Consider the following 59,423-nt stretch of genomic DNA (forward strand, 5'->3'; position numbering starts at 1 on the left):
CCTTTTTTACAAATCAATCGACTATTGGATGGAACAATAAGCCGTCAAAGAGAACATGAGTCAAGTAAGGATCATGTCCTTCTTAAAATAGAAAGGTAACTTGATATCCAAACATCATGGATATTAAACCCATTAGGCCCTACACACTAACTCAATACACTTACCTATTGGGTTTGACCTAATAAACATATAAACACATGGTGATTCCTAAATCCCAAATTGGATCACTTAATAATTGGGTTCACAGGAACAAATATATTAGGTTATACATTCAAAGCCATATTTTTATCAAACAAAATACATCAATCAACAGAAGACCAAACAAAGAAAATTATAACAAAACTGGCATTGAAACTAATCCAATTTGATGCATGGTCACAACAATAGTCCAAAACCCCAAATCAGCATGGGGAAAGTGCAATTGTGCAAATCAATTAATCATGAAATTCAATAATTTTCAATTTTACACATAAAAAATATTTACTCTGCTACGTGTTTAGTCACATCTCAAAATTGTGGCATTAATCATTTTCCTTAGCAATTTTATGACAAAAAGAAATGAAGTGTAGATAATAGGTAAGGAACGAAAGCTTGAGCAGACATCTTAGGAAGGGTCATTAGACTAACATAATTGGCAACAGGAGGGTACATTCTAATGAGATATGAAAATACATGATATCTATTTTTGAATTTGCATCTCCTACCTTTGAAATGTATACAAAAGCAGTATAGTTTTTAGGGTTGGGTCTAGCAGAAGATTAACATAATTTAAGTATTACACAAATGTTCTAGGTGCTCCAAAAAATGTAATGCATGTTCTTTATGTTAAGAACTAAGAAGGATGGGTATGCAGGAGAGAAATACTCTGTTCATTGCTGAAAAAATTTTGAGGGTCAAACTTTGTCTTAATTTGTGTCAATCTTCTAAAGTTTCCCTTAAAGTACTTCTTGCCCCAAACACTAGCTTTTGAGTAGCTTGTGTTGTGATACTTGTTTTTGCCTAAATCAAGATCCTTATAGTTGAAATAGGCAGCTCTTGGAGACTTTGAGACATAAGGAGTCATGTATCTATAAACCCTTTTAGCCCAGTGCAGGTGCGTCTTGGATGCTTCCTTGCTATTCACTTCCCACTTGACCAAGTATTGTATGTTGTACAAGTTTCCCTTTCTGTGGGGAAAAGGGATTTCAGATTCTGAAATTTCATTCATTCTACCACCATATGGTTCCATTAACAGCAAGGCTAACGTTTCTTCTTCTAGAAGCATTTTCCAAATTCCTTCTAAGCCAGTTTTTGGTATTGGCTCCTTTACAAAGTCAGACTTGGCCTTGAAAGAGCTTTTATACGTGGTAGTTCTGTTAAGCAAGAGTTCTGGAGGGTCCTCTTTGTTGTATCCAGCAAAGAATAAAACTGATTGAATCCAGCTCATTTCAGTGCAGTCTTTGGCCTGCAATCCCAATTCTGGGAAACTCTCATTCATCAGTTGGATTAACTTGTCGTGTCTTCCAAGGAAGAGAAATTCGAAGGTTGCTTGGAATGTTTTTGATTTGTCACCACTATTTTGAGCAACTATTCTAATGAAAAGATCCTCATGCAATTCATGTGCTATGTGTTGCCACCTGTGAATGAGCTTGGTGGCTCCTTCTTCTAGTGTTTTGTGAATGTTGAACCCTGTAACAATAGGTGGAACTCTAACCAACTTGATCTTCCATGCATGAATGACTCCAAAACTAGTAGCACTACCTCCTCTTATGGCCCAGAAAACATCTTCCCCCATTGATTTTCGATCATGAATCTTTCCATTCACAGGTTCCTGCCGCAAATCCGTGCACTTTACTTGCTTTTGAAATTTTGTAGTAAAGTTCACCTATTGATGCCCCAGCCTGAACCCATGTTGTTTCATAATCAAGGTTAATTTCGATGGAACGGATGTTGATGAGGTCAACCATCACAAAAGGGGCCTTACAAAGATATGATAGCCCTTCATAATCATGGCCGCCACTTCTGACTCTGATCTGCAGCCCAAGTTCTTTGCTGCATTGAATAGCTGCTTGAATTTCTGATTCATGGAAAGGTGTTAGAATGAGGAGAGGCTTCCTTGAAGAATTCAACCATCTAGGATTTTGCTCCAATGATTCCAATGTTGGTTAATTTGAAAAATCGAGATGATACTGGATAAATCTGAAGTCGTGTATAACACTTTCAGATTGAATCAAATTTCGGGGTTCAACCAAAATTGTTCAATCGGATAAAATCAGAAGATTATAATTCAAGAGTTTTGTTTTTGGTCTTGTATGTTTTGTCACCCGTTATACTTTCTGAACCAGAATGATTATTTATGATCAAAGAACAGGTGGTTTTTGGCGGTTAATGGAAGTTATTTCTTTTTTAAAAACTGTCATTGATGAAAGTTTTAGTAACTTCCATGTAACTTCCAACCGTTGATGGAAGTTTTAGTAACTTCCATGTAACTTCCAAAATTTGCCTAAACCGAACATCTCGTTATTACATTAAAACAAGTGTGCACTCTTATTTTAACATAATAAAGAGATCAATTACACTAAAATGTCCAACAAACATCCCCCATTTTAGTGTAATTACCGATCAAATCACCAAAGTCATAACATACAACAAACTACTGCATAGATGAAATATCGTGACAATTGAATTTCATCTTAGCAAATTACACGTTTCAAATATTCGAATATCAGGGTGTCACTAAGGATTGAACTCTTTCTATTCATAATGAATACATGAAGATAATCTGCACAATAGTTTATAACATTACTCTTACTTGACACTAGTTTACTAGCCTGTGTCCCTATCCTTCATAAGCATATCAAAGCCAAGTCCCAGCTTCTTGAAGTGACTAAACTTCATGCTTATATAGGTAGTTCTTTTCTTTCTTGCACCTGCAAATGCAATTTTTCAAAAGAACCATTGAGAAGTTATACTTCAACCTCCTTAACTTACAGAACCGAACACATACCTTTTGGGATACTTTCGATGATGTGTTCCAATCTCTACATGTTAAGCTTTCCACATTGAATTCAGCACCTAATGTCATATTAGATGGGAATTGGGTATCTTAACATAAGAGATTTCAGATGGCCTTTAATCCTAATCCCACAGCCGACCTTTTCACGAGATCTCTACTTAACCCTTTGGTTAAATGATCGGCCAAATTATGCTGAGTTCTCACAAACTCCACTGATATCACACCATGCATGATTAACTCCCGAACCATGTTGTGTCTAACACCCAAGTGTCTAGACTTCCCATTATACACTTGACTATGTGCCTTAGCCAAAGTTCATATGGGGTAACCTTATTCCTTTTGTTAGGAATTCAATTCAACAAGTAACAGGCTGTCAACATAGTCTCACCCCAAAATCCTTCACTTAAACCCGAATAGGATAACATGGAATTCACCATTTCTTTCAAGGTTCTATTCTTCCTTTCGGCTACACCATTCTGTTGTGGTGTATAGGGAGCTGTAGTTTGATGTATTATTCCAGTAGATTGAAAATAAATCGGATCATAATACTCACCTCCCCTATCCGTACGAAAAGTTTTGTTTAGCCCATTTTGATGAAGTTCTACCTCTTTCTAATAAATTTTAAATTTATCAAGAGCTTCATCTTTTGTATTTAATAAATATACATAACAATACCTTGATGCATCATCAATAAAAGTAACAAGATAATTTTTATGACCTAATGATGGAGTAGCATGCAAATCACACAGATCACTATGAATAAGGTCTAAGACTTTAGTCTCACTTTTAACATCCTTAAAAGGTTTCCTAGTGATCTTGGTCAACATGCAAGTTTTGCATTTTTCAATGTTCATATCAAAAGGAGGAATCATACTTGTTTTTGACATATCTTTTAATCTTTTGTAATGAACATGTCCTAATCTAGCATGCCAAATTTCTGATTTTGTCATATTAGGTATAGAACTACACGAGGCCATACAAACAGATTCATGAACAAAAGGAACATCAATGTTTAATTTAAACATTCCATTACAACGATAAACAAATCCAACAAACGAACCATGTCTTGACAAGATGTACTTCTCACTTTCAAGTACTTGCTTGAAACCACAATTATTTAAAACCATACCAGACAATAAGTTCTTACGAATACCAGGTACAAATAAGACATTATCCAAATACAAACTTTTTCCAGGAGTAAAAACTAAATTCACACAACCTAATCCTAGGATTGGTTCAGTTGCAACATTGCCCATCTTCACAATAGAGCCATCATCGATTGGTCTAAATTCCTTGAACCAACGACAATCTTTGCACACATGGCTTGTTGCTCCCGAATCAAACCACCAAGCAACGTCATCATCCTTGTTGCTTTTCAGGATCATTAGACCCACTTGGACCAGCCTTGTTCTTTCCTTTGAACACCCGGCAATCCCTCTTTAAATGACCAGGTTTCCCACACTTCCAACATGAAAATTTTGTCTGTTTGTTTGGACCTTTGTTCTTATTTCCTTGAAATTTTCGTTTGTTACCTTTAGCATTGTAATTTTGCTTAACTGTTCCACTTTCCTCTACCATATTAACGGAAGAGGAACCTGCTAAGTTTTTATCATTGACTTTGTCAATTTCCTGAGCCCTCAGCGACTCCTCAATCATGAAATGACTACCGAGTTGAACCAGAGTCAACTCTTCCTTCTTATGTTTCAAGGTATGCTTGAAGTCTTTCCAAGAAGAAGGCAGTTTATCAATTATAGATGAAACTGCAATGGATTCATCCATTTTCAAATCATGTTGAGTAAACTGACTCAAAATCCGCAGCAGTTCATTATATTGTTCCATAATAGGCCTCGAATCAATCATTTTGTAATTAAAGAAATTACTAACGAAGAATTTGTTACTTGAAGCATCTTCTGCCATATACATGGATTCAAGAGAGTCCCATAATTCCTTAGCAGACTCAACATTTTGATAAATATCAAAGAGAGAGTTAGACATACCGTTCAGAATGTGTCCACGACAAATGTAATCGTCGTTCTCCCATTTCGAACGCTTCCTTGCTTGATCCAGAGTTTCGTCTTCCATATACACCGGCATCGATGTACTCAGCACATACACCACATTCAATGTTGTCAAGAGAAAGTGCATCTTCTTCTGCCATCTTCTGAAATCCTGCCCTTCAAACTTGTCCAACTTCGCAAACTTGCTTGTCATCTTCGAACTATCGTTCGACATCTCGAAAAGTTTTGATTCAATCTTTTGTTGGTTAATTTGAAAAATCGAGATGATACTGGATAAATCTGAAGTCGTGTATAACACTTTCAGATTGAATCAATTTTCGGGGTTCAACCAAAATTGTTCAATCGGATAAAATCAGAAGATTATAATTCAAGAGTTTTGTTTTGGTCTTATATGTTTTGTCACCCGTTATGCTTTCTAAACCAGAATGATTATTTATGATCAAAGAACAGGTGGTTTTTGGCGGTTAATGGAAGTTATTTCTTTTTTAAAGACTGCCGTTGATGGAAGTTTTAGTAACTTCCATGTAACTTCCAACCGTTGATGGAAGTTTTAGTAACTTCCATGTAACTTCCAAAATTTGCCTAAACCGAACATCTCGTTATTACATTAAAATAAGCGTGCACTCTTATTTTAACATAATAAAGAGATCAATTACACTAAAATGTCCAACATCCAAGACTTGTGGATATAGTGAGGATGATGAGTTGAAGAGCATTTTTTCAATGGCTTCAAAATTGCCATGAACTCTGGTTATTAACATGCACTGTCTGAATTTCTTCTCAACCAAGGTAGAATCAGTACATGAGATTGAAAGAACCAGTGTCAGAAACACTGCAAGATAACCCATCTCCGTGTTTTCTTCTCTACCCTTTAGTTGATTGAGTTTTGTTTCTATGTATATAGAACACTTGACTTGTCCACATAAAAAGAGAAAATATTGTAGTAGAGAACATGCTGAAGCTATTTTTTCCTTGAGTCCAAAACATTCCAAAATATAATAAACAAGGGGTTGTGATATTTCCAAAGCAGAGATTGAAACGGTAATATTTGATTTGTATTTGTACTTGGCAAGTTAGCATACCCAACATCGGCAGCCACATATAAAGTTAAAGTACAGTCCTTGTTGAGCGACAGAATCCATATATGTTCCGCAATTATAATCTCCCTCACGTGTCATGTCAATTTTGCTAATATCTTGTATGGTGAAGCTTAATTTTCGAAAATAATTACTTAATATTTTAGGCTGAAAGAAATAATTGTGTATGGAACGTTGATGCACTATATAATTGTCTTTCACCCCCACATTTCTCATGTGTGATTTTTGCAATGCTAGTTCCTTCTCAATGGCAACATTATTGTTTAATCCCTTGCTATTAGAAACTTATAACATGCAGTTGCATGCCTAGCATCAAACTCAATCAACCCTGAATTTAGTGCATGCTTACATTTATGAAAACAATTTTAAATATTAATTTAGTTTTAGGTAAATTTTCATATATTTAATCACGTTAAAAAAAATTCTAAACCTAAAATTATTTTTTGGTGAAAGTTATTAAATAACTTTTGCTTTAAATTAAATAGGCTTAATTATGTTTTTAATTCTTCAAAAGAAGTTTCAAATTTGAAAGACTAAAAAATATAAATTTTCATTTGAAAGATTAAAAAATATATTTCCTAATTTCAAGGAACTAAAACATAATTAACTCCATATTTTATACTAGATTTTATTCTTAACTTCCTTTTAAATTAAAAAACATTCAAATGCAAATAACTTCGTATTAAAATCAACTTTAACTAAAATCAATTTCATTTAAAACTCTTTTAAAAAAAAATCATTTAAAACTATTTTTGCAGACTTCCACCCCTACCCTTGTATAGATTTTCATTGAGAAAGTCCCAAACCATGATTTGAATAAGCTTGTTTCTTATAAAACAGGCAGGTAATACAAAATACTTCAGTTATATCTAGAGTACAAGCATTTTAAATCAGGGTAGCTATAACAGCAACAACAAAAAAAAATTAACGAAAAAAATGCATTATAGTGAGAGAAAAAAAATACTATCATCCAACATGACATGGATTACTGCATATGATAAGATTGGTTTTTATAATAATTAGGTTAAATTAATTTTATTCCTCTAATTTACCTTTTAGATTCAATTTAGTTCTTTAGTCTTTTTTTTAATTTGATTCTTTAATTTTAAAAATTGATTTAATTTAGTCTTTAAGTCTAAATGATAAGAAACCATATTTTATGTTAGTTTAAAACCATCACTAAATAATTTTAAATCATCATAAAATATATATTTTTCAAAAAAAAAAATAATCCATTTTAAAAATTAAATGACTAAATTAAACAAAAAAAAAACTAGAAGACCAAATTGTATCAGTTTTAAAGATCAAATTCAACAAAAAAAAAAATTAAAGGACTATATTGAACCTAATTAGAGGACAAAAAGACTAATTTAACCTAATAATTATTTTAAAAATTAAAAATTAAATTGGTTTTCTAATTTTTAAAATCAATTCAATTTGATCCTAAGTCTAAATGGTAAGAAAATCACACTTTGTGACGATTCAAAACCATCACTAAATAATTTTAAATTGCCACAAAATATACATTTTTCAAAAAAAAAAATGAATCCATTTTAAAAATTAAAAGACCAAATTAAACTAAAAAAAACTAGACCAAATTGAATCAGTTCTAAAAATTAAAAATTAGAAAAAATCAAATTGAACCAAAAAAAATTAAAAGACTAAATTGAACCTAAATAATAAATTAAAAGACAAAAAAACTAATTTAACCTAATAATTATTTTTAAAATTCTATCTAAGATGATTTCTAATTTGTTCACAATATACAAATCTATGTTATTAAAATTAAACTCAAGAAGAACAAAAAAAGTAACAATAACAATTGTTTTGCCAAGCCCAAATTACAAGGGGCTGTGCACAAAATGATATTAAAACAACGAGAGCAAATACACGCTCTCCCCCTACCCAGAGAAAGAAGGGTCAGTTTTCTATAACAACGAAATTTTACATTCAAAGATCAGGAAAAGAAAAGAGAAAAAAAGAAAAGGAAAAAACTATTAAGATTGCACAAAATGAACCTAATTTTGCAGGCCTAAGTGGGCACAACCATCCCAGAATTGTGCGATAACTGTGACATGTAAAGCCAAAAGATCAAAACTAAAAACATAAACTGTATGAAAAGATAAAATGACATCTTACATACCCTTCTCTGCAGCACAAAAGACTCCTCAACTACTACACTATCACCACAATATTTTTCCAACTCTTCTGTTTTGTTCTTCAGCACTGAAGCCTTACTCTCTGCATCTACAACTTTGTCGAGAATCTGCGCTTGATTTTCAGACAGTTTCTCTTGTTCTTCCAATAATGTCTGTTGGATACCTGCCCCACCCTTCATGTTCTGCATTACCTTTGAGATGGCTAGGTATTCAACCTCAGCTTCAATCCTTAGCTTGAAAAGGCCCTCGAGCTCCGACTCAACCCCTTCACATTTTTTCTCGGACAAATCTATGGTGCTTGCAGATTCTTCCCTAGAAATCTTAACACTACTCAAGGATGCTTCGAGTTCAGCAATCCTAGAGTCCTTCAGAGCAAGCACACCCTGTAAATCCTCCAACTTGCTTTCCAAAATATTTATATTTTGTGTCAGGCTCAATACCTGAGGATCTGAGGAACTTGAAGCAGTTTGTCTAATTTCTTCTGCACCAGACTGACCAGATTGGCTTGATTTATTAAGTCCAAGATCAATAGTAGTACCAGCAGATACACTGCTACACTTAGCTGAGTCATCATCTGGTGAAATAGCTTCAATCCCAATCTCCCTGAATTTCTGGAGTTCTGCAAGAGTACATGTAGATTGATCATTAGCAATGGCACATGCCATATTTCTTTCTTCCGTTAAAGACCACTTTACACAAAAAAGGAACTTCAGCATACCAATAAAAAATAAACAGAAAAAAGTTGTTTCTCAGTAGTATGCAAATAAACTACTTCAGCATCAACAAACAAACTCTAAATAGATTAAAGAAAAGCTTACAATATAGACTGTCATTAATCATTTCTGTAAACCGTAAATTTAAAATATTAATAAGTAGAAAATAGCATAAGCTGTTCCAGTAAATAATAAACAAGATAGGGTAGGGAAGTAGAATTGTAGAAAGTAGCTTAAAAAGTCAACAACCTATCTCCCATCATTGTTTCCAGTTGCTGGCTCAGGTCATATATTAGCCAACTAATAGGAGCAACAAAAATTAGTGGGTCTAGGATTTATATGATCTCTTAATAAATGGGTTTTACTTCTCTAAAGTGAGTAAGGGTAAAGGTACAATAAGTAATTTCTGTCATTAATGAAAAAATAACTGTTGATATTCCAACATGTTAATGATTTGTAATACATGCACATGTAATATTGATGGTTGATTTTTTCATCAATGACTGAGATTTACTTACTTTACCCTCTAAAGTGGGTTTGACACTTTAAAGGAGGCAGATCCTGAATAGATAACCAACAACAATATCACAGTAACGAGACAAATAGGTTACTTTTTAAATGAAAACAGAGAATAAGTTATGAATGGTGGTCCTACTAAACAAAGAACAAAGTTTTAATAGAAAATACCAGTAAGCAGTGAACCGCAAGAGTTAAACAGTGAAGCAGAAGTAAAGTTTGGGCCCATATGGAAGAAAATATTACAACAATAACATTAAAATATGCAGGTAAGCTTGCACAATCAAATTAATACAAAATATGAAAAATTGTCAACCGACAAGTTCCTATTATATTTCAAATTTCAGGTTCCATTCATTTAGCTATCTATAAGTTCTTGCATTTCTCAATATAGATGAAATCTAACAGACAAACCATTCAATAATCTTCACAGAGAGAGAATGAGAGATTCAGAATTCCATTAAGGAAACACACCAAATACATTAACTATGATAGCCTCAAAATGAAGACAATTAACCATAGACAGTCCACCCATCGGGGGAAAAGGTCAATGCACATAAGGACATTTAGTCAAGGCAATCCATGATATTAGCAATAAATAAATTTAGCCTGCTGAACCACTTGATTTAAATACAAGTATACAACCTATCCTCTACAAGACAACTTACAAGCAAAATCCAATATGCAACAATTACATTTATGATAGTATATCTTAAAAATTTATAACATTTAACATACCTTCTCCAACAAGCTCATTTTATATTTTCCATCTATTCATCAACCAGCAAAGTGCTGCATATGCAATGCAAGAGGAGGACAACAGTTTTTAAATTTAATATTATAGGATTATCTGATTTATCAAAAAGGCTTAGAAAGGAGACTAGACTAGACCTGTAGACCATCAGAGTTTTAAGGTTATATAATAAAACAATCAAGAATTTTAAAGGGGGTTCAAAAGAATAAGAAATATAAGGAAACAGAATATTGATCATTCAATGATTTAGTTCACAACCTATTCAGACCCATTGGCTAAGCATCAATTAGGTAACACGTTTAAAGCATCGGTGAAATATTTATCAGAATGTCCAACATTATGCCAAAAACTTGCAATTGCTACTCAAATTAGAAAGACAATTTCGTTTTCCATCAATAAACATACTCCTTAATTCAATAAGACCCTCCAATATTCTAGAATCAGGGGTGCTCAAGGAACCAAACAAGCTGATTAAACATAACCAAATTAATGGTTTCCTTTGGTTGAGTTTAGAAAAACAAAAAATCATAAGGTTTAAACAGTTATGGGGTTCCAATCAGACCAAAATAATATTAGGTCAGTTCATGCATTGATATCTAACATGTTGGCAGCTTTATTGGCAGTTGAATTGAATCACACAACAGAATCCAAAGGTCAAGAAACTGCTAATTAGGTAATATATTAACATACATTCTCCCAAGGATTATAAAACCAAGAAACATAACAATATCAACTGCAAACAAGGTGCACAGACAAAGATACACAGAAGAATCAAACTTTCTAGAAAAATAGAAAGGACAAACCTTCTTGAAGGGCCTCCTGGACAGCCTGAAGGCAACTAACCGATTCAATTATAGGATCTTCAACGGCTGAAGATTGGTTGTTCACACTTTTTTCTTCTGTAACATCCCAAGACAAATTTGTACCCAAATTCTCTTGTAAAAGATATTCATCCTCAACAACATTTTCGTTACCATAACCAGCCTCAACACCCTCAGTGAAATGTTCATTAGTGTGTGCTTCACCACTATTAACTCCATCGTAAACATTTGGCCTACTAGTATGCTTTCCATTACTAGTAACCGAAAAAACACCTTGCTTAAAGTTGGAGCTTCTTGAATCAGATTCCAAACTAGAAAAAGAATTTTCCTTCTCAATTTTCACTCTTCCACCTCCTCCTGGTTTCTTACTGCCTTCAGTTCGTCCCTTTCCCGGTTGAACTCGTTGAGCCGAGTTAGCTAAATGCTTTGAATTCACATTCTTACTACGGCTTTTCTCTTGCCTCAACTTGGGCTCACTAGCCGCTGTAGAAGACTTGCTACTCTGATCCTCGCTATTCTCAGAATCAGTCCCAACAACAAAACCAGATCCAAGTGCATATCTAGAATCCGAACTTGAACCATGGATCACATTGCCATCAGAGAACACTACATTCCCAAACATGTTTGAAGATCCTTCATTCTTCTCCTTAACATCGCGCAGAAAAGGCTGGCTTTCACTCAAATTGGCATTGCCAGACAAGCCCCTCTTCAAGACTTTACCCGAATCAACACTCGAATTTGGATCCTTAACAACATTCCTCCGAATTCTCTTCCATTTCTTCAACCCAAACCCCTTTGTTGGTGTCCCTTTGGAATTCACACCTTCCGCACTACCCACTTCAACTTCGCCAACCGTTCCCTTTTGATCCGAACCGTTGACATCCGAATTTCCCTCCAAACCCAACCCAATCTTCTCGTCATCATAAGAACCACCGTTTCCATTCCCATCATGATTCACTTCGTTCTCTTCCACGGATTCGCTTCCCAAATCCATGATCAATTTCAACCCTTTTCGCTAAATCTGGACAGAGAGATCAAAACCCACTTACAATTAATTGCGGTTGAAGTAACAAATCAAATGAGAATTCACGAACTTCAAAACAAAGACTCCAAAAAAATTAAATAAAAAACGGTTACTTTTGGGACAGAAACGAATGAATAAATAAGCAATAAAAAAATTGAATGAGAGAGAGAAAGAGAAAGAAGAGAGGATCTATGATTTTGAGTGATTACCTTCATAAACGAATCCCTTGGATTGGACATGGAAACCCTAAAGATTGGGATTTTGATGGGATTTGCAGTTTTATAGTCGGAGAAGGGATCAACCGAAGGAGATGGTAATAACGTTTAAGTATTTATTTATACATACAAATCATTACATTCATTTATTTATTATTTTCGTCCCCTGTAATCGATATATCCTTTATCGTTTATTAATATTTCAATATTATTAATTAATTAAAATAAGTATAATAAATAATAAAATATTAATAAATTATACCAGTTAAAACATGTTAGTTTATTTTTAAAATTCATTTTGAAAATATAAACCAGCACTGCCAGTGTAAAATTTTATATTATCAATAAAATAAACATAATAGTTATGATTTTTAAGACAATCATTATTAAAGTCCATAAAATTAAAATACATATTAATTTATGTTTGAATTACAGTGAGAAAACAGTTTATACTGTTTCTACTTTCTAATATATTGATTAAATTTCGGATCAATATAATAAACAGAAGTGAATTTAGCGAGAAAAAAAAAAGTTAACTTTTTAGACAACAAATTATGCCTTAACTTTTTTGAACATGCTGTAAAAAAACAGAAAAAAAAAACATGCTGTCAAAAATTTTCTTTTGAACAATATAGTAATTTTAATATCTAATCATATATTGAATAAAATCATCTTTATAAAGGATATACGTAAACAATAAAAAAAATGCTTAGTAATATTTTTTAATTAATTGGTTAATAATAGTAGTTGATTTGATGAAAAGTTGAAACAGCGACAGTGGGTAACGTGGGCCACATGGAGATGTCGCATCATATCATGGGAGCCGTGTACCTGGATCACAAGTTCGTGAGTGGTACATAATTTTAAAAAATAAATGTACTGAAAAATAATAAATATTGAGTTTAATTAATATGCACTTTTAATGTAATTTTTTTTTTACTCTCTTCAAAAGAAAATTTAAATTTTTTGAACAGTAAAAATACACTATCAAATCTTTCAGAAATAAATTTTAATATGTTATAAAAATAAACTAATTTATTATATGATAATTTATGATTAAATAATAGTACATAAAATATATATTAAATTAATAGTTCAATTATAATTTAAGAGTATACAAAAATATGTTTTTAATAGTTCAAAATATTTTTTTATCCTTTTTCAAATTAGAGACATTTAAATTGAATGAGTGTTCACTATTGATTGTGTGTATTAACTTCACAAGTAGATCTAATGACAAAATATAAAATTATGAATTATATGATTTTGGGAGATGAGTTATATGAAAGGGGTGTTGATGGAGTTTTATTGTAATGTTTGGGAGAATAAGAAACTTATATAGCTTTGGCAGAAACACATGAAGCAGTATTGCCCATCAAAATTATTTTGAATTCAATTTGATTACAAAAATAATGTGAAATTCATGTGCAAGATTATTTGAATATAATGTATGATGAATTAAATTTATTAGATGAAGAAAGTTTTATTTCCTTAGAAAAGATTATTCTTCAAAAAGAAAAAATTGTTAAGCATAATAAAAAGGTTAAGAGAAAATTCTTTCAAGTTGGAGATCTACTTTAGAAAGTAATATTACCCATGGATAAAAAAATTTAAGGTTTATGATAAAGGGTCACCAAATTGGGATGAACCTTATGTTGTTGAAAGAGTTTTTTCAGTAAACACATATGCAATTCGCAAAGTAAATAATGACAATTATATTGGTTCCATAAACAAAAAGTATCTAAAGAATTATAAGCCAATAATAATTGAAGTAAAAATTCTTGTAACTTAGAAATTAAAGTGCAAATGTTCAAGAAGGAAATTACATGAACGAAGTTGTCCCAAAATAAAATAATAAACAAATCATTTCAAGATTCTACAACTGATGAAGAATTTGTAGATTTAATGTAATAATTCCTCTTCATTTCATTGAAGGTTTTGATCCACGTGGATAATGTGTTCATAAATTCATTCGCTTCATGAGAGAACCCTTCAATTCTTGCACAATTTCTTAGGCAGAAGAATAAAGAAAAACTTTATTCTTTTTATTGGTCTCTCTGGTTGCTTGAAGCTCAGAAAGCTTTTCACGAACAGTTTGAAGTTCATCCTGGATTGGTCTAATAAGCTTTGCCAAGAGTTCTTCTTGTTTGACCAAATCTTGTTCAAATTTTTCAGTTTTTTTATTGGTCCTTGTATCAACATAATACTTTCTTTGGCTTTCTGAAATCCTTCTTGAGCTTGAATGAGTTTAGTTCGATCATGCTTTGTCGAAGATTCAATTTCAGCAATGTCAACAGCATGTTGGTAACAAGTTGGTGGGCCTCAAAAGCATTGTTGAAGACATTGAGGATTGACTCCATTTCCTCATGAAGCTCATCAACTACGAGATCATCAAATTTAAAAACCTCATTGATTGCTTGCTAAAGTTGCCCTTTGTAGTTTGGATTCGAAAGAGTATCTTCAAGGTTCTAATCTAAAGTAAGTTTTTGGAAACAGGCCACAACCTCATCGAAATGGGTAAAATGCCTGTTGAGACTCGATTGAGAAGCTTTTGAAGGCATTGAATTTGAAGACAAAACATCTATGAAGGCGAAAGGGTCTGCATCCATTGGATCCGCATCTACTTGAGAAGCTTCAATATTAACACTTGGTGGTATTGTGGATTGTTGTAAAGCCATAGAAGTAGTAAGTAACAATCCTAATTATTGAACTTATTGGTTTGATGTTGTTGGCTTTTCAGTGCCTAACGAAAAATAAAGAAATGTTAGATAAAATGGTAAATCTATTTTAAGAAATTATCAAGAAAAATGGAAAATACTCCATACCTTTTTCAGGTACAAGCTCATAAGACTTAGTTGTTCCGACAGGAGGAACAAGAACAATCATTGTGAGTGCATTTGTATTCAAAGGTTCTTCTTCTCTAGGTTGAACAACTTCATCTTCTACATGTGTTTCTTTTTCGATGATGGGGCTAGAAGAATTGTTCATGTTAGAATCGATATCCATGACATTTTCTTTAATAATTGGTTTTTGTTGAGACAATTATTTTGATGGAGATGATTCACTATGGCTTTGAGCATCATTTTTCTATTTTTCCTCATTCTTCTCTGCTGCCTTCCTCACCTCTAATGGCGAAACATGCATTTTAGAGTCTAAAACTAATGAGTTAAAAATGTTAGGATTAGTTAATCATTTAAAGAATCAGACTATCAAAGAATGGTGAAGTTACTTACCATTTGATTCTTTATTAATGCTCTTGGCATTAGAACTAACAGCAGGAGTGTCATGAGTTCCTTCATCCTATCAAAAAAATAAAGTTAAACTTGAAATCAAAATTGTTTTTAGATAAAGACTTGTAAATTTTCTATAGGAATTACCTTGCCATCTTTTGGGTTCGAATGAACCTGAGAGGAAGAAAGGTCTACTACATTCACATCCTGCGAGTAAGATAGCCAAGATGTATCTCTCAATATGCCATTTGAAAGGTGTGTCTCAATCACTTTTCTAGACTCAGAAAAGGTGGAATAATTTTTTCCTAAATTTTCCTAAAAAGTAGTATGTTTAATTTTCAAAAGAATAAAAGATGAATTTTATAATATTTTGAAATTTCTATAAGGTATAATTTAAGTAAATAAACAAAGCAAAATTTGAAAAGAAAAATACATTTTTCTTTGACTTCACTAAAGGAATGTTTGCATGAAGAATTCATTGGCATATCTTCATCAAAAACACCTACTTCTTTCAAAATCTTTCTCTTTTGGGTTGAGGATCAAAGGGTTAACATACATAGAATGAGTACCAAAGAGAATGAGATAAAAAAAATCAATATAATTCTTGTTGAAAAACTTACCTTCACATGATCTTTGGTTTTTGGGGGTTTTGGAGGAAGTTTGATCTTACCATCACTCTTATCAGTAGTGTTTTTCTTATAACCCTATAAAAAATGTGCATCAATTAGTAAAGAAATTCATTAAGGATGATAAATGGGGAGAATAAGATTTCAAAGTACCTTACTTTCAGTACTAAACGAGGTTGCTTTCCTCTTTTGAGAAGTCTCTTTGGAAGTACCTATCTCATCATCTTCCTAATTCTCTGCTTCTCCTTGATAGGGAATCTTAATGGGTATCACTAAAAATAAGGGGATCACATTCAAAATTTGAAGTTAGGATTAAAGAGAAATAAACATTCAATAAAAGAAATTTACCATCCGGTGCTATCATTTCACAATCCACCCATTCCTCAAGAATGACTATTTTAGGGTATTTTTGATAGTCACCAAGATAAATTTTGGAAAAAGTAGCTCTATTAGCAAGGGGCATTTTCAAGTCTCTATATAGCGAAAAAATGAGTAATTCTCAAACCAAGGAAGGATTTCAAAGATCTTTACTTAAGCCAAAACAAGCTTTTGGAAAAAGAGGAAGATTTTGTGGACAAAATCTAGTAAATTATTATGTGGTTAGTGTTTATTACTCTACAATTTGATCTATTTTTTTCTCTAAGTGCAAAAACAACTTCTCGAAAGGTAGCTATAGGGTGAGTTGGATGATAACATATATGATAAAAAAATTTGAAATTTTTAATTTCATGAGCGAGCTCGTATTTACCTTTGCTCCTTTTGCTAGTATCCTACACAGAACCATGAGACTTGATTAATTTCTATGCGCAATAAAGAATATAAATGAGACTTTGAGAATAATAAGAGTATATTTGGTTTGCATTTTTATTTTCTGCTTTTATTTCCTGTTTTTATTTTATGAAAATTGTTTTTATTTTCAAAAGATTAGAATTCTGAAAACATGTTTGATTTGATTTCTTGTTTTCTACTTTCAAGAAATAAACACACTGAAAATGCATTTTCAAAAGAAAATGTATTTTTAGATTTGCTTAAAATTGTATTCCTTGTCACCGCGTTTTCATTTTATCCAAAATGAGATTCCTGGTTTCAATTGAAAATGAGATTTTATTATTTCCAGTTTTTGGTTCATTTGGAAAAATATTTTTACTGAAAATGAAAATAGAAACCCAACCAAATACATTTCCATCACCATTTTTTATTTTTAGTGAAAATGAAAACAAAAAACAACCAAACCAAACACTCCCTAATCTTTCCACCATAAATGAAAATCTATTTTGCTTAAAAAACAACTCTCGAAATAAGATGGTTGAAATTGCAGCTTCACTTTAGGGGTTCCCTTTTCAATGACTTTAGGGATTAGACTCTTGTCCCCTTGAATCGGATATGGATGTGTCTTTTTTAGATATATGGGTACTAGCGTTAGTTGGCAAAGCCCAAATGTCTTGAAAAGATTTGAGGTTGTTAAGGATAAAATCGAATATCTTTAGAAGTAATTTCAGCATAAATAATGTCCCAAGTGAAGAAAGCACTCCAAATCTTGACTAAATCTGATTGTTGGCCAAGGGTCTCACAAGGAAATCTTTGTTTTAACTAGGATTGCCTAGTTAGCTTGGAATTTAGAAAAGGAGCCAAATTGAGATCGAAATGATTGAAATTGAGAAAAGCTTTGATGTACTTCCTATAACATTCATAAGTGCAGAATTCCTTACTGTGGGTAAGGTAAGTCAGTTGAGTTTCCTCTATCTTGTGTTCGATACCAGTCAAGATGTCTCTTTCAAGAGTAATGTGATTAGCCAAAATAGCATTCAACCAAAGTTAGACTATCCATAAGGGGCCAATTATGTGTTTCATCTTCCCTAGAACATCCATGATTTCAACAGCTTCGTCTATTACTTTAAAAACAGAAGCTAAGAGAAATTTGCTAAGACAAATATCTTTGCCAAAATGGAAAGCTTGAGCTAAGTTATAGCAATAAAATTTGAAGAGAGTGGGTGCAAAGCAAATGCGAGGAAACTCAATACATCAGAAAAGTAGTGTGTTTTTCGTCAGACACTTCTTCAGTATCCTTGGCATTCTTTTCGATAAAGCCTCCATAAGACTTAGCGCTAAAGTCAATTTTCACTTCACTTCTTTCGGTTTGATCCTCAAATAAACCTAGAGCATAAGTCTTTCTTAGAGGTTTTAGTAATAGTAGTCATATCCATTAATGTTGGCGAGATTAGACCACAGGGGAGTTCAAGAGCATGCAAACTCTGATTCCAGAATAGAAAATAAGCCATAAGCATGGGCATATCCAAATTAACAACATCGTATTTGCTTAATTGAATTAAGTTATATATGCCTATGTTCTTCCAATGTTGTGCTTTCTTTGTTTCTAAAGGCTTCAACCAACTAAAGTATGTCTTCCTATCTTTAGGGGGAAAAGCTTTGAATATACAACTTTTTTCTTTCAAAAAATCACTCATGATGGTATCTTTATGATTTATAGGGAGTTCTCCATCATGTGTTGGGAACCAACTTTTAATGGACTCTAAATCCACCTGTGGATGATAAGGACCTACAAAACAAATGTTTTTGTTAATAGAAGCTGGAATTAGTAGCTGTGTTTCCCATACCTTTCTGCATTCCTCTTCATGATCAGGAATAAGTATTAATTCAAATCCCCCTTCTCTTTGGGTCATTACAGTAGATGTTGAGAGTGGCGCACTTCTCTCCATGTTAGTAGAGGTTTCTTGTTGCCCCATGGGAGGATTTGGTTGCTGAGAAGAAGATGCCATGGATGATGAAGAAGATGAACAATAAGAGCAAGGATTAGGGATTGTAAAGAAAGAAAAGAAGAAGAACGGGAGAACGGAAACAATTAATATTTATAAGCCATTAAAGATAATTTCAAAATGCATTTAAATATAAACTAATGATGAAAGAAGATGTGATGTGATTAGTGGAGATAGGCAATTATAAGCTTATAGGTATAATCATTTGGCCTCGATTAGCATAAAAATATTGCACAGTTGAACGTGTTCTCCAAGCTTTAATGGGTATAAATGTTGCAATATAGGAAGTTACAACAATACTGTCAAAGAAATTCGATGTGAAAATATTATGTTCTCAATAATAAATACTCAAACAAACTATTTTAAGGGGCATTTGTTACCTATGAGAAACTTTCTAAGTGTGAGAGCTTAGATGCATTTTGATATATACCATTTTAATAATGTAGCAAGGTTAAGATTGGATTAAAATATTTAGTGAGTCCAAAATGTGAAAATGGATATAAAAATAATAAATTTCAATGAGTTGAAATTTTGATAAAATGCATTAAACACATGGAAGCAAAAAACTCTCATAATGAAGTTTATATCGAATTTGAAATAGTAGATGTGACGGTTGATGAAAAGGATTATGTGAAGACATTAGATGCCACTAGATCTAAGTAATTAAGAACTTGTACACATGTCGAAAATCTATAATTCAATCGTTAGTAGTAAAAGTCTATAAATAAAGACCTTTTTCGTTGGATTAAATCACTGTTACTCAAATCCTAAAACACTAATCACTCCGTACTCAAAAATGACTCTCGATTTGAAGGTCACATTGTATTTATTTATATTCAATCTATAAAAAATGAACTCTACTTTTATCTAATCTCCTTTCCATATTATTATCAAATTCATTGTTGACATTGTCATATATCATACTCTTAGAATTGTTATCAAAATCATTATTAGAATTAATATAAAAAATATTATTATCGAAAACGTGTTTATTGAAATTGTTATATTATGTGAATTGTTGGAGAAATTGTTTATATAGAACCTTTTAAAATGGATATCACTATTGAAATTATCATCACTATTTTTTATTAATTCATAGGCAATTCTCTTAAATTCATAGGGTAATTTTCTAGAGTTGAGTTCTCGAAAGGTTGAACCTTTTTGTTAAAATTATTTTTTAATTAACTTCATGATTGAGCGGTTGACTAAAAACTTAGTAGAAATCTCCATATTGTATGATGAGAAAGGTTAACCTCTTGACTGAGAACTGCACACCACCAATAAAATTATCCTATATGATATATTAACTTATTAGTATTTATTCAAATTCATATTTTTTAAAAGAATATTTAATAGATCACAAAAGTAGAAGTACCATGCAGTGATATTTAGTGGTTCAACCACCACTTATTGGAGGTATTATGGCCAACTCATCAGTGTCCTTATATCATGCAATTAAAACAGAAATCTATGTCTCAATGTTACATCCTATCATAACATTGTGTCCTAACGTCCTCTAGTACGAGGTTCTTTAAAGTCATCCACCTAGTCATCTGTTCCCACAAACACAAGGTTTGAGATCATTACAAAATCCAAACATAAACAACACATACAGAGTGAGTTATCACATTTCTAAATAAAATACAAATAAACAAAGGCATAAGCAAAATACATTATAAAAATATTTATAACATAGCTCAACTTAATACAATCCAAATCACTTCACCACTTTATCATTTAAAATTCATTTTTTAATCACCAATCACATTACACATGAATTGCACACTCGAGTCTGGACGTAACAATGCTCACCAATTTCATAATAAACAATTTACAGGTGTTATGCAACAATTATACTAAGACTCTAGCCTATATGCAATGTGATACCATCTCAATGAAAAACTACACTAAGGTGCTTAGGAGTACATAACAAGACATCCCATACAATGGGTATGTCAGGTCACTTTCACTAAGTAAAAGCATAAGGTGATCAGTCAGGGTTACTCTGTTTTGCGAGAATCCTCCAACCATATGGGATCAACATAGGCTTAAAGGAGCACTCAAACCGAGTGTCTTTACCCCCAAGGCCTAGACTCCGAAGAATCCGTTAGGGTCTCACCTTTCTGATTCAGGTCTAACCCTTAAAACAACTTTTGCACACAGACATGACTCATGAATTATACAATACTCACGACTTCACACTTGTTTTCAAACACGTTTAACAAATTGCATTACAATTTAACACTTTAGGTTCCTAACTTGAAACCCTACACATTCCTTTTAACACTTCGTGCATAAACACTTTTCTCAAGGTAAACACTAGTCGATTTATTGTATAATTCACAACTCACAATACAAGTATTGTCACATCAAATATTAACCACACACTTATGCACAACCATATCCCATATCCACAAGTTAACGTCTCACAATTCACCACATATTCAATTTATCACTTAAACACAATTTCATGATCCCAATATAACAATTATCCCACTAATATAGTAAATCTTGTCCAAAATACAAAAAAGAATCATACAAAATGTTTCTCACAACATGGGGATTAAAATCCTTCAAACAATTTCACATAATCATATCAGACTCAAAATCATAGGTCAAAAATACGAAAACACCAAAAACACTCAATTTATCAATCAATTCGCATTAGGGCGTCAATTGATTCGTTAAATACAACAATCTCGTAATTATAATTATAAAGGAAGAATTACAATACAATAAACATCTCTAAACAAACTCTAATTTGACTCTCTAAGGATTCCTACACACGTTCCTTCTAATCCTAATTGCGATAAACTCATCCCTTACCTCTAAACGGGCTCAAGTGTGTAATCCGACAGTGATAGCGGCGCCTCTAGTGGTTTCCTAAGATTTCTCAAGTTTTTCCTCTAGTTGCTCTGCTTGGGTTTCCTAGCATTAGAAAGAAGGAGAATGAATTGGAGTCTCCATTTTACTTTCTCCGTGCGAGGGATATTTCTCTCACCATATACATTATTTTACAAATTCCAACGGTAGAGATGTGCGGAAATAAGTTTCTAACCTAGTGTTCAAATTTGACAACGATCCAACGGTTAATGAGTTCGGGATCATAGTTTTACTGGGATAAATTTGGGTATATACAGGAAAAAGTGCGAGGGATATTTCTCTTACTACAAACATTATTTTGCAAATCCTAATCATGGAGATGGGCGAAAATGAGTTCCAAACTTGATGTTCAAATTTCATGACGATCCAAGGGTGAACGAGTTCGAGATCATAGTTTTACTGGGATAAGTTTGAGTGTATGCAGAAAAAAGAGAGGGTTTTGGGAGAGGAGTAAAGGAAAACGAATTTGAGATGAAGAAAAAACGTAGAAAAATATTGTAAATATAAAAAAAATAACCTAATATGTCTCGATGTACTCCCAACCTATTATTTACTCTATTTTTTATTTTATTATTTTATAAAAAGGAATTCTATTTTACTCTTCATCAAATGAATAAATAAAATATTTTTCTATTTTCTAAGAACATATATTTATTTTATTTACCTTAAAATCATTATTTTAATTAATAAAAATATTTCTTCTTATTTATTTAATTATAAAAATCTCATTATTTTCCTAAAAATTTATTTATTTTTAAATAATTTTTTTCATTTATTTTACAAAAAATGAGATATTACACCTTAGCCTGAGGTAAGATTCTTTTCTCAAAAAAAAAATAATAAAGAACTTGATTCCTTTCTTATTTGACACATGACCTTCTGAGATTATTGCTCTTCTTAACTCCAACTCTATTGACTAAGAATGTAAAGAGGCAATTGATGGACTAATGAAGTGCAATGAGTTCAATCTAGAGGCTAATGATGGAATGATGGTAACTAGCGAAGCTGCATAGTGAAAGTTTCTGGTAGGGGTGTTTGCGGTGAGATTTGGTTTGATTTTTAGTTAAAAAATCATTCAAACCAAACATAAAAATTATGTAGTTCGGTTTGGTTCACTTTGAATGTAATATTTAATCTCATTTTCTACTTAACACATCATTATTACTTATTTTACTACATAAAAATTATGTAATATTTAATCTCATTACAACTTATTTTACTACATAAAAATTATCTAATATTTAATCTAATTACTACATGAATATTATGTAGTTCGGTTTGGTTCGGTTCGATTTGGATTGGTTTCTACTTAACCCATCATTACTACTTATTTTACTAGTTAGGAGTAGGACCATAGAATGACAAATTTACTGTAGGGGGTTAGTTTTAAAAACTATTTACCAATGGGGGTCTGTTTTCAAACTTTTAACTGAGGGGGTCTGTTCCTGCATACGTTGGTGCCGCCACTGAAGATGGCGAGATGCATGATCCGCCAATATAGTTGGCGAGAAGCGCTGAACGTATTTCCTTTTTTTTTACATTATTATTATTGTTATTTTAGTGTATGGATGGTACGGAATAAATATTTTTTTATATAACTAAATATAAAAAATAAAATCAACATTGTGTATGAAATAAATGAACTGAAATAAAAACATTTATCTTATATATTTTCATGATTTTCGATAAACATTAATTATTACTGTTTTTATAAAATTAATTTATATTAATATCATATTAAAAAAAATATCATTTGAAATGTTCCGCAATTCTTAATGGCGAGACAGGTTTTATAAAATTACTTGTTATTTAAACTTGTTATTAGCTATTTAAACTTGTTATTCAAGGTTTAAATATAATGTAACCAATAGCTCAATTGCGCAGGGATATGTTTCTGATACTTTATGTTTATGGGTTTGTGATACCCCTGTACTCATTTTAATACATGTTTTTGCTGATTTTAAAAAAAAACATCAAAAGAAAAATAAATAAAGTGTGCCATTAACTCCCGCACACATGTAAGACTCAAATATATAGAAGTAAATCATGTTCAACTACATATTTCAAAATAGCATATGATAAAAACAACATAAAATCCTAAACCTCGATGTCATATCCTATCATAGCATAGTGTGTTATTGTCCTCTAGCATAAGGTTCTCCATAGTTATCCACCTAACCATCTACTCCCATGAACATAAGGTTCGAGATCATCACAGAATTCAACCACAAACAACACACAAAGAGTGAGTTATCATATTCCTAAATAGATAGAGATAAACGAAAGTGCATATATATATATATAACAAGCTCAACTTAGCACAATTTGAATCATTTTACCACTCATTGCATAACATCACTTGTCCCAAGGATTTAATCACATGTCACACCTTCACATTAGTCACTTGTTCAAAACAACACATTTCAAGTATAACACTCACACTTACACAATTCATTACCCATCATCACGTAACAAGTCATAATGATCATTACACAGGCATTATGCAATATGCAATGTGGTACCATGTCAGTGAAAAACCTCGACGTACACCTAGGAGTACATGACAAAACAAACTATACATTGGTAAGTCAGGTCACTTTCACTAAGTAAAATCATAGGGAGTCCAATCAGAGTCATGCTATTTTGTGAGAATGATCTAACCATATGGAATCAGCACAAGCTTAAAGGAGCACTCAAATGAGGTGTATTTACCCCGAAGGATTAGACTCCGAAGAGTCCGTCAGGGCTTTCCCTACTGATTCAGGTCCAACCCAGAAAACATTTTAACATGTAGACTTTATCTATGAACTATACAAAACACATGACTCCTCAATTGCTCTCAAAATAATTTTAACTCGTCGGGTTCCCATAGTGGATCCCATCACAATACCTGTCGTACATTAACTTGTCACTCTTAAAGGGTCTTACAGTCGTGTGATTGTATGACTCATAGCTCACAACTCAATGGACACAACATCTCAATACACGTGCGATCTCACAATTTAACACATACTCAACTTGTCACTTACACACAGTTCATCACACTTTCATAATCCTAAGACATCACGTTATCACGCCTCATGCATCATATACATATCACACAATAACAATATTAATATGTTATATGCATATGACTAATCATCTCATTAAATCAGGCATTTAAAATCATATATGTGCCACTAGGGTTTGAACTATGCAATACACACAACTACTCAATTTTTTTCAAAATCATTTTAACTCGTCACACCTCAAAGTGATTCAACTCGTCAGGTTCCCACAGTAGATCCCATCATAATACTCATCATGCATTAACTTGTCACCCTTAAATGGTCTTACAGTTGTGTGATTGTACATTTCATAGCTCACAAGTCAATGCATACAAAATCTTAATACACATGTATCTTACAATTTAACACATACTCAATTTATCACATATGCTTAATCTCAATCACAATGTTATAATCCCAACGCAAAATGTTATCGCTCCTCGTGAATCATATAAACATCACATAGTATTAATATTTACATGACACAAAACATGTATATATTAAATTGAACTATATTATTTTCAATTAAAAAGAGTTAATAAATAATTAAAATAAAAATGCATTGAAAGTATTTGTCGTTGAATCTTAATATATTAATTTCCTTCAATTTAATTTTATTATTTGAACTATTAATTCCTAATTTATTTTAACAATTCATATACATATATATGTATATGTGTGTGTGTGTGTGTGTGTGTGTGTGTGTGTGTGTGTGTGTGTGTGTGTGTGTGTGTGTGTGTGTGTGTGTGTGTGTGTGTGTGAGAATAAAACCCCTCAAACAATTTCACATAATCATATCAAAATCAAAGGAATAAAAGACATGAAAACACCAAGATCATTCAATTTTATCAACCAATTTGCATCAAGGCATCAATTGGATCGTCAAACATAACAATCTCGTGATTATAATCGTAAAGGCAGAATTACAATATAGTAAACATCTCAAAATAAACCCCAATTTGATCCTTTAAGGATCCCTACACATGTTCATTTTAACACTAATTACAATAAACTCATCCCTTACCTCTAAGAGGGCTCGTGTGTAATCCGATAGCAATAGTGGTGTCTTTAGAGGTTTCCTAAGATTCCTCAAGTTTTTCCTCTGGTTGCTCTGTTAGGGTTTCTAAGCGTTAGCGAGAAGGAGAGGGGATGGAAGCCTCAGTTTCACTGTCTCCGTGCAAGGACAGTTCTCTCTCTATGGACACTATTTGGCAAATCCCAAAGGTGGGAATATTAAAGAATGAGTTTTGAAGGTGGCGTCCAAATTTCAAAGCGATCCAACGGTTAACAAGTCCAAAATCATAGTTTTACTGGGACGGCTTTGAGCGTATGAAGGAAAAAGATAGGGTTTTGGGAGAGGAAGAACGGAAAATGAATTTGGGAGAAAGAAAGAGTGTAGAGACATATCATAAATGTAAAAACTGACATAATATGTCTCTATTTATAACTAGGATACATTGAGCCTATTATTTACTTTATTTTTCTTTATTTTATTATTTTATAAAAAGAAACTCTATTTTACTCTTTCATTAAATAAATAACCATTTAAAACATCACTTTATTTTCTAAAATATCATTTTACTCTATTTATTTTCTAATACTATGAAATCCTTATTTTAATTAACAAAAAATCTTTTCTCTCATTTCTTTAATTTCTAAAAACTCTATTAATTTTTAAATAAAACACTTTTTATTTATTTTACGAAAAATAGGGTGTTACAAAATACACACAAACTGTTATACTTGTTCGCTCAACTTGAGTTACATTTAATCCCTTCAACATGAAAGAGATCCACTAACCAATTCTAGCTATAAAAAATTATTCTCTAAGCCTTTTTAGGTGTTACAATTGCAATCTTATACCCAAAGATTACAATACCCAAGTATTCTTTGTCTTTAAGCATCTTCAAGATTTTACATACAAATAGGTTTGAGATACAAATAGACAAACTTAAAATGTAAGAATATGAAAGTTTAAGTAAGAATAAAAAATAACATCACAAAGAAGAGAATGTGAACTTTAGGTTCATGTAAGAGTAGTGCCCAAATATTTTGAGAAAGTTCAAGTTGAGTTCAACATTCTAAAGTCAAGTGATTCTTCAAGCTTCGAGTTTTCCTTTTATATCTTCACAATATGTGCGTTGAAGGAGAGAAAGCTTCATTCTTTATACTCTCATTCTATGAAGCATTTGAAGGAGAAAGAGTTGTTTCAGGTTTCTCTTTATATGTGTCTTGATCAAAATGAGGAGAGAGAAACTATAAAGACTTGTACCAAAAAGGCACTTTCTTTTCTAACATGCAAACTTGTTCATATGGTCATTCCTTCTTTTGTTTTCTCTTTCTATAATTTTCCTTGATAAATGGTCAAATGACTTATTTGGTCTCTTATCTTATTTTCTTTCGTTCATTTTGGTCCTTTATCTTTTAGCAAGTTCATATTAGTCCTTTATCTTTTTAAATTGGTTCAAATTGATCCTTTCATCCATTGAAATTTGATGTCGTTAATAATTTAAAAATATTAGTAACTAAAAACCACCATAAAATGTGTTTTTCAGTTCTTCCCTTCTCCTTCCTCTTATTCTCTCCCATAAATCGAGAAACTCAAATTCCACCCCTAATTTCTTTTCCTAAATTTCTTTCCCCTAAACGCATAATTTATTTTAATAATAAAGTAGTTCGCTCACCTGCCCAATTTTCATGTTGGGAAATTTGGCTCTGAAGTTCTTGGAGACCTTATTCTCAAGTAGTGTGTCGTCGCAACCCAAATTTCGGAGAGAGCTCATATCACACTTCTTCACAAGCTCCGACTTTGCCAGTGCCACCACAAGTGGTGGCGACACTAGTAAGTGATTTTATACCTCTCTACAACCTTGAGCATCCCTTCAAAGTTGAACATCTGCATGAAGATGAGTGTCTCCTTGACGGCAATGGCCCTAACCAGCATGCATAACCTAAACACGTGGAACAACAATAGTGTAAAGAGTGACATCGGGTGCGGGTCATGATCCACCACATTTCTGAGGTGATAGAACCCTCCAATCAACGCGATGAAGTTGTGGTGCGTGAGGAACACACCTTTCACATGCCTGGTGTTGCCTGGGGACAAGAGAATTGCCATCGAGTCGTACTGACTAGCTTCTTTGACTCGCCACCCAAGCAACACTTGATGAGTTGACAATGGCAGCGACGTCGAGGTGAGGCGGTTGGAGAGAATGCAAAGGGCGTCATGGAATTCAGGTGAGTTAGGGTTTAGGGGAAAGAAATTTGGGGGTAGAATTTGAGTTTGTGGGGGAGAAGAAGAGGAAGGAGAAGGGAAAAATTGGAAAACACATTTTGTGGCAGTTTTTAACCGCTAATATTTTTAAATTGTTAATGACGTCAAATTTCAATGGATGGAAGGACCAATTTGAATCAATTTACAAAGATAAAGGACTAATATGAACTTTCTAAAAGATAAAGGATCAAAATGAATAAAAAATATAAGATAAGGGACCAAATAAGTCATTTGACCTTGATAAATTGATTTACTTTTGCCCATGGTTGTGCTTATATAGACAAAGGTCATGTTAAGTAAAACAATATGAGATAAGTTAGCTGAATGCTTATAAGTTTTATGCTAATAGATGGAAAGCTAGAAGTTTATAAACTAACTTATTTAATTAAAAGTGTTTGAAAAAAATGAAGTGATAAGCTAACTCACAAATGTCAAGTAACATAAAGGACATATACCATATGTGATGTCTTTTCTCTAAGTCGGTCTCATTACTCTTATCTAATAGCCCTCCTTCACCAATAAATCATGCTATGATTTCTAATATTGGAATTTATTTCTAATAACCTATCATCTTAAAAAGTATGACAATATTTTTTAAAAATTTGTATTATAAAGAATGGCAAAGATTATGTAATTTAACTCATAGTGTTTAAAATCAAAATTTCAATAAAATAATATTAATTTAAATAAAAAAATTTCCTTTTTAAAAAATAGAATTAAATTAAATAAACTTATATTGTTAAAAATAAATTTTTTAATATTTATATAATACCATTTAAAAATAAAAAAAATTTAACAAGTTGAATTTTGTGTAAGTGTAAGATTGTTAAAATAGGTAAAAAGGATTTTAAATTGAATAAAAGGTAAAAATAAATTAGTGAAGTTAAAATTGAGAAAAAGAAAAAGAAAACTAGTAGCTTATAAATTAACATATTTTGATATGTTACTTCAAGTAACTTATCAAAATAAGCTCTAAACTAGTAAAATAAATTTATGTATTAAAAGTATGAAATAGAAACCAATAAGTCATTGGTCTATGTGGTTTTGGGTTTTGTCTCCTTAAATAAGATTTCGGATTTAAGCCCTCTGGATGAAAAAACGTGGTTGAGATAAGAGATTCCTTTAAAGGTAGTCAGTTAAGTTTCTCGACAAAAAATAGTCATAAGTAAAAACTTGTAAATACTCTGCATCACATCGAATCAATTTAAAAAATTAAAAGACCAAATTAAAAAAAAAGTTAAAAAACTAAAAATTAATTTAACCTAAAATATACCTTTCCACTTGAATGTATTATTCATGCTTAACAATATAGTTATGTGTGTGTGTGTGCGCGCGTGTGCGTGTGTGTTACTAGTAAAAGAATGACGGGTTCCTCCACCAAGTGTCACCATTTTCAGTTTTTTTCAAATATGGAAATGTCACGATTTCCTTCCTCTGCTTCTTCATTCCAGCATTGGCCTCTACTTTTCAAATTTCAAATTTGAATGGGTACGGTTTCCCTAGAAACAAAGCAGAGCCTCCATGTGGCCTCACCTGTTCCGCTTAATTACTTTTTGAATTTAAAAATTTTCATCTTTTTGTTCTTCTCCTCTTTTTCCTCTTCTCTTTTCTTTCATCAAATTCTCCATCAACAAACCCTTCGAACCTGGCACACTAATCCCAACTCCTGAATCAGCTCCGACTGGCTCACCTGCTTCTTCTCGCTCCATCACCGACAACAATGACAACTCCATTTTTTTCTCCTTCCCTTTCTTCATCTTCTCTTTGTTCTCATCTCTCTCCTCTCTTATGTTTTAAGTTGTTGTATGTTAAAATCAATGTTTATTGATTTTTGGTTACGAGTCATGTTCTGTTTTTGGGTTTAATTTGTTTCAATAGACTTTTGTAAATAACAAAAATATCTTTTGATTTTCTTACTAATCATTTGTCTTCATCTTATAACAGTGGACGCTTCAAGCACGAGGTGCCACAAGTTACATATCTGGTATAGGAAAGGACAATTTTGGAGAGGAGATGAAGAAAAAATGTACATGTGATGATGTAAAGGTAAGTTTAATCTTGTGATTTGTTTCCTCCTTTCCTTGTGATAAGCTACTCTGTGCCTGACCTATGAATACCTCCTTTCTTTGTGATCAGCTACTCTTGTGTTGTTTGTGTGGTTAGTGGTGAAAGGTCAGATGATCAAACTTTCCTTGATGGTTTTATTCTACTTATTATATAACTCAATAATAATGATATTTTATGCTGTTTTTTAATAGTATACTTCTTCAGCTTTACAAAATACTTGATTGCAAGGCAATTAGGAGGAATTGGGTGGCTTAATAAAAGGTCTATTGTTTTATTCATAAAAGGTTATCAGTTGGGTGGCTTGGAGTTTCTTCAGACCCAAGCATTGTTATTTAGTTGGTTGTTTTGAACTGAGTTTAGTCTAAGCAAAGCTGCAGAAAAAATTTCACTTTATAAATAAAAAGGACAGAGCATGAGAAAAAAATATTTACTATAACTGATTTTCCTTTAAAAAATGGCTTTTAAATTTCACTCTCACTTCACGTCTCCATCGTTTCTTTGTATTTTTCCTTTTCATAAAAAAAAAGAAAGAAAGAAAAAGAAAAAGAAAAGTTTGTTATGACTATAACAAATTAATTGTATTACAGTGGTAGTGTTTTGTAGTAACTCTTGGTTGAATGAAAATCACCATACATGTGATGGCTATTCCTTGTCAGATGTTATTGTTAACATTGTTCCATATATGTTTTCTAGGTTTTCAATTAATATTCTGTTATTTTTTTTTCTATTAATTTTTTTATGTGTTATGGCTTGTGTCCCGGTTTGGCATAAGTTATATGAAAACTTTGGAATAATAATTTATGTGCTTGGTTTTCCATTGCCCTTGATATATGACTAGGTCTTTTTCTATTGATTTCATTATAATATTTGTGTCTTGGACTTGCCATGAGTTTCAATGTTTTAATTTTAACTATTTTTTTTCTTCTGGATTTCATTATAATATTTGTGTTTCAGTGTTGAAGCTTCCTATGTTGGCTTGGTATCCCTGCAAGTTTTGTTGTAGCAGATTCCAAGGTGAAGGTGTCACTTTAAAGTTTCCTTCATGTTTGAACATGCTACTATCCATTTGGGAGCAACTTACATTCAATTTTTCATTTAAGGAATCAAATATTTTTCTACCAGCAGCAAGAAGTCGTGGGTAAGTGTCTATTATCGTCCATCTTTTTTTATGATTAAAAATCTGCAAGTATTGAATGATACAAAAAAAGGTAAAAAAAAATATTGATAATAATCTATAGTGCAAATCAATCTTTGGCTTTTTTATGGGTAACATAAGAAAGGAGAAGTTTTTAAATTTATTATAACATGTGCTACTTTACAACCTGCCTATCTAGTATTAATGCATGATTTTGAAAGGAAAAATCAAAAGGAAGAGAGATCAGAGAGTTAATTCAAAACATTAAAACTTATGAAGATGATAATTTTAAAATGTTAATATCTTATTTCATTCACCTTCTATTACTTAGCCTTATGTGCATATCCTTGCAACAATCTACTTCTACTATCTACTACTTATATCATATTTTAAAAATCTTCTGTTATACATTATCATTTGCCTCTCAAACACCTCATCTTACTTCCATTTTTTTGTGGGTAATTAATATATCATACTTAAAAATCTTTTGTTTCAAATCTTATTAAGCAAACAATGACACTGCTTGCTGACACATAGCAATTATTCTTGTGGTGGCAGTTTATACTAATATATGGAAAAAGAAATTGCTCCTACAAAGTGAGAGAGTGTATGGAAAAAGAAATTTTTCCTATAATGACCGAGGCATGTTTCTCTTCTCTTTCTTGCTTATTGTCATATAAAAAAAATAGAAATAGGAAAATACTAAGAAGATTTTAAAACATGTCCTATATCTTTCGTTCTAAACATACTTTTGGAAGAGGTGCAACAATTATCTTAATATTTGCTTAGTTTAGTACTGCTCTTTAATAAAACTTTAAGTTTTTTTTCTTGATAATATGTATTATAAAGCTTTGCATTGGATCAACATAGATTACTCTGGTAAAACTTCAATTTAGATTGGAAAATAACATAGAAACACTTTAAAAATGCATCTAAGATTCATTCTCCGGGTGTACAGAGGTTGTCACTTGTGTTGGTTGAAGAAGCTCACTTCACTTGGTAAGGTTATTTGTATATATCTTCTCATGTTTTGTGCACAACCTTCTTTTTTAGTTTCTGTCTTTTTTCACAATATCCTTTTTTAAAGAAGAGCAACGACCAAGTGCTTGCTATCAACGAAGTTCAATCTCCTTTTTTTTTAAGTATATTTCCTGTTAGTGAATTTACATTTTGTAATAAGCTTGTGGTTATGTGTTCATCACTGCAAGGTTTCCGCATTTGGGTTTCTCTCCGATTGAAAAAAATGGGTCACTTTACACTAAATTTGTTTGCTTTCACTTCTCACCAATCTGATGCATTATTGGATTATTTTTGCTATTTCAAGTTTGCTTCTCCTAATGTGTATGAGTGGTTTCGGAATTCATTGTAAAGGAATGTGTAATGGGTCTTTATGAAGAAAATCTTTTCTTTTTTTTGGGTAATAAGTCATAGATGCTTTTTGTTGGTTAATTTGAAAATCGAGATAATCCTGGATAAATCTGAAGTCGTGTATAAACACTTTCAGATTGAATCAAATTTCGGGGTTCAACCAAAATTGTTCAATCGGATAAAATCAGAAGATTATAATTCAAGAGTTTTGTTTTGGTCTTGTATGTTTTTCACACGTTATGCTTTCTGAACCAGGATGATTATTTATAATCAAAGAACAGGTGGTTTTTGGCGGTTGATGGAAGTTATTTATTTTTAAAAATTGCCGTTAATGGAAGTTTTAGTAACTTCCATGTAACTTCCAACCGTTGATGGAAGTTTTAGTAACTTCCATGTAACTTCCAACCTTTGCCTAAACCGAACATCTCGTTATTACATTAAAACAAGCGTGCACTCTTATTTTAACATAATAAAGAGATCAATTACACTAAAATGTCCAACAAACCTCCCCCATTTTAGTGTAATTACCGATCAAATCACCAAAGTCATAACATACCACAAACTACTGCATAGATGAAATATCGTGACGATTGAATTTCATCTTAGCAAATTACACGTTTCAAATATTCGAATATCAGGGTGTCACTAAGGATTGAACCCTTTCTATTCATAATGAATACATGAAGATAATCTGCACAATAGTTTATAACATTACTCTTGCTCGACACTAGTTTTACTAGCCTGTGTCCCTATCCTTCATAAGCATATCAAAGCCAAGTCCCAGCTTCTTGAAGCGGCTAAACTTCATGCTTATATAGGTAGTCCTTTTCTTTCTTGCACCTGCAAATGCAATTTTTCAAAAGGACCATTGAGAAGTTATACTTCAACCTCCTTAACTTACAGAACCGAACACATTCCTTTTGGGATACTTTCGATGATGTGTTCCAATCTCTACATGTTAAGCTTTCCACATTGAATTCAGCACCTAATGTCATATTAGATGGGAATTGGATATCTTAACATAAGAGATTTCAGATGGACTTTAATCCTAATCCCACAGCCGACCTTTTCACGAGATCTCTACTTAACCCTTTGGTTAAATGATCGGCCAAATTATGTTGAGTTCTCACAAACTCCACTGATATCACAACATGCATGATTAACTCCCGAACCATGTTGTGTCTAACACCCAAGTGTCTAGACTTCCCATTATACACTTGACTATATGCCTTAGCCAAAGTTGCCTGACTATCACACCTGATAGACATGGGAGGTATAGGTTTGGGCCACAATGGAATCTCATAGATCAGATTTCTTAGTCACTCAGCTTCTTTACCAGCTGCTGCTAAAGCTACAAATTCAGATTCCATTGTTGAATTTGTAATGCAGGTCTGTTTCTTGGATGCCCAAGAGATAGCACCTTCTCCAAGGAGGAATACCCAACCACTTGTTGATGAATAATCCTCCATATTGATTATCCAACTTGCATCAGAGTAACCTTCAATAACCGAAGGAAATCCAGTATATGTCAAACCATAGTCAATGGTTCCCTTTAAGTACTTGAATACTCTATTCATAGCTTGCCAATGATGAGAACTAGGATTACTTGTAAACCTACTGAGTTTAGCAACAACATAAGCTATATCAGGCCTAGTACTAATCATTGCATACATGAGTAATCCTATCGCCCTTGAGTATTCAAGTTGAGACACTGCTACACCTTTATTAGGTAATAGCTTCAGGTTAGGATCAATGGGAGTACTTACCGGAGAACAATCTTTAAAATTAAATTTCTCCAATATCTTCTCAATATAATGTGATTGAGAGATGGAAATGCCATTGTTTTCACGTTTGATCTTTATTCCTAAGATCACATCCGCCTCCCCCATATCTTTCATATCAAACTCAGAAGACAAAAATGCCTTAGTTTCATCAACTTGATCTTGGTCGGTACCAAAGATCAACATGTCGTCTACATACAGAAAAATGATAACTCCTTTGCCATGAGTATCAAACTTGTTGTATAGACATTTATCTGCTTGGTTTATAACAAAACCACTAGACAACACAACCTCATCAAATTTTTGATGCCATTGCTTAGGCGCTTGTTTCAAGCCATAAAGAGATTTCATCAGTTTACACACCTTATTTTCATTTCCTGGCATAACAAACCCTTCAGGTTGTTTCATGTATATCTCTTCATCCAATTCACCATTTAAGAATGCAGTTTTCACATCCATTTGGTGAATCATCAGATTGTGGATAGCAGCAAGTGCTAACAACAGTCTAATAGTGGATATCCTAGCAACAGGAGCATATGTATCAAAAAATCAATACTCTCCTTTTGCCTAAAGCCTTGGATAACCAATCTGTCTTTGTACTTGTCAACAGTACCATCCACTTTCATCTTTCTCCTAAAGATCATCTTACATCCTAATGGCTTACATCCAGGAGGTAAGTCAACCAATTTCCATGTATTATTTTGCATGATGGAATCCATCTCACTTTGGATTGCTTCTTTCCAAAATACAGCATCCCTTGAAGCCATTGCTTCACTAAAAGTCTTTGGGTCTTCCTGAACATTAAGGCAATATTGATATTGAAATTGAATATCATTCCTTGACCCTTCAACCAAATAGAGTTGAAAGTCATCACCAAATGACTTAGCCTTTCTTACTCTCGTACTCTTTCTAGTTTCAGTACTAGTTGAAGGTATATCCTCAATATTAACTGAGACTTTCGACATGGAATTCATGTCCTTTGGCCTAGGTATAGATGTAAACCTTTGTTCATCAAAGATAGCATCTCGTGACTCTATAACCGAGTTCACAGCAACAGAATCATTAGATTCTAGCACATAGAATCTATATGCTTTAGAATGTTCAACATATCCAATAAATATGCAATCTATACCTCTTTCACCTATGGTTTTCCTTTTAGGTTCTGTAAACCTGACTACAGCCCTACATCCCCAAATTTTGAGATAACTCAAATTTGGTGTCTTTTTGTGCCAAAGTTCATATGGGGTAACCTTATTCCTTTTGTTAGGAATTCGGTTCAACAAGTAACATGCTGTCAACATAGCCTCACCCCAAAATCCTTCACTTAAACCCGAATAGGATAACATGGAATTCACCATTTCTTTCAAGGTTCTATTCTTCCTTTCGGCTACACCATTTTGTTGTGGTGTATAGGGAGCTATAGTTTGATGTATTATTCCAGTAGATTGAAAATAAACCGGATCATAATACTCACCTCCCCTATCCGTACGAAGAGTTTTGATTAGCCCATTTTGATGAAGTTCTACCTCTTTCTTATAAATTTTAAATTTATCAAGAGCTTCATCTTTTGTATTTAATAAATATACATAACAATACCTTGATGCATCATCAATAAAAGTAACAAGATATTTTTTATGACCTAACGATGGAGTAGCATGCAAATCACACAAATCACTATGAATAAGATCTAAGACTTTAGTCTCACTTTTAACATCCTTAAAAGGTTTCCTAGTGATCTTGGTCAACATGCAAATTTTGCATTTTTCAATGTTCATATCAAAAGGAGGAATCATACTTGTTTTTGACATATCTTTTAATCTTTTGTAATGGACATGTCCTAATCTAGCATGCCAAATTTTTGATTTTGTCATATTAGTTATAGAACTACACGAGGCCATACAAACAGATTCATGAACAAAAGGAACATCAATGTTTAATTTAAACATTCCATTACAACGATAACCAAATCCAACAAACGAACCATGTCTTGACAAGATGTACTTGTCACTTTCAAGTACTTGCTTGAAACCACAATTATTTAAAATCATACCAGACAATAAGTTCTTACGAATACCAGGTACAAATAAGACATTATCCAAATACAAACTTTTTTCCGGAAGTAAAAACTAAATTCACACAACCTAATCCTAGGATTGGTTCAGTTGCAACATTGCCCATCTTCACAATAGAGCCATCATCGATTGGTCTAAATTCCTTGAACCAACGACGATCTTTGCACACATGGCTTGTTGCTCCCGAATCAAACCACCAAGCAACGTCATCATCCTGCACATAGAATGCATCAGATATTAGTGATACATAATTTGAATTCGTATTCGAATTAAAATTATTCACTACAATCTGACCTTGTTGCTTTTCAGGATCATTAGACCCACTTGGACCAGCCTTGTTCTTTCCTTTGAACACCCGGCAATCCCTCTTTAAATGACCAGGTTTCCCACACTTCCAACATGACAATTTTGTCTGTTTGTTTGGACCTTTGTTCTTATTTCCTTGAAATTTTCGTTTGTTACCTTTAGCATTGTAATTTTGCTTAACTGTTCCACTTTCCTCTACCATATTAACGGAAGAGGAACCTGCTACGGTTTTATCATTGACTTTGTCAATTTCCTGAGCCCTTAGCGACTCCTCAATCATGAAATGACTACCGAGTTGAACCAGAGTCAACTCTTCCTTCTTATGTTTCAAGGTATGCTTGAAGTCTTTCCAAGAAGAAGGCAGTTTATCAATTATAGATGAAACTGCAATGGATTCATCCATTTTCAAATCATGTTGAGTAAACTGACCCAAAATCCGCAGCAGTTCATTATATTGCTCCATAACAGGCCTCGAATCAATCATTTTGTAATTAAAGAAATTACTAACTAAGAATTTGTTACTTGAGGCATCTTCTGCCATATACTTGGATTCAAGAGAGTCCCATAATTCCTTAGCAGACTCAACATTTTGATAAATATCAAAGAGAGAGTCAGACATACCGTTCAGAATGTGTCCACGACAAATGTAATCGTCGTTCTCCCATTTCGAACGCTTCCTTGTTTGATCCAGAGTTTCGCCTTCCATATACACCGGCATCGGTGTACTCAGCACATACACCACATTCAATGTTGTCAAGAGAAAGTGCATCTTCTTCTGTCATCTTCTGAAATCCTGCCCTTCAAACTTGTCCAACTTCGCAAACTTGCTTGTCATCTTCGAACTATCGTTCGTCATCTCGAAAGATTTGATTCAATCTTTTGTTGGTTAATTTGAAAATCGAGATAATCCTGGATAAATCTGAAGTCGTGTATAAACACTTTCAGATTGAATCAAATTTCGGGGTTCAACCAAAATTGTTCAATCGGATAAAATCAGAAGATTATAATTCAAGAGTTTTGTTTTGGTCTTGTATGTTTTTCACACGTTATGCTTTCTGAACCAGGATGATTATTTATAATCAAAGAACAGGTGGTTTTTGGCGGTTGATGGAAGTTATTTATTTTTAAAAATTGCCGTTAATGGAAGTTTTAGTAACTTCCATGTAACTTCCAACCGTTGATGGAAGTTTTAGTAACTTCCATGTAACTTCCAACCTTTGCCTAAACCGAACATCTCGTTATTACATTAAAACAAGCGTGCACTCTTATTTTAACATAATAAAGAGATCAATTACACTAAAATGTCCAACACTTTTCAAGCTTATGCTTATTACAGTCTTATTGACTTTAACACAGGGAAGTCTTCCTTTCCTGTTGGTAAGTTCCAACAACATACGTGTTCCTTCCATATTGCAATTTTTATGACTTCCCTATCATTACATAAATATTGATCACGTTTGATTTATTTGCTGTCTTATTTTCCCTTTCCATTTATTTGCACATCGCAATAGAAATATTTTATCAAAGACACAATGTTTCTTGTTTACGTCTTCCTCACTTGGTCTAGGGAATTTTTTTGTTAAGGTCTTTGAATTGTTAGGTTTTTTTATTTCTTCTATCCTATGCAATCCTCTCATTTTTGTCTATTCAAATTTAATGTGTACCTTTATAAAGTAAGCTGCAACAAGAAAATCGGAAGCAAAATATTCTAAAGTATCAAATGATGATATAACAATAGCTTCTTCTAATTAATTTGATGGAATGTCTATCCCGCATATTAACGCTTTTCTTAATATGATAACTGAAGAACATTACTCTCGAGAATTGGGAATTTGGAAAATAAGTTGGTTGGGTAAAGTAGATAGCTTATGGCTTAGTATCCATTGATGATATCAGCTGTTATTCTCTAGAAGCCTTGGCTCATAGAATAACGGTTGTAGGAACTGATTCTCATCCATTCCTACATTTTGAAGCAGGAAATGCACACATGGAAGTAAATGATTTCTCTTCCATGACAAGAGTTTTTTTACTTTTTTTTTTTGCAAAATGTAAGTAATTATTAAAAATCTTAGAAAGTTGGAGGAACCATCCTAGATAGGGAATTAGCATCAAAATTATTTTTTCCACAAAATAATTTTACACTTTGGAACACCTACAGGCAGTCAAGCATTTGTCTATCATTCATAAAGAAAGAAGTGAAGCATATGCAAATGCCAATGCCAGAGTCTCCTTGAAAAGTATGTATACAAATATTATTTTTTTTAAAAAAGAAAGAAAAAAGAATTGTGGTTCTATCCAGAATCCTTGGAAACACAACAGGAAAGGAAATTGCTATTCATAAACTCTTATAACTTCTGCAGCTTAAAGATTGTCCCATGTTAAAGCATGAAAATTTAGGTTGCTTTAATTTAGATTTTTGTGAAGCTTTAAAGGCTATTATTCTTTCATCATCCCCCATTCTATATAGCATCCATCTATTATTGTGCTATGTTTTTTTGTACAAATATGGCAGCAAAGCTAGGCCAAAGAGATGTGTCAGATTTTTTAACAACTGCTATTGCTATGGAGGTGTGTCACTTCGTGCTTCATCCCCTTCTGAACTTCATTTTAGCTTTCTCTTGACCTACCTAACTTTCCCTAGAGCAAAAATCGTATCTACATTTTGCATCACTAATACTTATTTGTGCCAATGTATTTCTCAGGCAATGGAACAGATCAAATGCTTTCTTATAAGCGAAGATGGCTTTTAAGCGTGTGCTAGCACAATCTTGAGACACAAGCATGCTTTTAATTGTGTATATTTTTTTCTTTAATAATAATTATAGCATGACAATGTGCTGTTTTTTTTATTGACATATTAGTAGTTAATTATTAATTTTTTGTAACTAGAGAATTGAACCCATGATCTTTGCAATGTGCTGTTTTAAAAATGTTAATAGCTTCTTTCATTCACCTTCTATTACTTAGCCATATGTGCATATCCTTGCAGCAATCTACTTCTACTATCTACTACTTATATCATATTTTAAAAATCTTCTGTTATACATTAGGATTTTCCTGTCAAACACCTCATCTTACTTCCATTTTTTTGTGTAATTAATATATCATACTTAAAAATCTTCTGTTTCAAATCTTATTAAGCAGACAATGACACTGCTTGCTGACACACAGAGCAATTATTCTTATGTTGGCAATTTATGCTAATTACTTACATGGTCAAAATTTAAAATTAGTATATGGAAAAAGAAATTGTTGCTAGAAAGTGAGAGAGTGTATGGAAAAATCAATTGCTCCTATAATGATCGAGGTATGTTTCTCTTATCTTTCTTGCTTTTTGTCATATAAAAAAAACAGAAATAGGAAAATACTTAGAAAATTTTTAAAACAAGCCCTATATCTTTCATTCTAAACATACTTTTGGAAAGGGTGCAACAATTATCCTAATAAGTGCTTAGTTAGTACTGCTCTTTAATAAGACTTTGAGTTTTTTTCTTGATAATATGTATTATAAAGCTTTGCATTGGATCAACATAGATTACTGTGTTAAAACTTTAATTAAGATTGGAAAATAACATAGAAACACTTCAATATAAATTGGTTGAAGTGGTTTACTTGTACAGATGGAAATTTTCTAGGGCCAAAGTGACATTTTTGGAGACTAAATTGTATGTTTACTTGTATGTAATTAACATTGAAAGATTAATTTGACTTACAAATTGAAATTAAACATTTGTGTATTTATTATTAGAGAAGTTCTTACCTAGCTTCTTAGAGTCTTAGTTAGGTGTAAGATGATAAAATTTAAACAGGTACCGATCTAAACATGCAAATCAATTTAAATGGCATATTCAGATCAAACAGCGGAAACTAAATATTACGAGTGTATCTTTAGCCATTGCATATCAAATGCGAAGCAACACATACACGAACCCGAAGGCAGCTTTGTTCTTCCAGACCCTTACTCACTCTGAATAGATGGTGTATTTTTCTGAATAGAGAAGTGAGTTTGGTGATACAAAGCTGAGAGCACCCCATCCTATTTATAGAGTCTGCCCATCACATAGCTCAACCAATTCTTTATCAGAACGTGAGCTTGAGGATAGGGACGTGAGTTTGTTACTGAACGTTGCAAAGATAAGGGTTGAACGTGGAAGGAAAATGGACCAGATTCAGAAAACAAAATTCCCCAAAAATTGCAACGGGAAAAAATAAAAATAGAACGTGGAATGTGGGTCATTCCATCATTCTCCCACTTGGTCCATTTAACTCAACACCAACCATAACAAGAAACATAATATATGAGTCATGAAGATAGGTCCTCTGATGATGAGTAATATCTTCCATGTACCACAATATATCAAGTCTCTCAACACTAGTTCTTAACTTAATGAATAAACCATATGTTTATTCTAGATCTAAACCGAATGATTTTTCTCGAAATAAATAAATATGTGCACAAAACAATATGAGAAAATATATAACTGAATAAGAGTTTCATTGAAAATAACAAATGTACGTACAATGAAATTACATCATGGAACCAAGTCCCATTCATACTACATGATCCTTAAAATTCTTTGGTGGCATGCTTTTAGTTAAAGGATCAGCAATCATCAACTCATTGTTGACGTGTTCAATGACCACTTTCTTCTCTTTAACACGTTCTTTTATGGCTAAGTACTTGATGTCGATGTGCTTACTTCGACTTCCACATTTGTTGTGTTTAGCCATACACACCATAGCAGAGTTGTCACAGTACAACTTTAATGGCCTGGAAATAGAGTCCACAACTCTATGGTCAGACATGAAACTCTTCAACCATACACCATGCGAGGTAGCCTCAAAACAAGAAACGAACTCATCCTTCATAATGGAAGTAGCGATTAAGGTTTGCTTGGCACTTCTCCAAGATACAGCTCCACCGGCTAACATAAAAATATAACCAGATGTTGGTCTTCGTGAATCAACACAACCAACAAAGTCTGAATCGGAGTAGCCAATCACTTCCAGACAATTAGTCCGTCTGTACATGAGCATGTAATCCTTTGTCCCTTGAAGATATCTCATCACTTTCTATGCAGCTTTCCAGTGGTCAATACCTGGATTACTCTGATATCTTCCCAAAACTCCAATAGCATATGCAATGTCAGGTCTGGTGCAAATCTAAGCATAAATAAGGCTTCCAACAGCTTAAGCATATTGAGTATTCTTCATGTGTTCCCACTCAAAATCATTTTTCGGGCACTGACTTAAAGCGAGTTTGTCACCCTTCACAATGGGAGCTATACTTGGTGAACAATCTTTCATGTTAAATCTCTCTAAAACTTTATGAATATAAGTCTCTTGAGACAAACCCAAAATGCCTCGAGATCTTTCCATATGGATCTTAATCCCAATGACATAAGATGTCTCTCCCATATCCCTCACATCAAAGTTCTTCGAGAGAAATTGTTTCACCTCATATAGCAAACCCTTATCATTAGTTGCAAGCAAAATGTCATCCATGTATAACACAAGAAAACAAATCGTACTCCCACTGACTTTTTGGTATATACATTGATCCATGATGTTCTCTTCAAAGCCAAATGAAGTGACAACATCATGAAACTTCAAATACCATTGGCGGGAGGCTTGCTTCAAGCCATAGATTGATTTATTAAGCTTGCAAACTAAGTGCTCACTTTTAGTTGAGGAGAATTCTTCAGGTTGTTTCATGTAAACCTCTTTCTCTAGATGACCATTAAGGAATGCCATTTTTACATCCATTTGATGTAACTCAAAGTCAAAATGAGCTACTAATGTCATAATTACTCGAAAATAATCTTTCTTAGATACAGGAGAAAAAGTCTTTGTGTAATCAATTGCTTCTCTTTGAGTGAATCCTTTGGCAACAAGTCTTGTCTTACGTCTCTCAATATTGCCTTGTGAGTCTTTCTTGGTTTTAAAAACCCATCTACATCTAATGGCTTTTACACCACTAGGCAACTGTACGAGATCCCAGACTTGGTTAAACGCCATAGCATCCAACTCGTTTTTCATGGCATTGTGCCACAAGTTTGATTCTTTAGAACTCATGGCCTGTGAAAACGTTTCAGGATCATTTGCGACTCCAATGTTGTAGTCTAATTCTTGCAGATACACTACATAATCACTTGGAATTACAGATCTTTTGACTCTAGTAGATCTTCTTAATGTTACATCATCACTTTCTTGAGGAAGTTGTTGCTCAACCAGTTGTTCAACAGGTTGTTCAACATTATCTTGATATTCCTCATCAATAACTTGATCTGTACAATTGTTTCCAATAATTTGTGGATTTTCAATCATTGGTTGTCTAACACCTGTTTGTACTTGAGGGGTGTGAATGACAATCAATCTGTCACTTGAGCTAGCGGGTAAAGCTTCATAGTGATCCTTTTCAAAAGCAATGTCCTGAAATTGATCACTCTCACTAATCAAGTCATTCTTAAGAAATTTTGCGTTTCTTGATTCCACAATCCTAGTGTTATGTGATGGACAATAGAATCTATACTCTTCGAACTTTTCAGCATATCCAATGAAATACCCACTAATAGTCCTTGGGTCTTGTTTCTTCTCTTGTGGAATATAAACTCTCACTTCAGATGGGCATCCCCAAACGCATATATATCGCAAACTCAGTTTCCAACCTTTGAATAACTCGAAAGGTGTCTTTAAGACAGCCTTGGTTGGAACTTGATTTAATATATATATATAGTCGTGTTTAATGCTTCAATCCATAAGAATTGAGGAAGTTTTTTTTATGACTTCTCATACTTCTTACCATGTCCATTAAAGTTTGGTTTCTTCTTTTTGCCACACCATTCTGATTCGGAGAACCAGACATAATGTACTGGACAACAATCCCATGTTCCTGAAGAAACTTCGCAAACAGACGAGGTGCTTGTCCATTCTCTGTGTATCTACCATAGTACTCTCCACCTCGATCAGATCTCACGATCTTAATTTGCTTTCCACATTGTTTCTCGACTTCAGCCTTTTTAAAATATTTTAAAGGCATCCAAAGCTCATCCTTAGTACGAAGTAAGTAGAGATACATATATCGTGAATAATAGTCTATAAAGGTGATAAATTTTTTTGGACTACTTGCACCCATATCTGGACAACAAATATTTGTATGTATGATTTCTAATAGGTTTAAGCTCCTCTTTGCACCCTTTTTAGACTTGTTAGTTTGCTTACCCTTAATGCAATCCACACAAGTCTCGAAATCAGCAAAATCCAAAGTACTAAGTACTCCTTCATTTACCAATCTCTTAATTCTCTCGATAGAGATGTGTCCTCATCTATCGTGCCACAACATAGAGGATTCCTCATTCACAACACATCGTTTAACCCCAGCGGTGACATGCATAGAATTATAAGCAGCATCGTTTTGCAATTCAATATAGTAAAGACCATCGAGTAATGCAACAGAACCAATAATTCTAGATTTATTAATCAAAGTAAAACCAGAATCCAAAAAATTAAAAGAAAAACCCAACGACACAAGTCTCGATACATAAATCAAATTCTTAGAAAAACTTGGAACATAAAAAGTCTTTTCTAAACGTAGAATGAAATCGCTGCTTAAAACCAAATTGCACGTCCCAATGGACTCCACATGTGAGCTCATCTTGCCTCCTTAATAGATGTGCTGCTCACTTCCCACTGGCCTCCTTAGGTTTTCCATACCCTGCAAGGTATTAGAAACATGGATTGTAGAACCAGAATCAATCCATCATGTGTTATGATTAGTACTAACCATATTATATTCATAACAAACAAAAGCAAATGGAGTACCTTTCTTGTCCATCCAGCACATAAACTTTAAGCAGTCTTTCTTCATGTGCCATTTCTTCTTGCAAAAGAAACACTTGGACTGTTTCTTTATGACTGGCTAAGTAGGAATCTTGCCCTTGTTTTTGGCTTGATCCACTTTCTTCTTTCCATGAACAGATAAGTTCACCCTTTCGCCCTCTTCCATAATTAACCTTTTTCTCTTCTTGAACACACATGGTCATCAACTCATTAATTGACCATTTGTCTTTATGTGTGTTATAAGAGATTTTGAAAGGAGCATATTGCAAGGGCAGAGTATACAAAATATAGTGTACTAGGAAAGAATCAGACATGGTAACCTCCAAGGCTTTTAGTTGAGCCATTATATCCCTCATTCGCATGATGTGATCACATACACCCCTTATCCCTTGGAGCTTTAAGGATGAGAACTGCATTATAAGGGTGCTGGCAAGGGCCTTATCAGATGTAATAAACTGATCATCAATGGCCTTCAAAAGATCCTTGACTTTTTCATGCTGATCGATGGAACTATGGATACTAGCAGATATATTAGTCTTTACGAACATTACGGACAGACAATTAGATATCTCCCACTTTTCATAAAGATTAACAGCGTCTGGAGTGCTAGTTTCAGTAATGCCTCGCGACTCGTCTTTCCTAATAGCATAGTCAATATCCATCTAGCCTAAATGAAGGAGAATTCTCTCCCTCCAAACCTTATAATTGTCCCCTTTCAATTCGGGAATATCACACTTAATATCAGAAATGTTTGCAGATTGATTAACTGTAAAGTTCAAGAATACATTCTCATTATTCAAAATTTGAGACTCAATAAATTGTCGTGTTTTACCAATGTAAAATATGCATTAGTTCATGAACCTAGTGACATACAACTTGTCTGTGGGTCAAAGTCCTACTCAATTAGATTCATACTTATGATAAAACTATCAAATTATGTTTTCTTTTCTCAATTCCTGTGGGTAAATTAAGAAATATAACCTGATATTTTATCCTAATTAATCATACAAACATAACAAAATTCATGTGTATATACCTTATCACATTAAATATGATTAATCACAACCAATGTTTTTAAATGTGATTTTTTTATACTTAATATATAAATCTAATCAATTAAAGATGCTGTGGTTATTCTTTAATTAATTAAATCATATTAATCACTTAACATTAATTCTTAATAAGAGCTAAATATTTACATAATATTCTAAATAATGTAAATAAACTGAATAACATTGCATAAAATATTCAAGATAATTTCGCATGTATAAAATCATGAATCATACACACAAAACTTCAAAATTAAATAAATATTATATGCATATGATTATCCAATATTTAAAATATATAAGCTCTTAACCATTAAATTTAATGTGCATAAATTATTTAGCTTAATATTACATGCTTAAATACCAAAATAGACATACAATTAATCTGAATAAATAAATAATTCAAACACACTAAAAGCCAATTAACAACTCATATTTAAATCATATTGAATTAAGTAGAGAAATAATATATATATATATATATATATATATATATATATATATATATATATATATAAAAGTTTAAGCTTTCAGGCTTCCTTTTTACACTTTCGGTACCGTATTATACCTCATTTTAAAAACACTGTTCATCTTTCTTCTCTATTGAACAAAATAGAATAGAAGCAAGGCAGAGGCACTAGAATGGCTCTGATACCAAATGATAAAATTTAAACAGGTATCGATCTAAACATGCAAATCAATTTAAATGACATATTCAGATCAAACAGCGGAAACTAAATATTACGAGCGTACCTCCAGTCATTGCAGATCGAACGCGAAGCAACGCATACACGAATCCGAAGGCAACTTTGTTCTTTCAGACCCTTACTCACTCTGAATAGATGGTGTATTTTTCTGAATAGAGAAATAGGTTTGGTGATACAAAGCTTAGAGCACCCCATTTTATTTATAGAGTTTGCCCATCACAGAGCTCAACCAATTCGTTATCAGAATGTGGGCTTGAGGATAGGGACGTGAGTTTGTTACTGAACGTTGCAGAGATAAGGGTTGAACGTGGAAGGAAAATGGACCAGATTCAGAAAACAAAATTCCCCAAAAATTGCAATGGGAAAAAAATAAAAACAGAACGTGGAACGTGGGTCATTCCATCATAAGACACTACAAAAGGAGTTCTTACCTAGCTTCTTAGAGTCTTAGTTAGGTTGTCATGGTCTTTCCATAACTGGAAGTGTTGTTGCTACCGCAGAAGTTGCTAGAGTTGATGCAAATTGTTCAACTTTCTATTTGGTTCATTGTTCCTTGGCAATGTTCACTATTGGTAATGCCTTTTCTTTGTTATTAATAAATCTATGAATGGTAACCTTTTTGCTATTAGTTATTCATATTTCCTGAAATTTAATGTCTTCGATTGGCCATCTAGTATAGCATTGTGGGGTCTGAAGCTCAAAAGCAAAAGTATTTATCTTCTTTGGCTCAAATGAAAACTATAGCATGTTGGGTAAATTACCTTCCTTGGATTTGAATGATTTGTATCATTTTGCTTACGTCCCACTCTTAAAAGAGGTTTTTTATTTTTAATTTTATTAGGCTTTGACTGAACCTGATTATGGAGGTGATGCCAGTGCTTTGAAGACCACAGCGACAAAGGTCTAGTGCCTTATGCATCTTATCTACCAATTGTATTTGACTCAGTTATCTTGAAAACTAGCTTAAAATTTTCTAATTTACCACAGTTGATTTACTCACTTTTACTATTGATTCAGTTCATTTTTTCCCCTTTTCCTTTCAGCATTCATTTATTGTGTAAAGTCCAATGCGTTTGTTTGTTAAGTTCAACTGTTGGAGAAGAAGTTGCGACACTCATGATGGACTTGAAGAGAAGGCTCGAGTTAAGTCCAAGCCTCCCGGACCCAATGCTGAACCTGAACTACTCTTGTGCATTGTCATTGTTTATATATATATATATATATATATATATATATATATATATATATATATATATATATATATATATATATATATATATATATATATATATATGATTGTAAATCAAGATTGATTATTGGTTGTGGTTATAAGAGGTAATAAGTTAGCATATTTATACTAAGGTGAAAAAGCGACGAGAATGTAAAACTTGGGACTAACGTAAATGATTTTCGAGCCTTGGCTTTGGAAAGAAATTAGACTGTAATGCTTTTCAATTGTCTGTCATATCATATTAAATGGTGTTTTGTTTTTTTAGCAATTATATAAACTTCATAAAGAATTAACAATATGTACAATATATTTGTTTATTTTTATGATAATTAAAAGTCATATCAATGATAGTTTTTAATTGATTGGAAGTATAAAAAAAATTTACATAATGCGTGCATGCTTCTTAAACTTTTCAAAAAAACATATTGTCCAACAATGTACTACTACAACAGGGATATTGTGTGGTATTCTATTTCTATAGGTGGATTCTTATATTCAGGCATGTTCTTCATTTTTTTTCTTCTAATGTTCTTTATTTTTTGTTGTAATTTTCGTGATGGATATTTTTAATTTAAACTTGAATAATTTTTATTAGGTATGGAGATTGTGACCTTCATTTTTCAACTAATGGAAAATTGGAGATTGCTTGTGGATCCGAGTTCATCAATGGCAGATAGGAGTACAAATAGAATTTCATTCAACGAAACGTACTTCTATTCCTGTGTCAAGCTTTAGTAGAACTTGCCTTTCTCTCGTACTTAAGAGGTAGTCAAGAAAGTCATTGAAAATTGTGATGTTGGTTTTATGGAAAAACAATCTAATTAGGAGATAGAGAAAAAGATATAGACCATTAACTGCAGCTATTCTAAAAAAAATACCTCTATAGTGATCGGGATTGTAGTTGTTCTAAAATTAAGTATTATTCTAAATTGATACTTTAGATGTTAAATATTAATTTAAAAATATAAAATGTTTAAAAATTCTACATTATTGTTCTATAATTTTTAGAAGATAAAACTAATTTATTTAAATAAATTTCAAAGTCAAATTTTCTTGAAATTTTCCTCGATATATAAATGTCTAATAAATAAACCAAATACAACAATCAACTGCAGAGAACCACAACAATGAAAATCTAAACAAAGAAATCATGCGAGTATTAATGAAAGAGAGAGATACATTACAAGAACAATCTTTGGTATAAGACTTTTCTTAGAAAGTAATCTCACTTCTTCGGACTTTTGGAATTACAATCTCTCTCCTCACCCATAATAAGTTCATTTACTTTTCTTAAATGTTTTAATAAATATAAGTAGAATTTTCAAATTGGTTCATTGTGGTAGAAATGATTGATTCTGTCTCATCTAATCTATTATTTAAAAATTATAAATATAAGTAGATTATTCAAATTGTTTCATTATGATATAAGTCATAAAACTGTTGCATCTTTGATCGTTTGGCTTTCAACATTAAAATTGGTTCATGATGGACATGTAATATTTCTATAGTTGCTTTCAATATAATTGACTTTATTAATGTTTAGGGCACATAAAAAGGCAGAATAGCATACTTTGCGTCAATTTGATGTTTAAAAGGAAGGAGACGATGTTAAGGAACAAGAGTAAGGAATAACATACCATCTCATGGTTATCTTAACCATCATTTTTATATATTTTTTAAATAATTATATATGAACATAAGATTAAATACTTTTTTATTTTTATTTTTTGGGTTTACTTTTGTTCTCTAAATCTTATAACAATATTTTGATTTGTTCTCATGTTTTTATTAAATCATTTATCATATGACATTGCCAAGATGATGCTCCAAATTAGTCTTACAATTTTTCTTCAATATGTTTATCTTGAATTAGCAGTTTTAGATATTTACTTCATAGCTTAATCTTTTGTAAATAATGTACTAACAACATATCTAACAACAATAACCTAAATAAAATTAAATAATAAAATTTTAAAACATGAATAACCAAGGATCTTATCGAAACTAAATGGACAATGTTATTTTATAAAATATATTATATATTTCAATCATATTAGTTTTGGTTCTAATTAAATAAATTATTCACCGTTACAATTATATTATGCAAGTATCTATGATAACTATTATTGTTATTAATATTCATTTTCTCTCTTCTATGTTTGTTTACCATTGTCGTCAAGTATTTGGGACAGGGATGGAGACGATGTTAGCAAACAAGAATAACAAATAACATCGTGGTGCTTCATTGTCATGCTTATCTTAATCATCATTTATATATATTTTTTTTAAATAACTATATATAAACATAAGATTAAATAGTTTTCAAATTATAAATTTTTTGGGTTTAATTTTGTTTTCTAAATTTAAAAAAATAAGTTAATTTTTTATCATGTTTTTATTAAATCATTTATCATATGACATTGTCAAGTTGATGCTCCAAATTAGTCTTGCAATTGTTTTTCAACATATTTATCATGAATGCATTTCAATATGCTGGCAGTTTTAGATTTTTCCTTCGTAGTTTAATCTTTTGGAAATAATATACTAATAACATATCTAATAACAATAATCTGAATGAAATTTAATATGTATTTCATTGTTTATAAAATTTTGAAATATGAATAATGATTGATATCATCGTAGCTCAATAATGTTATTACACACACACACATACACACATATATTTCTAACATAATTATATATAAACATAAGATTAAACAGTTTTTAAATTTTAATTTTTTGGGGTTTAACTTTTTTTTCTAAATTTAAAAAAAAAAACTTTAATTTTTTCTCATATTTTTATTAAATCATTTATCATATGACATTATTAAGTTGATGCTCCGAATTACTCTTGCAATTATTTTTCAACATATTTATCACGAACGCATTTTAATATGTTGACCATTTTAGATTTTTACTTCAAAGTTTAGTTTTTTGTAAATAATATACTAATAATATATCTAAAAACAATAACCTCAATAAAATTAAATATATATTTCATTGTTTATAAAATTATAAAATATGAATAACTATTGATATCATCGTAGCTGAATAGACGGTGCTATTTTATAAAATATATTATATATTTGAATCATATTAGTTTTGGTTCTAATTAAATAAGTTCTTCACATTATATCATGTAAGTATCTATGGTAATTATTATTGTTATTATTATTTATTTTCTCTCTTCTATATTTGTTTATTATTATTGTTACAATTATACAATTTCTTGGTGCTCCATTGTCATACTTATCTTAACCATCATTTATATATTTTTCTAAAAAATAATGATATATAAACATAAGATTTTAAATTTTTTGGGTTAATTTTGTTTTCTAAATTTTAAAAAAATACTTTAATTTTTTCTCATATTTTTATTAAATCATTTATCATATGACATTGTCAAGTTGATGCTCCAAATTAGTCTTGCAATTGTTCTTCAACAAATTTATCATGAATGCATTTCAATAAGTTGGCCATTTTAGATTTTTACTTCATAGTTTAGTCTATTATAAATAATATACTAACAACCTATCTAACAACAATAGCCTCAATAAAATCAAATATGTATTTCATTGTTTATAAAATTTTAAAATATGAATAACAATTGATATCATCATCGTAGCTAAATAGATAGTATCATTTTATAAAATATATTATATATTTCAATCATATTAATTTTGGTTCTAATTAAATAAGTTCTTCACCGTTACAATCATACCATGTAAGTATTGGTAACTATTATTGTTATTATTATTTATTTTCTCTCTTCTATATTTGTTTATTATCGTTGTTACAATTATACAATCTCGTCATGCTCCGTTGTCATGCTTATCTTAACCATCATTTATACATTTTTTTAAAAAAATAATTATATATAAACATAAAATTAAATACCTTTTTAATTTTTTTTAATTTTTTGGGTTTAATTTTGTTTTCTAAATTTTAAAAAAATACTTTGATTTGTTCTCATGTTTTTATTAATTCATTTATCACATGATATTGTCAAGCTGATGCTCCAAATTAGTCTGATAGTTATTTTTCAATATATTTATCACTAATTCATTTCAATATGCTGATAGTTTTAGATTCTTACTTCATACTTTAGTCTTTTTTGTAAATAATATACTAATAACCTATTTAACAACAATAATCTCAGTAAAATTAAATATGTATTTCATTGTTTATATAATTTTAAAACATTAATAACCATAGATATTATATATTTCAATCATATTAATTTTAGTTTTTATTTAACAAGTTTTACACGTTTATAATTGAATGTATACAATTATATTATACATTTAATTTTGCAACTGTATTATTATTTTATGAAAGAGAAAATGTTCACTCACTTGGTTTTGGAAAATGTTGTGTAATGATGCATTGTTTACAATGACCGGAGAAAGACAATAAAAATTGGCTTTGGGAGAACTTTTTCTGAATCACAAAGTGCAATCTGGCATGGAAATTATCTTTGAGTTTTCTAATCCAGCAGTTAATTATGCTTTGTTTTGGTTATGTTTAGAAACTAAATACAATGTAATTGTGCCATGTGTCAGTTTTTGTAAACAGACAACTCCTATTGTGGTCAGAATTTTCCTACAAACAATGTTTCTAAATTTAAATACTTTGTTAATTGACAGTTTATTATATAATATATGTTTTATTTTTCTTAACCTTCAAATCATTTTAAATGTGTTGATCATAAATTTTTTAGTCTACATTCATTTTTGTTTGTTCTCATTTACTTAGTTTCCAATTGAATACATGATAATACTATTCAATATTATACTCATACGAATATACTTATACGGTCAATTTTCACGGCTTACTCGTGCATATGCACGGGTACGAAACTAGTGTGTGTGTGTGTGCGCTAAAATTGACTGTATTAACCTGATTTTTTTATTACTGTGTGCTTCATGTTGACCAGTCGTTGGTCCAATTTCCAGTACCAATGGTTTAAATTCATGTCAGATGATCACGCAGATAGATGTTCTTCCCAACTAGAATTATTATATGAAGTACGATTATAATAATTTTCTGTCACTTCAATAGAAAAAACTTATTAGAGCATCTCCAGTGCAGGTTTCTTCCCAGGTGCTTAATGGGAAGAAATCGTTTCTTAATTTCTTTTTGCACTGGAACAGGTTGACGTGGAAGAGTGAATTCCTTCATTGTTGAGAATCGTTTCTTATATAAGCAACCATACCTAACAATTAAAAAAATAATTCTCTCAGACATAACAAATATCTAACCATTAAAAAATTGATTTTCTCACACAGGACAGCTTCAACACGAGGGAAAATAAAACTGTCAAGGGAAGAACAGGGAACATATATACTTGTTGAACAACCACAATAAATCCCAAAAATCATAAAATTTGAAAAAAAAAAAAGAAAAGTGATTTAAATCCAGATTCAAGCAAAAAAGTAAAGGGAAAAAAAGGGGAAAACCAAACGCAGTCAAGAAGAAGGCAAATGCACCATGACAGAGACGAGACCATGACCGGAGACGCGACATGCGACCGTGGCTGGAGACGCGAGATACGACCATGGCCGAAGACAAGACCATGGCTGGAGACGCGACCATGTCCTTCATTGTTGACGCTAGTGAAGGTGACGCGAGATGCTACCATGGCCAGAGGTGGTGACGCGAAGTGAAGGTGAGGCCAGGCGAAGGTGTTGCGATGGTAGCCAGAGGTGTTGACGCCAACAAAGGTCACGTGAGACGAATAGCCATGGAGGAGAGGAAGAAGATAGATAGGACGAGAGGGGGAAGCTTCTGGAGGTGGTGAAGAGAGAAAAAAAGTTGTCGAGAAAAGAAGAAAGGACGTAGGTAGATTTTTAGGTAATGAGGTGAGACGATCTAGATTGTCCATCTTATTAATGAGGATGAATCCGAACCGTTGAACAACTTAGGTAATTAATGAGGCAGCATTTTGACCGTTGATGGAAATGTTACCGTTGCTATGTACCGTTGATCTAAAAATAATACGTTGAATGTGCATAAATGAACGTGCTATGGAAATGTTTTCACTGTGCTACACTATTCACTATAAATTTATGCATGGTACAACATATTTTGCACAATTCTTGTACCACTAATTTTTTTGTTGTTGTTGCTATCAAGTGTCAATTTTTTTTTGTTCTTTCTGAAATGGATCTCAATCAGTATAATTATCAATGTTACTATAGTTATTTGCAAAACCAATCACTCTCTACTAGTGAAAATTCTCAAAATCCACCGCAATATGTTATGTATCGACCACCCCATAGCAGTGAAAATTTTCAAAATCCACCGCAATATGTTATGTGTCCACCACAACCTCCTACTAGTGAAAATTCTCAAAATCCACCACAGTATATTATGTATCCACCACCCCCACACATGTGGTATATGCATCCTTCATCCAATGTAGAGCCACCTACCAATGGTAGTTCTCAAAATCCACAAATTTATAGTCAACCATCAACTCCCACCAACTCAAACACGTGTTATAGGCCATCTTTATCCAATATTGTGCTCCCTAGCAATGAAATTGAATCACCCATCGGCGTAGATGGTATTCAACTAGACGAAGGAGATGAAAATTCAAGTGGAAAAAAAGTCGTACCGCATTCTCGGTCACAAAAGATGTGATTCTCGTCCGATCATGGCTGAATGCATCAAAGGACTCAATTATAGGAGTCGACCAAACATCAAAGCAATATTGGGCAAGGATAAAAAAATGCGTACAACAATGACGATGTGCATCAAAGCGGACAATTTTGTGAAAGAAGCTGGACTCAATTAAAATCTCAGTGGAGCAGGATCCATCCTCCAGTTCAAAAGTTTAATGGGTGCTACAAACAAGCAAATAAAAATAGGAGAAGTGGAAGTTCAGAGAAGGATGTTTTGGTTGATGCTCATATGATTTACTCACAAGATACAGGTAAAAAATTTGAGGTTGAGCATGCATGGTTGTTGTTGAAAGATCAACCAAAATTTGATGCAGAATTTATGTCAAAGTGTTAAAAAAGAACAAAGGTTTTTGCTTCTGAAAATTACTCGTCGTCTTCTAACCGAGAGACACCCATTGAAGTCGAAGATTATGATACGCCATCGCCAATGTCTCACCCAATTGGACAAAAACCAGCAAAAAGGAAAAGCAAAGGAAAAGAATTTCCTAACACTCTCGATTTATCTAGCATAGAAAGTGTAATGAAGGATAAAAATATGAACACATCAAAACTTATTCAATTAAAGGAGGCACAGGAAAAGCGTATGCAAGAATAGGAACGACGTATGGAGTATGAAATCCTCATGAAGGATACATCCAACATGTCCGAACAACAACGCAAAGACCACAAAAAGTATTGTGACCATATTAGGAAAAAAACTAGGATATTAAATTTTTAGTTCTTATGCTAATGTTGTGTTTGATATTTAATTTTAGCAGTGTAGGTATTTGTTGTGTCTTAAATTTAGAATTTTATGTTGTAAAACTAGCCATTGAAAAAACTAGTCGTTGAAAAACTAGCCGTTGAAAACTAGTCATTATTAATGAAGCTATATAAATGTCCAATGTTTCATTATTTTGACATATTCTCATACAATATTTCTCTCTTATTTCAAACACTTTGGTTACCATATAATGGATCCAACCATCGATTTAGATGAAGTTTTAGATCAAATGATAGATGAGGAATTGGAAGACAACACCGATGAAGAAATCATTAGGTTGATACTTGAGAGCCAACAACAACTACATAGCAACACCACTAGGTGTAGCCAAAGAAGAAGAGTGGTACATCGTAATCATTAAGAAGGTCATCATTGATTGTTCAATGACTATTTTTTAGAAAATCCTGTGTACACAGAGATTCAATTCCAAAGAAGGTTTCGTATGTGAAGGCATGTGTTTCTTCGAATTGTAAACGCACTCAACAAGCATGATGAATACTTTCAAATGAGGGTCGATGCACTACGTCAAAAAGGCTTATCTCCATTGCAGAAGTGCACAGCTGTTATTCGTATATTGTCTTATGGATCACCTGGTGACATTGTGGATGAATACATTCGAATTGGTGAAACAACTACAGTGGAATGCTTGGAGTGATTTGTATTAGGCATCTATACCATATTTGGGAATGAATACTTGAGGAGACCAAATAATGAAGACACTGAACGCCTACTACAAATGGGAGTGGCACGCAGATTTCCAGGTATGTTAGGTTCCATTGATTGTATGCACTGGGAATGGAAAAATTGTCCAGTTTCTTAAAAAGGTCAATTTTGTTGAGGTGATCATCGCAACCCAACAATCATTCTTGAAGCCGTGGCATCACAAGATTTATGGATTTGGCATGCATTTTTTGGAACCGCCGGTTCAAATAATCACATTACTGTGTTAAATGGATCTAATGTGTTTGATGAAGTTTTGTCAGGACGTGCGCCCGCAATGCAATTCATAGTGAATAGAACCCAATATAATATGGGATACTATTTAGCATATGACATTTATGCAGACTTTGCCACGTTTGTGAAGACCATCTCAATGCCACAAGGAGAAAAACGAAAATTATTTGCAGAACGACATGAATCGGCAAAAAAGGATGTAAAATGAGTGTTTGGAGTGCTCCAATCTCGATTCGCAATTATACGTGGTCTGGCACGTTTTTGGGATGCTGGTAAAATGAAGAATATCATATATGCATGCATCATATTGCATAACATGATTGTTGAGGACGAACGTGACACATATCAGAATAATATTGATTATGATAGTGTAGGTAATAGCACTTCAACATTTGAAGTATCTTTAGGTGCTCACCCTAGTATCAGATCAACATACCTCCAAAGGAGAGCACAACTTCATGACAAACAAAAACACCGCCAACTTCAAGCAGATTTAGTTGAGCATATTTGGGAATGTTTCGGAAATGAAAATAACAATTAATTTAATGTAATATTTTTTGTTTTTCATCATTATGTTTTTTATTTCAATGTCATTGTATTTAAATATCTATTATTATGTAAAAATGTATTTTTTATTGTTACACATTTCCTTTGAATGTTATGCAATTTTTTTATTTTTAATTTATATTTAATATTTTCTTCATTTATTCATATTTATTATTTGTATACATAAAAACTGAAAAATGAATTAATTATTTTATTGGAATAATAATTAAATTATAATAAAATAATTTAAATGTTTGAATTTCTTGCGGTTTCTTACGGTTTCTTGCATTGGAGTAAAATTCTATTGAGTTTCTTATGAGTGACATGGCACTGCGGGGACCACAAAAAATGCTGCGAAGACCACAAAAAGATGATTAAGAAACCCATATAAGAAACTTGGGTTGGAGATACTCTTAGTAGTGTTTAAAAGTTTTGATAGATAGGGTAGGAGGCACCCTACCCAAATCCACTTCTTTTGTGGGAGATAATGAGATTATTTTTAGGGAAACTATCATTTGGTCTCCAAAATTGTAATCTCTGAAAGTATGAAAATATTATTTGGGTTCCCAAAAATATAATTATTTATCATTTTAATTCAATAATTAAAAGATTTTTTTTTCTAGAAGTTAATGTTTGTGTTTATATAACATGTTATTTATTTATGTGTGGTAGTTGGTGGTGCACACTACACACCAGAATCTAACGGCATGTAGATATTGTCAATTGATGATATATATGTGATAGTTGATGGTATACACATGATAAGTCAGTCACGAGTCATAATAATTATCTCCTATCAAATATATGTATATTATCAACTCTCTCATATCTATGGAATTGTCATATATTATCTACTTATTCATCATCTTTGGAATTTTAGGGGATCTTATAAAATATCAATAACAACCAAGAACACATTACGTTAGATTATCAAGAAATTTTTTAGGAATATTTGGATTCATAATGGTTGATCAAACAAATACAGCGGAATCTAAATCTGTAGGTGATTTTCTGATCTATGCGCTCTTCTTAGGATCTATTGGAATATTGTGAAGACAACAGATAATCGGCTAATAGCGTAACCGGTGACTTTATGATTTTTCTTCAACTGGAACCTCTTTATTCCTCAATAGGACCTTAGTAACTCTTTAGATGGAAAGAAGAGAAACTATGCGTGTGGCGACTTGGTATATTGGGGACCATAACCTTCTTATAGTGTGTTAACTTAATAAGGCTCTCATTATCTCCTAATGGACCAACAATGACATCTGTTCATTTAAGTTCATATCATCTAATTTAGTTGTCTAACGGATTCATTTAATTTAATTACATAAAATTAAACTAATGATAAATAATTAATATAATTGTCTTATAATATTAATCCATGTTAATTATTAGAATAGAAAATTCAAACATCATCAACTATCATGTAGACATATAATACTAGTGTGTAACATAAACACAAATGTTTAAATGATATTTTGATACTTTTAGGAACTAGGGACCTAAGTGTCAAGCAAATTAGATCGGAGAACAAATGACACTTTAGCTAATTTTATTTTTTTTCCAGCTATTAGTATTTTGATAACTTGTGAAGCATTGATATATTGTAGAAATGGATTTGGCAGCAGTCATATTCATGCATTCACGTGATTATCAAATCGAAATCATTGAAGGAAGGATACACATCTCACATGTTAAAATAAATCTGAGTATTTGAATTTTCATATAACAGTTAACTGACTACATAAAAACATAAAATAATTGAAAAATACTCCTGAATTGTACAACAAATTGTTACACGAAATCACACAAATAAGACAATGGGTTATTCAACTTTCACTCCAATCAAATAATTATTAGTTACTTAACTGGTGAAACCATTAATTCTTATTTTTGTGTCAATTTTTCTTTGTAACAAATAGCCTCATTGAAATTATGACTGCAATAAATCTGGACCCATTCTCATAATACTAACTAATGGCATTCATATGAGAAAAGCAGTGAAGTAAAATCATACCAAGTTCTCACTCAATTGTGAAAAATGAATCTTTCTTGGGGTAAAACTCTGATCAATCTTTGGTCTTTGTGCTATTGACAACTTTAACTGCAAGAATTTTCGTTTACAGCAGGTGAGAGCCTAAGAGCATACAGGGCCAAGCAAATAAGACAAAATGAAAATTGCACTATAGTGTATTAAACTATTAGTATTGAAATACCACACCATACTTGCTTTTCTTTTTCTGATTTTGGTAGTGGCACCATACTTGTTTTTAAGTGCTTATTTAATTATTATGTGTCCATTTGTTTTGGCAGAGAAATCAATATTATGTGTTCAATTCAAACTTGGGAGAATCAACCCTACGTTAGATACCCTGCAGAACTACATGGTGGAGAGAGAAAGGGCACCCCTGGACTTAGACAAGGGCCATTTCTTTTCCCTCCCTTTCAAAGGGTATCCCTGGAGTTGAAGTTGAAGCAGACATAGAGAAGAAAAGGGCCTTTACATTTTTGTATTTTCAGCCAGAAATGGTAGAAAAATAAGGTAACTTCAATGGTTTCAGAACAGAAGTATTAGTTAGCATCACCATCATCAAATAAGGTTGACTTAGTGATGTGAGAGTCACACTTCTGATTTCTAAGACTAACATTTTCTTTGCTGTTTCCTTTTCCACAACAGTAGTAGCATGGCCAAAACTGGAAGCTGAAACTCATCTCCCAGCTTTCACATTCAAGCACATAGTTTTGATGCCTCACAACTCAGACCACATCA

The 59,423-nt window shown here is 32.2% G+C and overlaps 1 protein-coding gene, 1 long non-coding RNA gene and 1 pseudogene across 2 annotated transcripts; 1 reads left to right on the forward strand and 2 right to left on the reverse strand.

Moving 5' to 3' along the window:
- Positions 1–832: 832 nt before the first annotated feature.
- On the reverse strand, positions 833–5,861 carry LOC100778132 (berberine bridge enzyme-like 22; annotated as a pseudogene).
- Positions 5,862–7,932: 2,071 nt separating this feature from the next.
- On the reverse strand, positions 7,933–12,449 carry LOC100794612 (WPP domain-interacting protein 2). Its single transcript, XM_014774623.2, has 3 exons — positions 12,307–12,449; positions 11,056–12,094; positions 7,933–8,888 (listed from the first exon to the last, which is right to left on the reverse strand). The coding sequence occupies exons 2-3, from the start codon at positions 12,065–12,067 to the stop codon at positions 8,143–8,145; spliced, it is 1,758 nt and encodes a 585-aa protein (XP_014630109.1). The 5' UTR covers positions 12,068–12,094; positions 12,307–12,449; the 3' UTR covers positions 7,933–8,142.
- A 17,191-nt stretch (positions 12,450–29,640) lies between these two features.
- On the forward strand, positions 29,641–32,863 carry LOC102668545 (uncharacterized). Its single transcript, XR_413884.4, has 3 exons — positions 29,641–30,192; positions 31,168–31,351; positions 31,907–32,863. It is a non-coding gene; the product is annotated as an uncharacterized lncRNA (long non-coding RNA).
- Positions 32,864–59,423: the final 26,560 nt, after the last annotated feature.

Source organism: Glycine max, chromosome 4 (genome assembly GCF_000004515.6).
Source record: "Glycine max cultivar Williams 82 chromosome 4, Glycine_max_v4.0, whole genome shotgun sequence".
NCBI lineage: Eukaryota > Viridiplantae > Streptophyta > Magnoliopsida > Fabales > Fabaceae > Glycine > Glycine max.

What these genes read in the sequence shown, in the direction of transcription:
- LOC100794612 (XM_014774623.2), bottom strand. Translation starts at nt 12,067, where the DNA reads ATGGATTTGGGAAGCGAATCCGTGGAAGAGAACGAAGTGAATCATGAT. An exon ending in CCAGGAGGCCCTTCAAGAAG is followed by an intron (nt 8,889 to 11,055) that starts GTTTGTCCTTTC and finishes GTACTCTTGCAG; the next exon opens with AACTCCAGAAATTCAGGGAG.